This window comes from Pecten maximus, chromosome 1 (assembly GCF_902652985.1).
Source record: "Pecten maximus chromosome 1, xPecMax1.1, whole genome shotgun sequence".
Taxonomy (NCBI): domain Eukaryota; kingdom Metazoa; phylum Mollusca; class Bivalvia; order Pectinida; family Pectinidae; genus Pecten; species Pecten maximus.
Genome location: NC_047015.1, coordinates 39,844,151 through 39,916,239, shown reverse-complemented (window position 1 = coordinate 39,916,239; position 72,089 = coordinate 39,844,151). Strand labels below are relative to the sequence as shown.

Sequence of the window (72,089 nt, the reverse complement as noted above, 5' to 3'; positions counted from 1 at the left end):
GATTTCCCCTTAAATTCGGTTATGTTTTCCTATGGAAAATTTTAAGTTAAGGAACGTTGATGAAACCGGGCGTCTTGTCCCTAAATCAGAAGAAACCCCGGACGTTCCCAAAATGTTTAACAACTTAGCGATGCCTTGTTATAATCCAGCGTCAGATATACCGCTATATGTCTCTGTGGATATCCCCTAAACACAGCTGATTTAAGGATTAAACTGTCTTTTTTTGGTGTCTATGGTCGATATAGATGCCAGAGCTTAGCAAACAAACGTGTCATATTGTGCGCTATGACACGTTTGTTTGCTAAGCTCTGACATCTATATCGACCATAGACACCAAAAAAGACAGTTTAATCCTTATATTTACATTATCGATATATTTTTTTTTTTTTTTTGAAAATTGAAATTGAGTTAGCATAAAAATGCCAATATTCAGCGACTTCGTCAATGGGGTTCGACAAATGGAACAGCCTATTTATTCAAAATTCATTTGTCACGTGCAGATTGGCAAACAAAAAAGTGCATTGAAACAATACGGGGAAAAAACCAGTCTGTTCCATTCTTTTTATTATTTGTGTAAGAATATTGTATAAAATTTCTTTTCGATACTTTTTAATTAACATAAAGCCATGATTGTTTACGTTAGTTACAAATAGTTCCGTTGGGTGAATATATCCATGCGCGGCATGGATTGATGTCACGTTTTGGGTGTCAATCTTACTTAGTTTATATCATGGCTTTGCCACCAACATGTAAATATAACATTATGTTCCCGCGATTACTTTTTATCCGTCGTAACTTGTGTCTCGTGTTTTCTACATCTACATTGTACCTTGTGAAAATACAACGAAACTCCAAATACTGGTCCATGCAATTCACATTGTTGTGAGTAAATCTATATCCCAAAATTAAAGTTTAACACTGATCTTTGTGTGAACACTATTACCTTTTAGCATTAGATAAGGAAACACAGTACGTATATACTGTAAAGTCAACATATTCAAGTACAAGTATTCACTTACGATCATTTTTGATTCAAGAAGAAAAAACGAATATAAGGACATTGTTGTTTATCAGGGGATTCGATGGGTCATTCTGGACATAGCCTTGCGTTATTGACCCCCACATTTAGCTCAACACACACTCAAAACACATTTAGCTCAACACACACTCAAAACACATTTAGCTCAACACACACTCAAAACACATTTAGCTCAACACACACTCAAAACACATTTAGCTCAACACACACTCAAAACACATTTAGCTCAGCACACACTCAAAACACATTTAGCGGACCTAGATCCTCTAAATCTTCTAAGCTAACAAAAACGGGCGTGGAATTACTTATCACGAAATCGAGTTATCCACCGTATCTTGTTTTATCGATATTTTTGCTGTTATGCGAATTGACACAAATTACTTTGTTTTCTCTAATATGATTATAATGACACGGTCCATTGTATGTTATTGATTAAATCCCTTGCGAGCCTCCCCAATTACTACATATATGATAGATTTGGGAAGCGATATCGCCCAGAATGGCCTGCTAGTCCGCAATCAATGTGTTTATCCGCAGATTGAAAAGCGTCTGTATGACAACGAATTAAGCTGCATCCTTCCGGTTGACTGAGGTCAGACCCGACCGAGACCCTAGAATTACCAACAGATCATCCAATGTTGTACTAAAACCAAATGGAAGACACTCGTTCTGATCAAAACCGGGCCGAACAAACTACTATACTTCTTCGAGTACCTGTTATGACATTGGAAGCGTATTATGGTAATTTGACTAATTTTCATGTAAAAATGTCGTTAATTGACCATTTTTGTGAACACATTTTAGCGTCGTCATCAATTGTTCTTTAGAGTGTTGATGGAAGGGGTCATTAAGCTGTATTACATTGACACGTGACTTAATTAGGATTTCGATCACGTGGTAGCGTCTTTGGTACACAAACTCGTAATCATTTTGGCAGTGGCTGCAAAACCCGTTCGACGCTTGTGTCGTACAAATAGAGTACCAATTACAACTCGCTCATCTTTCATATTTTTTGTTTTATTAGATTTACAAATATCTTTCTATTCTGATTCCAACTTGGGTGGTTTGCACGCCAGATCAATATGGGCCTGATTGCGATGGCGTGGCCATGTGCAATACTTCAATACCAAGCCCAGCGGTACAGGCCGCGTCACACAGCTTGCTTCAATAACAGAGTATTAGCCTTCACAATGCTGTCATTTGTCGTAAAATGCTTCTACATTATAGGCTATCGGGTAAAAATGTTGATATATCATATTGTATACGAAGATATAATTGAGGCTTTTCATTTGAAGGCGAGTGATATTTTACAGAAACCTATTTGAATATTATCGAGATTTCTGGAGAGTCATTTGATATCGCATTATTGAAATTACACTGGAATTAGAAAATGTTTGTCTGTGGCAGCTTGTCTATGGCAGGGTACATACTTCGAAGTATAAGCTGAAGCATGGCCACTCTTTACCAGAAAGCCTGTTGGTCAAAGTCAAAAGCAATATGCTGGAGGCATATATTCATTGCTCTCAGTCAAATACTTCTGGAGGCGTAGTCATACACCAGGAGAGTTAAGGACAATATATATATATATACAAACTATATACATGTATATAGTAATAATAATAAAAAACACAAACCAGATAATCACAAGCGCTTTCACATGCTTTTGCTCTCAAAGCATGTGAAAGCGCTTGTGATTTTCTGGTTTGTGTTTTTTATTATTATTACTATGTATATCCATCACAAGGACCTTATTTACTTTTAATTACATGTATATACATTGTATATATAATAGTCTGACAAAGCTTATCTGAAAAGAATCGTAGCTCCTAGGCTTCTGTCAATCACGATTTGGTTTGTAACCTCCTGTCGCTGCACGACCCAGGAAATTGTATGTACAATTGTGTACATGACTTTGTATAGTGAAAAGAGCAAAGCTAGCATGACCTGTACTCGTAACAGATATCTCTCTTACCAAGAAACATATACCTACATTATGGCAAAAAAGTCTAGACATAATTTGTTCCATTTTTACTCGAACGATGAAACAGGATAGATATTCGCCAATTGTTACTTATAAACTAGAACATTCAGCTGTTCCATGTTGTGATTGGGTCCCTTGAAACATCATTAGTAAATACTAAATTTTTAGTTTCATCAGTCTTAAAGTATGTCGGTCTGTCGAGAACTCGAGGAATCTGTTGGTTTTATGATAGTGTAAGGTGATCGATCACTGTCGGCTCGTTTTCAAGGTATCATATCGTTCACTGGAAGACTTGTAATAGACTATTATTATTTGTTTTGTTACAGGCTGTTGGGGATATCCAAAAGGCAGTTTTGATTCAGTCATTGACGAATTAATAATATTGCCGGACAGGTTCCGTCGCTGTACGGCCAGACGTATGTCCAGGCGGAACCGACATGCCAAATTAGTCCAAATATGAACGTGTCTGAGAATCTAGTATAACCAATCACAGCCCAGTAATGATTGAATCGTGCTGGTAATTTGCCTTTGATTATAAGCGATGCCTGGTCAGATTTCTTTAGAGACCAGAAACACCGTACAAACAGACAAATTTATTATGGCATGAAAACGTCCACTAAACTCCACTGGGCCACAAACTAATATATTATCTTCGTTAGGCATTGCTATAGCAATATACCGATATTGGAGTTCGCTCTTGGAGACTTCTCTAGGGAGGGTTTGGTATGTTGATGACCAGAGAGAGAGATAATTACGAAGAAATTGCCGAGACAATATTACGTAATGTCTTGTGTTGCGGGGCTTACATTTCACACTATTATAAACTAATCAACGTGAATTGTATAAATCGTGAACTTAAAGGTGGAACAAAGACCCCTGTTCCACGACCGTATCTTCCATCAAACCAGCTTGCGTGTTGGAAGGAATTATGCGTTTATTTTTGTCTGTTCTAGTCATAACCAATATTTCATCGAACTTTTTATGACCCTGTTTAGAACACTTTGGCGTGAAGTTGTTAACTACATCACCATTCGTTGGCGGCCAGGGCCTCAGCTGTCGTCACTTAACCGAGAACGTGTCCCCGCCGTCCTCTATTTCGCTAGGCATGCGCACCCGTATGTGTTATTGCTGTACGAAATGAAGAACATGACATTCTAAAAATAAATATTTGCATGTGATCACACTATTATATCCATTGGTGAAAGTGTCGAATTATTGTTGATTTTACCAAAGGTCAGCATGCATTTATATGGGGGATATATTTCGAAAATACCCAATTCAGTACTAGAACTAAGAAACGCTCACTCATGTATGTCTGATAAAAAGGAACAGATGGTAACTTAAAATTTGGGTTACGAATTTAATCTAGATCTTAGAGAAACTCCGTAAATAGGAAAGATAGCCACTACTTCATGTTGATTGATGATTACTGTTTTATGAGCATGAGTGTGGGGTCGTCGATTTCGAATGTAAAGGTGAAGGTGAGGTAAACAGCGTTGTGGAGTTGCCACCTGGATAAAAAGATAAAAAAAATATCTTTAAGTTTGACTTTCATTTACATGTCGTCTAAGAATGTCACAAACAATTTCATTGATGAAACAAGGCCTGATCTCAATGGAATCTAACAGCTTGCAAGAAATCATGTGACAGAAAAGTGTTGCTGGCAAGGTGCGTTATCTTGCTAACAAAAGGCATCAAAGTCATGGCGTTTTAAGACCGCATTTTCAGACTGATGAGGACAGACGTACGACGCTGCAGTAATGATATAGTCTAACCAGACTGAACAACTTGATGTCGCAAGTGTAGCAGTCACATTTGACGGCCATCCTTTGCGGTCGTTGCATCAGATTGCCCGCTTCGGCCATAACCGTTTGTTGATCGAGTTAGGTTTAAACTTTTTAACATCTTGCTTATTGCCATGACAATACAATCAAACAAATTTACAAACCAACTGTGCGACTGTCCAGCGTGGAATTCGATGACAGTTCTTTCTCTTTGAATTTTGGACAGCCATATCATAAGGAAAATACAGAAAGGCATCGCGACTTTGTGACATCTTGGTTTTCAAGTTATTTTTATCGATTTCTAATAAAGTTAAAAGTCATTTGCAAAAGTCCTCTCTTTGGGCTCTTCCATTATAATGACTTTCACACTTAAATAAATTAAGAAATCATGGGCCTTTTAGATTTTGTGAACAAACTGTTCAACCGTTTTTAAATGTAATGTTTCTGACATAGATAATAACGAACCTATAGATGCTAATACAGGTATTGAATGTCTATGTCAATGATTGTCTGAAAACAAAACAAAATCACCAGGTCTGTCCTTAATTCATTAACGAATAACTTTGGTTCAACTGATTTAACTGTTTGGACCGCAATAGGTGTTCGCCATGGAAACGTCTTTTTCTTTTTACGTATATAACCTCTTTTACCACCTAATATCAGACACATGGAATTTATGAAATACTTCGAGCCTTTTCGTTCTATATGTCACCTACCACCTTGATACACTACACATAATCCCAGAGGAAGATCCGAGATACGAGGTTCGACGCTCCCTACTCGTATTGTTTTGTGTTTCTCAGGAAGCTTAGAAAAGGACCGGTCTGTGTGGTCGTGGTTGTGTTCTTGGGCAAGGTGCTTTACTTTAATAGCTCTGGATGACATGTGGCAGACTCACGCTCAGTGAGGAAGTCACCAGCTACTACAAGGAGACTCCGCCCTAAAAATGGCCCTGGCAGTTCAATGTAGGGGCGATAAACCCACCAAGCAAAGAAACAAACAAACAACATTAATGCATGATAATGTGTCTGAATGTTTGTTAACCTGAGTTTCTACCCATAGTTGGGTGTTATTCAACTCCCAAGGCATTAACTAATCATTACAACTGTTGAATAGTATTCAGTTTATACTACACGTAGAATAAACTCTAAATGTGTTTGATTGGTCGACACTGTGACCTTTGACGGGATTATTTTTAATCACATGGTTCAATGCAATTTCATTGGCTAACACTTGAAGGCTGCTTCACGATGTCATGGCAATGATAACGCACAAGAAGTAGTTCGCAGTTGTTTTGCTATATTCTTGAAAATGTATATAGATTTTTATCAATTTGTTGCTTTGAAAAAAATAAACATACTTATTGTTTTGTTATGATTTGCAATAAATTGTAATATTTCCATACAATTTCGAATTTGTCAGTTTTGTATATTAATTAGCGGCATTTAATATCCTTACACCACACATGATATCGTGAAAAGAACATACATTGACACAAAGGACAATTCATCCTCAGAATATCTTTCTATGGTGGTAGAAACAGGTCACACAACTCGTGGTTGTTGTGTACGGTATTTCTTTCACTCTCGTTAGTTATTTTTTCAAAAGTTACAAAAAAAAACAAAAAAAAAACAAACAAACAAAAAACACACTCGCTTAATCTCGTGTTTTTGTAACTTTTGAAAAATAACTTACTCGAATGAAAGAAATACTATATGCAACAACCACTCGTTGTGTAACCTCTATATATACTGCCATAGGTCTTGAGTTGGGTATTCAATTACTCCAAATATATTTGTTTTCTTTACATAACACACGGATTGAAATTGAAGAACAACAGATCATTTGCAATGACACCTTTAGAATATCGCCATTATGCAGGTGCTGATGACCTCCATACATTGGCTCATAATTCTTGGAGGCACCTCGGTATGTCACCTCTAGATGCTTAAGCAGTTCGCAAAGCTGTGAACAGGTAAGCTCAATATTTGCCGACCGCTGACTGATGTTGTCAGTCGATTATGTCCCAATAGTGTGGTGATGACGAGCACTTTTGCGTTCTGCCACTAGCTGATACCATGGGGACTGTTCTGTCACCATGGATTAGCGCGTGCAGGTCAAAACGAGGCCACGCGGGTGCCACGTGACTACTGTCTCGTCAGCGATTGCTAAATGTAATCCTTTATTCCATCTTTTCCATTTTTACTTGTGGTACAATGAAATCAATTCGGCGTGGGCCTTAGTTTTGCGGACATATTAGAGCTTCATCTTTGACAATATTGGAGCAAATTGTCTCTTAATTCGTGCTTGTCCTGTACATGTTCTATGGAAATTAAATCTTTGCATGGTGGTGGAGACAATCTGAGGCGCCATGATGGTTGTACCTTTGAGTCCCGGACGGACAAATATGTCCTAAGCAATAGAAGTATGATTACATGTCTGTTGTCGTGGGTCCGGGTAAATGTCAGCCTAACATGTGCAAAATGTATTATAAAATGTGTTAAATACGATATTACTGACGCCATCACAAGAGGAAGTAGCACCATATAATTACCTCACGGGACACACTTGGGTTCATCAGGTCTCGAGAGCGTTATTGCATATAAAACGGAAGCGTTGACAATGTTCTCTAGGTACATCGTATATATAGATTCCTTTGTAACCCATGTGAATCTCCATCTAGGTAAACAGTGGATTATACTTCATATTCACGTAGTCTGAAATATGTATTTGAAAATCCACTTATTTGATATCGTTTCAAAAGAACTTTCTCGGACAATATATTATATATTCGCATCTTTTCGTTACACCCTGCAATATAAACCTTCCATACAGCATTTATCAGACTACTAATATTTCTTGCCATGATGTTAATTTTTTTTATGGAGATTACAACGGTACCACCGTCAAACTGACTGTTCCTTTTAATGAAACACGCTGTCGGTAACTATACTTACTTCTAAGGTAAAAATAAGTACATGTAGTAATCTATACATTAGAAAACATACACAGGTGGTCGGATGGCACAGTTGTATCACACTCGCCTTTCATATAGACGGTCGCAGTTCGATTCCCCCATTGGACGTGGAAAGATGCGGGTTCACCTGCCGGAACACGTGGGTTTTCTCTGGGCACTCCGATCGGTAAGACACCACCCAGGGCAGCAAGCATGACTAATATCAAATAACTAGTAAGTTCATTAAACAAATATCTCCATGTCTGAAACTAAAACACTCATATCATATCAACATCTCAATGTAAAATATAAAAGTACAGTCGAACCTCGTTATCTCGAAATCAACGGAATCATGAAAAATATTCGTAGAATTATTATCTTCGAGATAAACAGTGTCTTCGAGTTATCAGATTTCAAGATAGCGACGTTTGACTGTTAGTCAGCAACCAAAAACGCGACAATCTCTTGTCAGACAGCATATAGAATAGGACACGTTCTTTTATTTGAAGAGTCGTTTAGCCAGAAATGGATGTTTTCTCATACAATATTTAGTAAATTACGGGAAACTGAAATAAAATGACATTATCATAACAAATACATACTGTATTCCTACACCATAACGCCGTCTGTTGGCCAAAGCTAGTCCCAGCCAGTGTGATGGAGCCTTGCATAGAAGAGCAAGCTAATCAGAAACCATCTATTTGCAAATTGTGTCAGCACAGAATACAATTACATCAATTTGCTATCAATAATGTATCTGATATGCCACTCTGTACCGACGTTGCTAGCAGCTTCCTTTTCTAATACTTGAAAGAGAATTTAAAATTTAAATGTTGATTTGATTATGTATAGCCTGTTTGGACTGTCTGTTGATGCCGGGTGCTTATTTATCATCCTGGCCAACTGTTATGACAGTTATGGCCTAATGATGAGAGCATAATGACTTATGAATTATCGCCAGCTAAAGAAATGGTAACCGAGTCTGATCGTTGGCCATTGTCTACAAAACATGTCTGTGCCGTCGTCCTGCAACTATTTGTCCGGAATGTTCTGTCAGGCGTGTCATACCGTCCCGGTAATTATACACATAATGGCTGACAACATGATGGATTGTGGTAATAACTTGTCACATTATCAAGAAAAATGTTTTGGATACAAAGTTGCTTTAAAATTCTATATTTAGGTACGATACAAAACAATATAATAGGTATGAAGAATAGTTTCCTCGATGATATTTAATTTATGAGTTAAGAACGTCTTTCATTTTTCGTTTTCGTATAGCGGACATGCTTTAAAATGTACACTAGTTTATCAAGGATATACATTGTATAGCGGTCACCAAAAAGGGTAAAGGAAACGAAATATATTACCATCAACCTACGAATTTTGGTTTCTTAGATCTTAAATTTTGGCATCTTTTCATCCATTAAGCCGATTTATCTACATCTAGTACTTACTTAAACTATAACCATGACAACCAAATAACATTAACCGTTACATACCGATCTTCAGTTTAATCGGAAGTTATCTCAATTTTGACCAATCAGAAGCCTACATCATACAGTAGTTACGGTCCGCCAAATATACCAAATAAATGAACGAAAACAATATATTAACATGACAGCAATAAATACAATGTTATTCAATACCCTATAATCAGGACTACCATTACCCATGCGTCACGTTTGTAGCGAATTAAAAACGTATCCCAAGAGGCTAATGGCGACTCGATTGAAAGTATAGCCCACAGACCGAGGTCTGGTGTTGTATTGGCACCACAGAAAACAGGAACCAGATGAATTCAAGCATCCTATTCCGTTTTACATCCCCAATGATATTTACTCTTTATCCGTCCATCCCACTTTAGAGCGTGATTCCAATCCCAAATGTATTCCCCGTTTAGTACGAGACACCGACACTGTCTTCACCTTTGTTTAGCGTATTTCTCTAGTTGAGGCGTTTGATTCCCTTCCCTTGTTTTAGAATGTCTCCGAATCATAGTGCAAAGAAAATTGCACTTTTATGGTGTATGAGACGATGATCCACCATCACACATATTAACAGTTAGTCTACAGAGAGAGGATGAGAATATGAAATAGGGATCGTATTCTATAGTATAATTGAACGGATTTGTGTCGACAACATAAAACGGCTGTACATACATTTTGTGTATATGTCATTCTCTCCACAGTCTCCCCAGGTAGTGCATCATAACTGAACGTGATGCCCTATTGCATGCTTCGTAAGAGGCGATCAAATTTCGTTTATATTAACTTTTTCTATTCCTTCTAATAGACTTCTTCCAAATGCCTCCCATGAGATTGCCTCATGTTTGGCTCCTAGTTGCGCGCCCATCCCTATGAGGAAGGCTATTGGTTTTGCCTCCTGGCCTAGACATAACAAATTCTATGCAATTTGACCTTGTTGCCCTCTGCTTGACATTGAGATTTCGAGTTGACAATCAGGGCCGCATTTTTGTCAGTAAAATGTGACCGGTTGGGTGTTACGCAACCATGTCCGACTGTAGCATTTCTGTGTGGTGACAGTATAAAAGAGTCGGTCAGTGGTTAAGATGTACCGACACATTATCACTTGCCCTCTTGGTTGCGAGTTCGAAACCCACGTGGGGCAGTTGCCTGGTACTGACCGAGGGTCGGTGGTTTTTCTTCGGGTACTCCGGCTTCCTTCCAACTCCAAAACCAGACACGTCCTTAAAATGACCTTGGCTGTTAATAGGACGTTAACAAAATAAACCAAACCAAACGTTAGTAGAAAGTTATAGATAATATACCAAGGTCGTAATCGTTAATTTCAATAACAACATTCTAAATCAACTTCCAAGCTATTGTTGAAACAATTTAATGTACCTGGTCATTGTGATCAGCTAAGCCATGATAGGAATGTTTGCAAATCTCCACTCTCCAATTGCGTGAAATGGAAAAGAAGTGGAAAGCTCAAGAGAGGCACTGACGGATCGCACAGCCGTGTGTATTGTACATTCTGGTTTAGACCTATAACTACTATGTAAACTTCTCGTCAAAATACAAATGTTGTGTAGCACTGCATCTAGTTTGCTGAACGAAGGTCGTTGATGGATGACTATATACCCTGCAGACAGTTATATGGGGAAACTGACTTGATTATGATGTCGCAACAGCTTCAGGCACATATGGGATTGAGCAGGATTCGATTTGTGGGAAAGACAAGTATGTCGGTTGTTTATTTTATAAACCATTTGGCTGGTGGAACAGTGATTATGTTTGATGACCATTAATAACCTAAGCCCGTCAGAGACCCTGTATGGTGTAAATATTCCCAAAGCCCAGTGCTAATACCGCATCTTTTCTATATTGCCTAATCACTTCTCTCTGTACCCTCATCAGCCTGTAGCCTTCCTCATGTTTACGATACTGAACAGACCTCGTGTTTAACTGTTGTTGTCTATCTGTCACATAGTCCTCGTGTTTAACTGTTGTCTATCTGTCACATAGTCCTCGTGTTTAACTGTTGTTGTCTACCTGTCACATAGTCCTCGTGTTTGACTGTTGTCTAACTGTCACATAGTCCTCGTGTTTAACTGTTGTTGTCTATCTGTCACATAGTCCTCGTGTTTAACTGTTGTTGTCTAACTGTCACATAGTCCTCGTGTTTAACTGTTGTTGTGTATCTGTCACATAGTCCTCGTGTTTAACTGTTGTTGTCTACCTGTCACATAGTCCTCGTGTTTGACTGTTGTCTAACTGTCACATAGTCCTCGTGTTTAACTGTTGTTGTGTATCTGTCACATAGTCCTCGTGTTGGACTGTTGTCTAACTGTCACATAGTCCTCGTGTTTAACTGTTGTCGTGTATCTGTCACATAGTCCTCGTGTTTGACTGTTGTTGTCTATCTGTCACATAGTCCTCGTGTTTAACTGTTGTTGTCTATCTGTCACATAGTCCTCGTGTTTAACTGTTGGTGTCTATCTGTCACATAGTCCTCGTGTTAGACTGTTGTCTAACTGTCACATAGTCCTCGTGTTTGACTGTTGTTGTCTATCTGTCACATAGTCCTCGTGTTTGACTGTTGTTGTCTATCTGTCACATAGTCCTCGTGTTTGACTGTTGTTGTCTATCTGTCACATAGTCCTCGTGTTTAACTGTTGTTGTCTAACTGTCAAATAGTCCTCGTGTTTAACTATTGTTTTCTATCTGTCACATAGTCCTCGTGTTTAACTGTTGTTGTCTATCTGTCACATAGTCCTCGTGTTTAACTGTTGTTGTCTATCTGTCATATAGTCCTCGTGTTTAACTGTTGTCTATCTGTCACATAGTCCTCGTGTTTAACTGTTGTTGTCTATGTGTCACATAGTCCTCGTGTTTGACTATTGTTGTCTATCTGTCACATAGTCCTCGTGTTTAACTGTTGTTGTCTATCTGTCACATAGTCCTCGTGTTTAACTGTTATTGTGTATCTGTCACATAGTCCTCGTGTTTAACTGTTGTTGTCTATCTGTCACATAGTCCTCGTGTTTAACTGTTGTCTATATGTCACACAGTCCTCGTGTTTAACTGTTGTTGTCTATCTGTCACATAGTCCTCGTGTTTAACTGTTGGTGTCTATCTGTCACATAGTCCTCGTGTTTAACTGTTGTCTATATGTCACACAGTCCTCGTGTTTAACTGTTGTTGTCTATCTGTCACATAGTCCTCGTGTTTAACTGTTGTGTATCTGTCACATAGTCCTCGTGTTTAACTGTTGTGTATCTGTCACATAGTCCTCGTGTTTAACTGTTGTTGTCTATCTGTCACATAGTCCTCGTGTTTAACTGTTGTTTATCTGTCACATAGTCTTCGTGTTTAACTAATTGTCGTGTATCTGTCACATAGTCTTCGTGTTTAACTATTGTCGTGTATCTGTCACATAGTCCTCGTGTTTAACTGTTTTCTATCTGTCACATAGTCCTCGTGTTTAACAATTGTTGTCTACCTGTCACACAGTCCTCGTGTTTGACTGTTGCTGTTTTTGCTTATATTACTGCGTTGATTTCATCGTCGCCGTTGTCGTCGTTTTCGTCGTCGTTATCTACAGACCATGTTCTTTACAGTCGGTCATTTGATATTTGCGTGTTTGATATGTTTTCCCTTTGCACCACTAAAAGACACATGCTTATGTTCTCCTTTTCTCTCTCTCCCTCTCTGATTTGGAAATTATGTTCCAGACAAGTTAGCGCACAGCAATAAAGGGTTATAACTCCGTATATATAGGGAACAGTCTATTTCAGTTCGAGACGCAATTAATTAAAAAAAAACAGTACCCGCATGGAAATACTTGACAGTTGTAGGCAAGGAGTATCCAATATACATGTATGTCTGCCCTGGACGAGTCAACAGACAGACAGATATGAACTTGTAACACCAGTGGAACTTAAATCACCAGCTATTACACATATTGTATATATTATATTATCCGCCCTATACAGCTGGATACACTGGAAATTGGTGCTACCTGGATGTGTAATGAGCTGTTAACACCGTACGGAAGTAGATGCTGACTGTTGTATGATGTAGTCAGCTCAGTGTGGCAAGGACTATACCCCCACCCCCTCGACCTTGGTAAGCCGACAGACCGCCACGGAAGCTATAACGACCGCCATTATATGATCACAGTACTTACGTAACCTACGCCTTTATGAACAGTTGAATGGTGCTGAATGCCAGGAATCTGAAGTTTTATAGTGAAACTCAATTAGCGGGTTACGTCAGGTCATCTTGGCCTTGTCTCTTACACAACGTTTTATGTCAATATGTTTCCCAATATACTCCGGTGTAATTGAAACAAGGTGTTCCAAAACCAATCGTGTTTTTGTGGGTGGCTCGGATTGTCTCTCAATGATATTATTTTGAGTTGCAATTTATAAAGCAAGTTTTAGAGGAATATATGTCGTTGTCAACAACTTTCGAATGGTTGATTGGTTTGCAAGCGTTTAATTTTAGACATTTGTGCTACCGTTTAAAGCTTAAGTGAAACTCGAAAAAAGGCATAAACAAATGTTTTCAAGACAATCAAGGATTATAAAAATGAGCATTTACACTTAGAAAAATACATATTACCCTTTAATAAGGGGTGTAAACATGCATATTTTTTCCGATTACCGAAGTCCTAACTTTGATGGTTGCCCTACAACAACGTAGAATGCCTGTCGGTGAAGCCAATTTCCTAACGCCAGCAGATAATCCATTCAACGCCATACTCGAGTATTACGGCTTAGTGGGGATATAACCCGCCATAATGATTGGAACTATTTGACAGGAAGATCTCGTTTGATGACCAAATCGGAAAACATTTCCTTTAACTTGTTACTACTGCCTCATCAGTGACAACGCTGATCACAGATGGCTGATTATTTCCATTCTTCATTAGGAGTAAGTCATGCCACGATAATGACGGAATTCATAACGCAACCAATGTTACCAGCATTGGATCCCACGGCTAAACGACAGGCGGAATCTCACAAAAATACATCGTCATAGCAAAGTACATCGGGTATTGGGGTTAAGCTCCTAATCTTCCCTATCGCTATTAATTTACGTTGAGCTAGCGATATTTCTAAAGTGTGGAACCTCGTTTCAAAACACTCCTTAATTCGCCTGTCCTTAAAATGTCCACTACATATTGTAGGTATAGATTTCGCTTATGGTGCGGGAAGGATGTCATAATTAAATATTTTTGTCTAGGCAAAATTATTTCTGCCTAGGCAATATTCCTTAGGCAAAAATATTTCAGCCTAAGCAATATTCGATTTTTGCCTAGGCAAAAATAATTTTGTTTCGATTATTGCCTAGGCAAAAAAATCGAGTTTTGTCAAAGACAAAGACTGTTCCATCAGCTGGGAAGGTTATGGCCTCGGTTTTCTGGGATGCGAATGGTATTCTGCTTACTGTGTATATAGTATCTCCAAAAAGGACAAACAATCAAATGGCACATACTACGCTTCACTTCTGAAGCAGTTATGGAAAAATATTAAACTTAAGCGGCGCGGAAAGCTCATTAAGGTGTGTTATCCCATCAGGACAATGCTCCTGTTCACAAGTCTGTCATTGCTATGACTGCCATTGACGATTGTGGCTTTAAATTGATTGAGCATCCGCCTTATTCACCTGATCTCGCTCCATCAGACTTTCATCTATTTCAAAAACTGAAAACGGCTATTTCAGGGACCCACTTTAGTCCGATGATGACGTCATGCATGCAGTAGATGGTTCTTTCTGAACAGCCAAGAAAAGGAGTTCAATAAAAGTGGCATTGAGGCCCTCAAACACTGCTGGCAAAAGTGTATAGATATTGAAGGAGATTTTGTTGAAAATAATGCAATATGAGGTTCACAAGATGTCAATCATCCCTCGCACCTGAGATCAACCATGGATGGAGAATGAATGCTTCTCTGACATTGCATGTTGCATGTGTGTTGCAATTATGTAGATTTAGATACAGTGGTGACCATGTTTGTTAATTATTTATAAAAGGTATCAATCCATCGTCTATTAAAACACACATCTTAGTTTCCATATATATGTATATGACATTTGTATGATTTATCACCTGAATATGTATAGGAAATATATTTTCAATAAACATCATTGCATAATTGACAATGTATTACAGATCATAAGTCATGACTTTCATGGTATATGTTTTGTGCTAATATGTATCTCGTAAAATATGCTAATCACCTCTGTCTATCTAGAAATACCAAATAATCCCAGGGGGATACCCCCGTAACCCCCTCCCCCTTACCAGGGGGCATTCTGTAGGAAGAACTTACGTCCTTCCGTCGGACCTTTTGTCCGACCAGGCTTCCACTTTCATTTAAGTCTGGCTACGCGCCTGATGACAGATGATTTATTAGTGGTATAACACAAATACCATGGTTATACAGAATACTTGAGTTTATAAACATGTAAATCATTATTTAATCTCTAATACTGGTGTTTGAATGCTGAAGCATTGAGGATTATCTGTAAAAGAAGCGAAAATGAAGATTCTGAACATCACTTCGTTGAAGCATTTAAACTCAATGTTGCTTTGTGAAGACGTCAAACATATTTTATAATGTAATGTGTTATTTTTGTCAATACAAGATTAGTATTTCATTGGTTTTATCTTCCATGTATTTTTATTCTACTTACTGTAAATTGGCATATTTTAGCGGTATTACTTTAGCGCATTTCGATATGGAAGCAATGCCCTAAATTAATATTGCGCTAACTATACTTCCATACTATTTGTATAGTTCTAACCATTTGGTATACAGAAATGTATACTTCGTCAATGTACTAATCAATCGGAACACCTATATATATGTTGTCACATAGAACAGAGTAAGCGAAAACACAATGCAGAATACAATGCAGAATTTATTTCATGAAAAACAATCGTTCACAGAAAAGAAAGTTTACACTGAGATTGATTACATTATGCATCTCCAAAAATCTATAAATATCATACATCTGTTGTACCCTGACAAAACACACACACATTACTTACATATCAATGCACACATGTGTAAGCCTATATATGTTTTAATATTCCATGGAGATACAGATTTATGATTATATTGTAGTTAAAACAGAGTTACAATAATATAATTTAAAACAGAGTAACATGTTTGATTAAATATGTTTGAATTACATTTACTGTAAAGAACGTTTTATTAAAAATATATATTAAAATCCTTGATTGAATGAACATAATGTTTTGATACAACACAAAACAGTAACAACTCCTGGGAGTAATTATCACATACCACCAGATAATAGGATGCTACAGAAGCTGATATGCTCCATCTTGATAATTTTATCTCATTACCACTAGATAACAGGTCTCTGTAACCAAACAAGATTATCTGCTGACACAATAACTATCAGATAGTATCTCATTATAATGAGGTGAGAAAAAAATCAATATGGCTAACAAAACAAGACTATCTGCTGACACAATAACTATCTCATTATAATGAGGTGAGAAAAAAATAAAGATGGCATTAGGATTAAATAGGATGCAGTATCATGATCACAGATTTTTTTCAATATATCATACAAAACTTAAAAACAATTACTTAACATAATAAAATCATTATAGACATACTAAATCATCAGAAAGATGATTATCTTCAAGTTAATATTATATATAATACAAAATAATGGGTTTTTCATAAGAATTTAAGTGAAGATTTACCATGATGATAATAAAATCAATAGAAATATGAGTCTTAGAATGACAAAATCAGGTAAAATTGCACAATGGTATAAAATCTAAATGGTTCTGTTAAATTCCTGCATTTGTGGTCAATAGCATTGTGACCATATAAAACATTCCTTCAACCCAGAATATAAACATTTTTAGATAGAAAAAGCATGGAAAATGTAGCTTAACATGATTAAGAGATAATATTGGTAAATACATGTCATACTTCATGTGATTAAGAGATAGTATTAAAACATACATGTTATATTTTATACGGTTCCTCTATTCTAGTACTAGAGTCAAGATTCCTCTGACCTATAGACATGGGCTATTCTTGTACATGTACAATGTTTGTATGCCATTTGGTTTAAGAAATATAACCTTTGATAAACCTGGGCCCAGTTGTTCAAAAGATGATTAGCTTAATCACTTGATTAGTGAAAATCTCGTTTCTCCTTTACTTTAAAACCTGAGTGTGTGTATTTCTTAAAATAGGCAGAGAAGAAAAAACTGACAAGTGTTAATAATAGTTTCATAGTTTTGACAAGTTAGTGTTGCCAGAAATGATTTTATTAGGATTTTAAAGTTGTTGTTAAACTGTGATTAGCCTGATCACCTTTTGAAAAACTGGACCCTGTATGTTAAAACAATGGTTCTTATTGTTATCAGCAGCAAAAGTAGTTTTTGTTTTGTAGTCTTTATAATAAGTAATCATATCACTTACAATATATACACTGTATATGACTGATCTTTTCCCTTTCTGATCCTACACAAAATAAATGACTATAATAAAACTTTACGATCCTTCAAAGAATATATGATTATGATCTATGTACTGGTACACATTATGACCCTACACACACAGACACACCATACAGGGTTTAATCTTCATACTTTACGATTCTTCAGCCAATCACACACGATTTATGAGTGACATTAAAAGTTATCAGCTATCATACAGCTAAACCTTTCAAACATTTAAGCATCTGAGGACCACTGTAATGACATTTCCTAATGTTCGTGTTGTGCTAAATCAACATATATTTCAATGAAAGGTTCTGCGAAAAAAAAAAAATCTACATTTATAGAATTATTTTTGGTAAATTTGATAATGGATACAGAAATGCCATAAATGGCTGCATTACACTCTCCTAGTGTATCTGGCTAATGTCAAAGTATGGGTGATGCTTCACTCAGTTATTGAATCTATATGAACCAATTATGTTTCAACATCAAAACCTTTTCAGAAAGAGAAGGAATCCTGGATGGAAAGTAAGTTTCAAAATGTATGTCATATTTACCAAGGACAGTGGGTGGCTGTGTGCGATGATACAGAGAATGATGAACGATAGCGTGACTCAGTACAAATCCAAAAATACACCAGTCATCTTCCAATCAATATAATCACTTACAAAGTTCCCACAGCTTCCAACATGAGTGTTAACTATATGATATTGCTACAGCTATTTACTAAATATATTTACACACAGAAAATTCATAGGGGCGACGGCATGCCAAATGTACACACAATCTGTGGAGAAATAGAATCTATCACTCCAGTTTGATGTGGACAGAGAAAAAGAATGATCACTCCTGTGTGATGTAGACAGAGAAATAGAATCTATCACTCCAGTTTGATGTAGACAGAGAAAAAGAATGATCACTCCTGTGTGATGTAGACAGAGAAATAGAATCTATCACTCCAGTTTGATGTAGACAGAGAAAAAGAATGATCACTCCTGTGTGATGTAGACAGAGAAATGGAATCTATCACTCCTGTGTGATGTAGACAGAGAAAAAGAATGATCACTCCTGTGTGAGGCAGACAGAGAAATAGAATATATCACTCCTGTGTGATGTAGACAGAGAAATAGAATCTATCACTACTATGTGATGTAGACAGAGAAATAGAATCTATCAATGCTATGTGATGTAGACAGAGAAATAGAATATATCACTCTTGTGTGATGTAGACAGAGAAATAGAATCTATCACTCCTGTGTGATGTAGACAGAGATAGAATACATCACTCCTGTGTGATGTAGACAGAGAAATAGAATCTATCACTTCTGTGTGATGTAGACAGAGAAATAGAATCTATCAATGCTATGTGATGTAGACAGAGAAATAGAATATATCACTCTTGTGTGATGTAGACAGAGAAATAGAATATATCACTCCTGTGTGATGTAGACAGAGAAATAGAATCTATCACTCCTGTGTGATGTAGATAGAGATAGAATACATCACTCATGTTTGATGTAGACAGAAAAGAATGGATAATGTGTTACATGGAGAAATGGAATGTATCAACCAAGTCTGTCATATAAATATAAAAAGAATCAATTATTTATATGAGAGAAATTGAATTTATATATCACTCTTATATCCAGAGAGAGAAATAGGGTACTTCTGACAGAAATAGCATTTTATGCCGTTATATCATGTATAAAAATGTATACCCCAGTATATACGAGATCATGACTTGTGTCCAGAAAAAAAAGAGGAATATATGATTATTAATTGTTTTACCTCGGGTAACTAACGAGTATGTAAGGTGTAGGACAAGGAGCAGACCTAACATTTTAGTGGTATATTGTAACAGTACTATTGCACAGGTAAGACGGGAGGGGACTTTAGCAAGTCTACTCCTGTCAGTACTATTACTGTATCAAATAAGGCACTTTTATTCAGCATGAGATACACCACCATACATTAAAATAATATTATACAGATCAGAATGATTAAAATCACTGAACATAAAATCTTACTATTTATAAATCTTAACTTAACTAAAAACAATACAGTTTTAAAATGGGCAGTAATAAATTTAGATAGAGGAACATAAAACTCAACTTGTTCAAACCTCGAAGATAGACACACTGGGTTGATAGGCGTTGATAATATCAAGCGAAACTCTCTGGAATATATTGCACAACCTGCTAATGAAGTCTGACATAATCAAATCTTGTAAGCATAAAACCTTAAGGCTCTGTCCTTCAAACTTTAACAAATCTAGTTGTATGTTGACTTGAATTTGTTTTTAAACCCAATTTAAACCAAACAGAGACCAATGATGTGTGAGCAACACATAAAGCTGACCAGTATTATCTGTGATCAGAGATCTAGACTGACGAAACACTCTGGTGTTGTCAGTAAGGAGAGCGTCTACACCCGGGCAGACTGTTACTAAGTTACACCCTCGCACTAGATTGGGAAATGTCAGTTTACAGCTGGTCACTCACACAAATCAAGCTGAACAGGTGGCGATAGTCTTGGTGACAAATATTAGTCCTGTGACAAATATGTTTGGGTGATAGACTGTAGATGTACAGTTGCCATCTTCGTTATTGAGGTCCATCATTAAACAAGGAGATTTGCTCCAAGGCTGAAAGCCTATAGGATAACTTAGTTATCATAAGGGTTAGGAGATCAGAACACATACAGTTACAGTTCATAGTTCATAGGTCAAATACATTAGGCTTTATAATGGATTCATGAAACTCAATAAGCAATTTCTAAGTTTTCCTATCAATTCACTGAAAAATATCAACAGGGCATGGCCATCTTATTATAATCTTGATTACACTGACTAGCTTCTAAGATATTCTTTAACAGTACAAACAAGCCATCTCTGATATTCAACAGCACGAACAGGCCGTCGAATCTCAAATAGTCTTCAACAAAAACAGGCCATCTCAGAAAGTCTTTAACGCTAACAGGCCATCTCAGTTAGTTTCCTACACTAAGAGATCATCTCTGATAGTCTTCAACACTAATAGGCCATCTCAGATAGTCTTCAATGCTAACAGCCCATTTCAGATAGTCTTCAACATTAACAGGCCATCTCAGATAGTCTTCAACACTAATAGGCCATCTCAGATAGTCTTCAACACTAATAGGCCATCTCAGATAGTCTTAAACACTAATAGGCCATCTCATATAGTCTTCAACACTAATAGGCCATCTCAGATAGTCTTCAACACTAACAGGCCATCTCAGATAGTCTTCAACACTAATAGGCCATCTCAGATAGTCTTCAACACTAATAGGCCATCTCAGATAGTCTTCAACAGTAACAGGCCATCTCAGATAGTCTTCAACAGTAACAGGCCATTTCAGATAGACTTCAACATTAATAGGCCATCTCAGATAGTCTTCAACACTGAAAGCAGACATACCTAAGAAACTCTGACACACAGGAAATATAGGGAGTCAGGTGAACGGTGATCAATATTTCTCAGTGTGTAGGAAATAAAGGTGCAAATTAAACATCATCTAATTAACTAAAGATATCTACAGTCATTATAGTTGATACAAGTTTTATGGACAACATGGCAGAATGGAAAAGAATAAATAGGAAGATAATTCTTCTGTTATTTACAGCATATAATCCAAATGATATGTGAATCCAATGATATGTGAATCTGAATTAAAGAAAATAAAAAAATTGTGGTTTGGAGATGTGTCTATATATATTATATAATCAGTATATAACAGTCATTATAAATGAGAGCGTGGTAAGATTACTGTAAAATTATAATTTTTGTGGGATTTTTTTTTATTTTTGTTGATTATTATAAAAAAAATTTATAATAATAGTAACAAATTCAGATCAAATTTCGAAAATGTTGAATCCAGGCATGAATTTTCAATATACCGTATGTACTTGGCCAATTAAAAATCGAGATGATTTGACAGTAAGTAATTAAATCAAGAATAATTATGTTGGATGATACAGATTAGATTGGTCAATGCACATACAAAATGGGTATGTATATACATTGTACCAGTGATAAACCTGCAGAGCAAAAAAATCTCCCAAGCTATAAAGGGCCCCAGTGACTGCTAACTGTACAGACATGACACAATGGGCAGGCACATTACACGACATAATAATGTGAGGATTTAGACTTCTCTATATCATATCCAGACATACATGGTATTTTTTCTCATGTACTTGACGACATTTCATACAGTAATCAAATTTTCTGCAGGAAAAATTCCTGACAATTAGATCAACTGAAAGAATGTCTTAGAAAAGGGCAGCCCAATCAGCTTCACATTGTCAGTTACTGTGTGTAGGCCAGAGAATCTGATTTACTTGTCAAATGGTGTATTTTTCAGTGAAGTAAATGTTTAATAAAATTTTGAAAAATAAATCAATATTCCAACAATCATAGTGTCGTCAAACCATCTATGGCATCTCATGAATGAAAGAGAATACCCAACTGCCAATACTAGTCTAAGAGTACATGTATATCAAATTGATCTGAAATCAACATTCATCTACAATATACACGATTATCATTGCCAAAATTTTCAGTTGTGCATGGATCTGATTATATATATACAGCTCATGACCAATTTTTGTAATCATGATTATCTAGTTCCACATCACACCTTTAAAAACCAAAACAGTAATAATGATAATACTTGGCTTGAACAGAACTTTGGATATTGTCATATGCCAATGAACTTGACAGGAATTTCGTTTTCAATTTTGAAACTATTTATAGATTTTGATTAAGAAATTAAAATCAATAAATAAAAAAAAAAAAATTTAAATGAGAATTTGTTTTTAAAAACATGCATATAAAATAAAATATAACACAATGTATATGTCTTCAAAATGATCCATTTGTCAATAGCAAAGCTATCAGCATTTCAGGGGGAAAAAAGCCTGTCGAGGTGGGAAGCCTTCAGGCTATGGATGATTACCGTACATGGTTTTAATACTACCAAAGGAGTATTAAAGTTTTGAGGAAAAATTGAAGCCTGGCATTCCAAACAATAAAACCAAATTGTCATAAAGCAAAAACAAATGGAATGTTTTGTTTTAAAAGAGATGGCAATCACTTGGCCTGATGGCCTGATTCAGTGGAACAACAACCTAAGTGATAAGAATATCGCTGCTTCAAGGGAACAGGCCTAATGTGTTTACCCTTCTATTAACCAAGACTGGAGTCTCTCTACTCCTCTAATGCATAGCCAGATTTCTGTGAGGTATCTGATGGGTTACTATGCAGATTTCCCACGAATAAGAGTGACAGATTTACAAGCTGTAGTCAGTAAGAAACATACAAATGATTGCCCATACTCAAATAAATTCTAACTAATAATAAAAAATGTGGCAAGAGATTTAGGTACATACAATCTAACTCATGAAAATATATCTATTTGTACCTTCTCAAGTCTGATATAAAAAAAAAACTTTTATGTTATATTTTTTCCAAACCGAATTATGGACTGGCACAAAGTTACAAATTATCCATGATAGTCCCCACACTGATCGACTAACAAGGCCTGGCCATCTGTCACATTGATCAACCAACCAAATCTGGCCATCTAGTTGTCACATTGCCAGATGAATTATATATATATATATGTGACTTCCTTTGCCTTGAAGCATTGGTCAATCTTCTTTACTATCTCTCAGTTCCTTGGGTTTGTATTCCTGATGCGATGGTACATTTTCTCCAGACTCACGTAGGGAGACAGGTACAGGGCTACGTAGAAGAAGATGTTACAGATGAAGGATGGGACAACAGGCCAGATGATGATGAAGAAAACACCAGACAGCAAGCTCTTTCCGTAACTTTTCCCCATTGAAAAGATGTTTCTGAAAGTCAAAAGTTGGGAGAGGGTTGAACATATCAAGGTATAATATCAGTGATCAGAGTGTTACATCAAAGATCACACAATACTGATGGAATTTCACATCAAAGATCTCACAATTCTGATGGAATCTCACATCAAAAATCACACAATACTGATAGAACCTCACTTCAAAGATCACACAATAATGATGGAACCTAACATCAAAGATCACACAATACTGATGGAATCTCACATCAAAGATCACACAGTATTGATGGAATCTCACAGTATTGATGGAATCTCACATCAAGGATCACACAGTATTGATGGAATCTCACATCAAGGATCACACAGTATTGATGGAATCTCACATCAAAGATCACACAATACTGATGGAATCTCACATCAAAGACCATACATGGCTTTTATGACCTAATGCTAAAAAGCATCATAAAAGAGCATTACATTTGGAAATGTATACGGCTACTGTTTGTCTGGAAGACACAGTAACTGTACTGTGTCAGTAAAAACAACTTACCTATACCCGCCTCTCAGGAAATCGGCGATGAAGGTACATTCTAGGTAAGTTTGAGCCATACAGGTGATAATGACTAGTCGACTGATCCAGTAATGGGTGACAGTCCAATCGTAAGCATAGATTCCAATGAGGTAGTAAGGCAGGAACAGGCCACAGGATACAAACTCGGTCAGCTGTCCACTGGTCACATTGTCAAACTATAACACATGCAGAAGAAAGACAGGTTATTTTTTTTTATAAATTAATTAAGATGTCACATTCCCAATCTTGACAACAGAATCAGTTGTGATTTGAATTAGATAATGTATAGTCAATGTGTCATGAACAAATGTCAATTAAACACATGTACAATGTAATAAGGAGATCTGTAATCAATTCAGCAGGAGCACCCCTGATGGCCAACTTTTATCTGTACATGTGTGAAAAGGTGTAGTATTGATTATGGTAGTCGAGGGTATCCAGTAGACCCTTGAGAGTATGCTTTTGACTCCACAATATGAGATTTGACTCTTAAGATTGGAGGAACATGTTTATTTGCTATGTTTCTTGACCTTTCAAATTTCAGAGATATAATAGTAATTTGACTTCTGAAATTGCTGAAAATCAGAAAATCAAGGGTCAACTGGATGCCCTGGTGGTGGGTGACAAGTCGCCGTGGGTACATGTCGTTGTGGGTGACTTTAAAACACATGAATATTGAGAGAGAAAATAACAACTGAAAGTGTTCTGAACTATCTTCACATTATTATATGCACTGCATGGATCTAGAAGATATAATTCTATTTTTGTAAGAAAAACAGGTTAAAGGCTAGCTGCCAAATTAAAACTGGCGATCACAAAATATTGTAAAAATTTTCTCATGAGTATATAGTAACAATAAAATAGTAAGTTTGATCAAAATCAAATTAGAAATGCATGTTCGATGTGGTCTATCTAAATTCCGATCAGAGATTGATAAAAATGTTAATATCTCTTCACATTAAAGAAATTAAAAACATCCCCCATCAAACTAAATCTTTTAACCTGAGTTTTTGAAATTATTTCATTGAGAAATTATTTTCTAAAATCTGGCAAAAACATTACTAGTGGCTTTCAAATGGAAAGGATCAAATTTGATAACATCATTCTGAGGGTTTCCTTGTGAACAACAGCCCTAATTCTGAAAGGACATAATTTCAGTATAAAGTGCACTTGGCCAATTAGTTTGCATGTGCTGAATGTCCTACCAGCAATGCGGCTGCAAAAAGAAATGTGTGATTTCTCTCCGGTTCCATGCAAACACGTAATTCAGATGCTAGAAATTGATTATCAATAATTTGAAATGCCTTGTTGTGAATTTTCTAACTCAATACTCACCAAGGGTATCGAAAATTAGGATGCAATATTCTTGCAAATATAAAGGGGTAAGAAGTACAGTCAAGCTTGTTATACTCAGCTTAGCTTTCTGGTGATATTTTTGCTGATATGCTTGTGTAGTTAAGAATAGCTCTTTCTGCTGATTTTCTCTTTTATTATAAATTGAAAACTGCTTATATAAAGTCCTATATTTATTTATTTAAGATTATTTGAAAATGAAACTAGCTGTATCTTGCACACTACCAGTTAATTATAAACACTGAGCAAACTGTAGGATGATCACATGCGGTCACTTTGGTAACCGGGGACCCGACCAGTGTACACGTTTTATTAGGGAGAGTCTCGTAAATTGGGAGCACTTTAATAATATCAACACGACCGGTACCCATATTTTAGAACTATCAATGATGATATAATTTGTATACCAGCCACAAGGTCAGTTACACTACTTCATAGCGTATCAACAGCTACAGCAGCGGTTCTGAGGGAAGCGTCAACTAAACACCCACATCCAAGTGGACATTAATTTCTGTCGTCAATTAGAATTACCGCATTAAGCTTTATTGGGCTAAATTTTTAGATTAATTAGACATACTTGTGGCAATATATGCAAAAGTGATTACTTAATTTTACTTTTCTTTGAAAGTGTGTATAAGTTTGAACTGATAAATGTTCCTAATGCCATGTGCACGGGGGTTACCGTATACGTAGCTTTTCCTCTTATGGTCGATTTAAAGAAATTTTGCTACTTCCTCATGTTTTCTCTTTTTTATTACCTTACAAAGAGTTTAGAAAAGTTTGGAGATTTACCTTCTTACAAGAAGCAAAAAGTCTACAACTTAGAGGTGAGGGTGATAAACACCACATATTTGATATCAATCAATTCCCCATTGTACAGTAACACATTTACAACAATACAAATCTTCCAACAAAGTCATTCCAGCATCCGACTGTTACATGAGACTATCAAACAGGCTAACATTTTTATGTCATGACAACGATGAAACAATTATATCTCCAAGACAATTGCACATAATGACCCTTTTGTTAAGCTTATTTTTTTAAAGTGACAATTATTTTCAGAGCTTTTTATTTTCATTCATATCAAATGGTAGGTTCATTTATACAGAGCTGAAACCTTGGAGCATTCTTCCATAATCGAGTAAGTCAATAATTTTATTAACGAGTGATACCAGTGCCCAAGATCTACAGTAACTAGTTATGTTATAAGGACCCCTGTGGTATTTAGATACTTCACTGAACATGCAGTAGTCATAAAATCATATCTAAATTATAATAAAACAATAATTCTAAAGATCGATCACTCCCTTGAAAGTGATTTTTTTATTTTTTAATTTACTGATTCATCCTTCAATTACTACCAGGCCTAATTAAACAATCAATATACTGATAATAGCAAATTAAAATCATTCACAAATTGAATTGAATGATTAATTTTTCTTCAGATGTCAGCTATTTCCAGTACATTATTGTACAGGTAATTTTATTATTCGAACAGTAATATTTTCAAACAAATCATTTAAAATTTCTTCTGATTTAAACTATTATCATAATAGCAAAATCATTCACAAATTAAATTGAATGATTTTTTTTCAGATGTCTATTTCCAGCAGTTTTATTATTCTAACATTTTCATTTTCAAACAAATTATTTTAAATTTTCTTTAAGCATTTCCATATGGCTTTGTTAATTGTTTGGAATTCAATAGCCATGCACGCTGCTGGCTATAACTGAAATCACAGGCAGACTCCGGTGACATCCAATATATTGTCAAGCTGTAGTCTATTAAGCATGAGACTTCACCAATCAATTGCTATAAAACATAAGGAATGTTTTGCATCACATGCCCTTAATAAAACTCTTCCTTGGGAATGATTCACTGTAATTAATGAATTTAACCTTTTAATGCAAGTTAACATGCAATTCTGATTTATGTCCTACCAAGCAGGATAATCATCATAAACAGAGACGGAACTGGTCTATTGATGTTACAGAGGAACTGAGTAACAGTGACAACACTGCAGAAGTTGCTATAGAATTGTTATTATGAGATAAAGAGTTGGATTTATATACATGTATAATACATAACGGTATGTATATGCTTGTAAGAATATAAATTTAAATTGTACAGTTAAAAAACAACTAGTTATAAGAATAGTTACGATTTACCCTAATAAAAACATTTATTAGATCAATTAAGAGTTAATGGTTCAAACAAAACAGTCATCTGAGCCTTATAAACATGTAACTTGTGACATGTATCTTCTACATGTAATGTAAACAGTTCCTTAATAAACAATAATAAAAAAAAACTTCTCCCTAGGAGAAGACATAAAAAACAGATGCCATGAAATATACAATTTTGATAAAGCACCTAATTAAGACCCTTCCATCGAGATCCAGGAAAAGTATTTGATTCTAACCTTTCTAAGTCTTGACCACATTATTGATTAATTGGAGTTATTTTGACCATTTTTTGGCCACACCCCTGAGGCCCCTGGGTGTTGGTATCATATGATTTGGTTGACCTTTGGCCCAGGAAGGTTTCTGCAAAATTTCATAAAATTTGATCAGGAGTATTTGAGAAGAAGTAAAAAATTTGAAAATGTTAACAAATGACACACAACAACCAACAGATGCCAACAGATGGAGCCAGATTAGGAAAGGTCACTGAGCTTTGTTCAGATAACCTTCATACTAGAATAGCCAAGAGTAATATATAATTACATGTACATTCTTGTATATAAAGGAGGGGATTTGACCTGTATAAAATTGTCCTGATGAAGACCCTGCGATAGGGTCGAAACTAGTAGACAATAAATTCCAACTTATCGGTAACGCGTGAGGATGTTGCAGTTATTACTTCCTACTTATATTCTTGTATATAAAATGTAAATTATGCAGAAACTTTCAAATTGGTATTGTAGAAACATAGAAATGAGTCTTCTTGTTTTCTTGGTTACAAATCATTATTTCTTGGCACTATTATTTATAACATCTTAAACTTTAATTTATACAGATCCAAGCACAAATAATTCAGTTGATGTAGGTTACTTGTTGGGTTATCTCCCATTAAATATTCTAAGGAGTCCTAATTTAGATATTCCGATAGATCGCAAGTGGGAGACTTTTAAGCCATATGTAGATAAACTGTTATCATAATATGTAGATCAGTCTTCTGCATGTGTCCTATTGGTCAGTTTCTGTTGTTTTCTTTTATCAATTTTGAAGCTGACAGAATAATCAACACTGTTAAATGACCAGTATTGAAACAATGGCCGAGACATAATGGTACAACTATGAACCCAGTCTACTGGATTTACAGCCACACAGGGGAGGTAATCATATTCTCCCCAATATCATTAACGTAACGTCACAAACATTGTAAGATTAGTACTGTCAGTCGGCTACATCATGTGATTTATCTGGGAATTTCACAGCAGTCATATCATAATGGCAAGAAAATTAGAATAAATGCAAATTATGCCAACATTTCCCTTATTTCTATATTTTCTTATTTTATATTTTATCTATCTTTTTTTATTTTTATTTATTTATTTATTTATTTTTGTGGAAGGAGCGGGATATATATAAAAGATTGAATATTTGTGGCAGGAAATTTAATGTTAAATATCCAAGAATAATAAACAGCTGATATATTCAACCCAAACATGAATGACCTTGAATATTCGCCTGAATTAGGTACATTTTATGATATTCTTGAAAATTGAACTGTTGTGATCAGCAAGTATAGATGTGTAAATATTTGGAACACATTGCAATACTATTTCTACTCCAGCAAATACCAGCTTAAAAATTTGCTTGTAAATGTTCAGAATGTGACTAATTTTACTGTCAACAAAACACTTCATCAGTCTAGTGATATGTACATGTCACGAGATAGAGAGACAGGAGAAGGATTCAGATGATAAAGAAGAATAAGATTATAACCCAGAAACAATAGTGTGAGGATATCCTTTGTTTTACCAATTTCTTTATTTCTTTATGCATATTTGACTGAGGTTTTTCATACAGGATTACTCTATGTATATGATTTATGCATATTTGACTGAGGTTTTTCGTACAGGTTTACTCTAGCCGGTCCCATAAGCAGAAAATAGGATCAAAGGGGCACAACTCAAATTACTCTTACTTTGCTCAATATACATGCTTCTGTTATAAAGTTACAACCTTTTTCTGGTCTTTGCAACTTTATATATTATTGTTAATTAGTCTTAAGAGGCTGTCATAAGTGTGTGTCTTTTTTTTCTATTTGTTGAATTTTTGGTCATTTTCATGATATCAAAATAATATATTACATTTACCAACAGAAATTTAATATATAGACATTATTTTACTCTTACTGTTTTCAAGTGTGGATATACCATGGGAATAGATTGAAATAAAAAATATATATATATCCTAAATTTGTTTCCTATATATGATGCTACGTATTTGATTTATTATTGTTTTCATTATCAGCGTATACAAATGTACTTAATAGATATACAACATCAGATCTATTGGGCATGTGGACATGCAATATAGTTATACCATGCATCCTGATGCCACATAGAACTGAACGATGACGTCAAAAATTTAACATCAACTACAATTTTACTAGTGGTCTATTTTTCTTTGAGTTTTCCTGCATAGAATCTTAATGTGATCAACCAAACATTGATATGAACAGTTAAAATGCAAAGGATCCACGATTTTCATTGAGAATTTTTTTTTTTAAATGAGTTGGTAATTAATATCAGTACAATAATAATGTGTTGGTGGAAAACAATTGTCTGTATCTCCTAAATCACTATTATGACAGTGAAAACATAGGTAAGGTACAATGCATTTTTTAAATTCAGGTATTCACTTTGGGGTCATTTCCTGAAAACTTGACACATATTTTCACATGAACCATAGATCATCACGATGTCACTTACCACATCCACTACCAACACCCAATATCATGATGTCACTTTCCACATACACTACCATCACCCAATATCATGATGTCACTTACCACATACACTACCAACACCCAATATCATGATGTCACTTACCACATACACTACCAACACCCAATATCATGATGTCACTTACCACATCCACTACCAACACCAATATCATGATGTCACTTACCACATACACTACCAACACCAAATATCATGATGTCACTTACCATGTCTAAAGTTGTCTCAGAATCTATACATGTGTTGTGTACGAATGGGATGAAAACAGAATCATATTCAAACAGGTATATGAACAAGATCGTAGTACGAGGGTAGTCTTTCATTCCATACAACAACAACATGGCAAGTCCGGGGTGTAGTGACTGTGAATAAAAAATGTGGATATTATGCATTACTACTGTAACTATGTGTTACTCAAAGTAACTCTGGGTACCAAAAAGTACCCTGAGGTAAATAGAGCAAATATTGATTGTTATTTGTATGTAACAATGGGTAAGTCCAAGGTACAGTCTTATTTACTATTATGGTCCAAATTGAATGTATTTTGGTCCAAATTCAACGACTTCATCAATTTTTTTTCAAAATCTTTTAATTTAGCATTTATTGTGAAAACATGATATCTGACAATCTATGCGAGACACTCATCTCCTAATTTTCTTGTTGCACTAAAAATAAATCACAATTTCCACTGGGTGGAAATTTCACAATATGGTCAGAAAATGTACAGCTTATGCTGCAATAACAGCTTTAGTGTTAAGTAAAACTTGTTGCAAGTTGCAGATGGTATGCCCATTTGAAGACTTCCCACCACTCCATGACTTCCCACCACCCCATGACTTCCCACCACTCCATGACTTCCCACGACCCCATGACTTCCCACCACTCCATGACTTCCCACCACCCCATGACTTCCCACCACCCCATGACTTCCCACCACCCCATGACTTCCCACCACCCCATGACTTCCCACCACCCCATGACTTCCCACCACTCCATGACTTCCCACCACTCCATGACCTCCCACCACCCCATGACTTCCCACCACCCTATGACTTCCCACCACCCCATATGTTTTTGTAAAAGAATTCTAGTACCAGATTGTCTCCCCTTTGTTTAAAAATGAAGAATAGGACATATTTCCTAGACAGTAAAATCATAAAGCTCAATTTCATTTATGATTTTTATATTCTAGAGAAGGGATCAGTCGAGTACATTTGCTGTGAGTTTCTTACCTTATATTCCCAGAGAGTTCCCGGCAGCTTTGACCCCCTTTCAGACAAATCATTTAGAGACTGCAACACAACCTTCATATGGAGACTGTCTTCCATTTTCAATTTTTCTTTCAAATCAGATTCGTCCATTACCAAGAGTTGCCTTCCATCTGTAAATTTTAGCATACAGATATAAAATTCAACCTACATTTAAGTTGCTATAACTCCGACAAAGATTAAACTTAAGCTTGATTGAAAACAAGAATAAGCTGTAAGCTCTTGTATACTTTTATACAATAACAAAAGTTACATGCTTCACATTATTACCACCATCCACACATTTGAGCTTCTAATTCTATCTTCTAAATTTTAAAAGTTAATAAATCAATTTTAAATTAGTTTCAATTAGAAGTGAATAAATAATGCTCTATAAGCTACATGCATGTATGTAACTTTTCTGTCTTAAATGCAATCATTTTTTAAATAAAGACAATGTCATTAACTAAATCATTTCTTCATATAATAAGATAATATCATATTTCCCCGTTTTTCCAAAGTAAGACCCCTCCCACTTCCATCCGGGCCCAAAAGTGTAATAATGTAATTTGGTAAAAGTTTGCAACCGCTTACATTACAATTGAAAGCTGATTTTTTTTTTATAAATACCAGATTATGATGAACAAGAACACTTTTACAGGAAAAATGTTTTGCAGTGTATACCTATTTTTTCTTCTATTGCATTGCTGGCATAAACGGAACTCCAGGTCCCCATCTCCTCCAGCCAAGTTCCCACCTCCTCTGGCTCCCATCGCAGAACTGGCTTGTATATCAACATACCGTGGTCACTGTCGCTGCGCCAGTACCATATCAAATACATAAACTGAAAAAATAGTAAATTGTATATTATATATACTTAGCAATATGTGAAATTTGAAAGTCAATAATTGTTAAAAGGATAAAGCACAATCAAAGAGACTCATTTTAAATCACAATTCCTTATTATGTATTGTAATATAAGATTACTGTAACAATTACTATCATGTTATAGCTAGTAGGTATATAGTGATAGGTAACTGAAATTTATGATTGACATGAATGTGTTTATAATATATTAATGAAGCTCTCTCCTTCTCTCTCAAGATTTTTTTTAATAATTTCCTTGTCTGATGTTCATTTAATACATGATGTAGATCTGCAAGTCATTAACCTACATGATGTGCGAATGTAGCTCTCTCTCTCTCTCTCTCTTTCTCCAGAGGCTTTTAATATTATATTTATATATAGATATAATTTTTTTAGTAAGTCAATCATTTTCATTTCATAGACGTAAAATCTAGCTAAGAGCCTACAATCTACATGTCTATATATGCAGCTCTCCCTCTCTTTCACTCTAGTCTCTCTTGAGATCTTTTCAATGTAGTTTTTTTATCAATTAAATAATTTTTGTCGGAGGTTGATTAAATACATGAAAAATCTAGCTATGACCCTACAATCCACTTATGTGCATAAGTAGCTCTCTCTTTTTCTTTCTCTCTCTCTAGATCTCTTGAGAGAGATTTTTCTAACAATAATTATACTTTTTAAAAAATGTTCCTGTAGATTGGAATGAAGGACACAGAGTTACATTATGTACAATTTTAGTTTTGTTCAGTAGGAGACTAATCTTACCATTACTACAGCAGCTGCCACTATAAATCCTGAACAGAAGTCCTTTACTTGCATTACATTTCTTTGTGGACCACCCTGTACTACCACCCTGCCAGGCTGTCCAGCGACTCGCCTGGCTTTTAATTGTTGACCAAATCTCTCAAAATTGTTTATTATCTGATCATTTTCTTCAGTGTTTAAAGCCTCTTCCCTCTCTCGTAACTTTTCAGGATAATCTTTTTGCAATACTTCCCTGAAAATAAGAAATAGTAAACATAATTTAATAGAGAAACAAATGAATAACATATCAGTATGAACACTACAGGTCAATTAAGGGTCATTGGAGCAGAAGGAGATGAGAGAGGTGTTTGACAAACTTTGAGTTCTCATTTACCTGTATGTGTATATCGTACTGATAAAAAAATGTTTAAACTTTTATTGTCAGAACAAACAATGCATAAACTTCAGACTGACCGGGCACCGATAGTTAGTACCTGATAAATATGTTGACCCTTGGAACTTCCTGCCATGGTGTGCGACAATCAGGGCATTCTAAACGCTTAGACGCATTATACCATTCTGCCAGACATAGCCTACAGAAGGTGTGACCACATGCCAAAGAGGATGGCTTTACTAGCAGTTCATAACAGATGTGACACTTGATATCCATGTCGTAGACTGACTGTTCACGCTTTAAAACTGCTGGTTGGTTTCCTTCTTCTGTTGCTTCTTGCCCTTCTTCTGTTGCATCATACACATGCCATTGGTCTGCCATCACAAACCTTTAATGGACAACTTCACACTCCAAATATGCTGTCCAGTTTTTTTTTAATACCTATATTGTAAAAGACAAAGAATAAAAAATTATATCAGAAATTTGTGACTGTATACATACAAACAAAAAAATTGCTGCTGATCAATCCTCATCCCTGAAATCTTACACTTAATTTTGATTAATGCGTCATATTTGTCAAAACAGACAGGTAATTAAAATGCTTATACTACAGTATCCTCATTTTTTAGAAAAAATGTAAAATACACAGTAACGAATTCTAATAACTGTAATTTGTACATTGCATCTGCAATATGGAAAGAACTGAGTACCTGAAATAGAATATTTTTTAAGATAGGCATGTTTGAAAATATAACTGATGTCAAAAAAGGACAGCCTCAACATCCATACCAATTATAATAGTTACATTATAAAGTTGGTACTTTTTTAATCATACTGGTGTGTCATTATATAATTAACATAAGCAAAAAAAACTGGTACAGATAAAACATATGAATTTCTTTACATACACCATGGGTGATAATAAATATTGTACCTTTATGTTAATCTGAGGTCTGGAAGGCTTTGATGGTGAACTATAATTATATGTGTACCTGAGGTATAAATTAAGTACAAATGTATATATAGATCAATAAAGTTCTCTCCAGAATTTGAATTAAGTAGTGATTATAGAATATAAGTTTGATTTCTTTTTTATATCTTTACTCTTCAGAAATTCCTATGATATACCTTTTTGTCACCTCAGAGTTGTACCTATGGCTTCTGACAGCTGAAGTTCACATTAAGCTTTAGGGTCAGAAATAACAAAACACAGATCTCTGCCCCTAAAGCTAAATAGTTTCATAGCAGTAATTAATGCTCTAGGCGACCTTTACTGTCCCTATGGCAAAACAATCGGAAAATCATGATAGAATTATAAGTACACACTAGTACTGTATATTATATAATTTTACTTCCTTATCCAGTTTATTGTATTCTACATCTACAATTTTTACAACCACATGTAAACAATGATAAATCCATATATTTCTTGATACTATTAATTGCATATACAATAAAAAATTATAATTACAGTAACACGGATGAGACTTAATCTAATCAGAGACTTGTATATCACATGTGATATACAAGTCTCTGATCTAATTGAGTTCTGATAAGGACATGTACGTACAATCTTGCTAATTATAAATTCATATTTAAACATGTACATATATATATACATGTACAATTTCTAATCAATTTTGTATGGATTTAATATTCCGATTAGTTGAAACGAAAAGTAGATTTTATAACGTTTGAAAACGTGTAAAAATACAGTCCAATTAAAATAGAACTATTATGTATACGCTAAAATAGATTTATTGCGTTAATGCTATCGATAACTATTTTATGGTACAGTGTAGTGTACCATGCATACTTATTAGCAATCTTTTGATGGGAAACCAGGATACGCTTTCTGTCGAAGTATGACTTTGTGACCGTTTTAGTCGTGGCCATATATAGATACAGAAGGGCCTAAAATAAATTATGCAATGTGTATCTGGCTTACGAAGTTACTATCAACATGATCACATGTACAATGTATGGGGCAACGGTCCGCAATATATAACGTACTCATGTTTACGTAACGTATATTAATGAAAGTGTCGCGACTAGTTTGTTTCTTTAAAAATATTCCATAAAATAAATCAAAGCAATGCGTACCTGAGGCAGATGTTTTCTGATGTAAACACAGGATTTCCCCAACATGTTAAATCGAAACCATCGTCCCTTACATCAAACAAAATTGAAAATAATTTCAGTATATAGTTTACATTCGACGGTTAAGAGTCATTATAATTTTCAAAATGTATTAATATAGTGATTTTTGGTATTGAATGTGTATTTTTTGTCATAAAATTGTATATTAAATTATCACTTGAACTACTTATTTTTTACTTAAGCGGCTTGGAAAATGGAGATCACACGAAAAAGTGGGTAATTTGACTGCAGCTAAAAGCCGAGTCAAGTGTCGAACTGTTGAAGGCTTTTGACTATATAATACTAGTATATTTCTATAATAATGATAATATACATTGAGTTAAATTATATTTAAGTACAGCCATGTATGCTATATTTAGTTCTTTGTCAGAATATAGAACGTGCCGTTTCTGCCGAGTCGTCTCAGCCAGCAAACAAAATGAGTCTGGATAGGACATCGAGGGTAGTAACTACAGTACTATGTTCAAGTAGAGAGAGAATGTAATTATGTCGAACGAAAATCAAGTGTCACACCTCTGACTTGAAGACTGGTGCTCTAATGTTCAAATTTAGCCTTACAAGTTGATAAAAATAAAAGCTTGTGACGGGTCGACATTGATATGAGCATTTCAGCTGCATAGTCCTCTGACTGCGGATGTGTGGCGAATCTATATACCTAAGTTAAGCAACGTAGAGTGTGGTCAGCTCTTGGACGGTTGAGTGCTCGGTTGTACCTAGCTGGAGCATGGTACATTTTTAGCCAGAGTTTCCTATGGCCCAGATATGCCATGTCTGGTCCAGAGTGCACTACAGTATATATACACTATATATGAAAACGTGGAATTCTTTCGCTTAGATTTTGATGCAAATACAATAAAATCGGACGTGATATAATAATACCCACCTTATATGTAAAAATGAGAGATTTATCTACTAAATGTTTAAATCAAGAAAACTAATTGTATTATTCCTCAAAACATGTTAATATATTTCACACAAGAATTATGATAAGCGGTAAACTATGGCGTGGGAAGCTTTAAGGATGTCATAATTAGATATTTTTGCTTAGGCAAAAATAAAATATTGCCTAGGCAATATTCGATTCTGCCTAGGCAAAAATAATTTTGTTTCGATTATTGCCTAGGCAGAAATTGAATTTTGCCTATAGGCAGAAATCAAATTTTGCCTAGGCATGCATAGTTATTGAAATTTTGACCAGAGTAAAGCAAGTGTCTATACATATGGAATAGAACACCGATATGAGACGTACTAAATGGATGTTTTTTTGGTAAATAAATATCTCATTTATCCATATATGTAAGTTATATATAATTAGGTGTATATCTATGTGTGTAACTCCCGATTATTTTGTATTTGCACCAAAATCTTAAGAACACCAAACAGTGTGGGAAATTCCATGTTTTCATATAGTACGTATACGTAGTACGTGTGCTGTACATGTGGCCTTACACTAGACATGGTGTCAGGGCCAGAGGAAACTCGGGCAAATGCTAGGTACATTTGGTGCACGTTACATCTTTGGTGGCAGTGAACAGGCCTGGTATTCTGCAGGGTGCGCTTACTGACAGCACGGGAAGCAAAATGCTCCTGGAGACTTGTTGATGACAAAGGGGTCTAGTCATGAGACAGCACCACTTTAACAACAAGAGGGACTATAATGCATGTTGAGGATGCCAGGTTTAAACCAAGAAAGCTTCAGGGCGAAGTTCATCGTTGAAGGGGGTGGGGGGTTGGATTGGTTGGTTCATGGATATGGGTATTTTAGCTGTATTGTGCAATAGCTGGCTTTTGTTGCTGTGCAGTCGTGTGCTGTGTCGTGTACATGTATATATGCGGAAGTTAAGTAACGTCAGATGTACATGTAGTCAGCGCTTCAATTTTGTTATGTCTAGACCGTGGCAGAAAGAAAGAAATATAGAGATAGAGGAATTTCTTTTAGCATACTTGTACATTTGAGAGAGTGTTTAGAGCTGGTATTTAATGGAATAAGAACATGGGACCTCTAGACTATTGAAAGAAGCTCTAGTGATATAGCCCTAGTCAGTTTATCATATTTATATCATAACTGTATAGCTATAGGTTGATCGCGCGATGTAATATCTTCACCGGAAATTATATACAGGCCTGGCCCACTCTAACCTGAATTTATATATGCAGGTGACTAAATAGTCAGGGGTGAAGACATTGTGAAGGAGGGAGTAGTGAGTATAAGGTTACTTTACTATCTCAGGCTAGCTGTAATAATTACCCTTTAGTATATAGTGATAGGATATCTGCTTGGAGAGCACAAGATCGCTTACTTGAGGCCCAGTACAGGCATGCGCAGCCGGGTATTTTTCATCACTCCTTCCTTTTGATTTAAATGTATATTTACATTTATAAAATTAATGTATATGTATATCATGACATTTTTTGAATTTCAGATTTTAAACAGAGGCTAAATTTTGTCACAGAATCTATCAATAGTGCCGATTTTTTGGCTGTTGATGGGGAATTTACAGGTAGGCCTGCATGTACAGTTCATGTATGTATATAAAAAAAAATCATTTCTTAAATTCAAAGACTTCAGATATTGTAAATATATTCTGTTTCTGATCATAACAAGAAGGAGAACAAATTTGATGAGAAATGAACAATACTGATATAAATCACATACATGTATTTGAGTATTTAAAATGAAACTGATGAATATACGAGTATATACACAATATACTCTTTGCAGTTGTGTTTGTACAGCAATTTGATTATGCTAAATGAGGTTAAGATGAAGATCAATTGTGCTTTTTGTTTAGGGTTGGATTCAAATAATGGTGGTCATGCAATGCCTTTTGACACACCAGAAGTGCGTTACCAGCGAGTAAGACAGGTAGAGTTACACAATTCAGTTGCAATAGATGCTTTTACTAGAGGTGTCACAATTTTGTATGCATTTTTCTTTGGCATACACTGAAAATTAGTTCAATAGATCCTATAAATATACATGTATGACATTCCAGTAACTTGTGTATATGTATATAACTTTATATGCATGATTTAGTTGGCTATAAGTACATGATCACCAGTATATTAATCTCTGAAAGGTTTACATGTTAAACCTGGGTGACTTTATAGGTTTCCTCTCTGTCTGTCTTTTACGTATGTACGTACATAACAAAGTTTTCAGTGCTCTATAGCGACTTCATGCCTTAAATTTTGTGACAAGGTTGATGTTTTGAGATATTTTGAGCTGGGGCCGGTAGGAGCGAATGTTTTGCTTAAGCAAATAACCTGGCCATGGTATGCTTGGTTTAATAAACCCTGTACTTACTGAATTTAGTACTGCTATTTAAACATATATAAATAATATTGATAATGTATTTCAAAAGTGGTGTTTTAATTTGAGTTCTTTTTAAAATCTCAATTTGAAATATACAAGAATGTACATGTAATGTATTAAAATAATTCATAATATAGTAATAATTGTTCAATGAGTTTCTATAAAATGTAGTTAGTTTTCTCCAGCAGTTTTCTCCAGCTAATTACTATTTATACTGTGAACATACAATAAATGCAGATGTTAACATAATTACATTTACATATTAAATAGCATTTTGATAAATTTTGCAATGTCATTCAATATACATGTATACATATATGGTATTTGATCCTTGCAGATCGAGATTAAACACCCAGATAAATGCCAATGCAATATATAGAGTTGTTGTTTTATACATGTAGAGATTAATGGTTACATGAACATAGAAAGAGATAATTGTATAAACCTGATAGAAAGTTTTTTAAAGAAGGTTTATGCAATTTTGTTTTATTCAGGGTGCTTGCGATTTTCTTCTCCTGCAGTTTGGCATTTGCACCTTTCATTATGATGAAGCAAAAATGTTGTAAGTTACCTGGTAGATAAGGATTTTACTTTGAGTCATATTTAAATCATAAATTACATTTTAACGTTGTTACATATACTTTCACATATAATATATACTATAAGATGAATGAGTTCTTAAAAAAAATATGAAAAATTGTATACTGTATGTTTTTACAACATTTCATTTGTAAACAATACAGGCTTCATAAAATATGCAATAATCTTTGCAATTCTAAATTTGTGTTATGGCTGAAAAAATCATTGCAAAGAACTTAAAAAAAAAAAAACTGAATTTGATGGGTAGTAGTTAAAATAAAATTCAATTTGCAAAAGTTAATTTCAAAATTGATGTATTATTTTTGCCAGTTCATTGCACTTTGCTTATTGTTATTGCACTTTGCTTATTGTTATGTATATTATCACAGATATGAAGCGAGACCATTCAATTTCTACCTCTTTCCTCGTCCATACTCACGAACCGGTCCTGACATTCGCTTCATGTGCCAGGTAACTAAATAATTATTTAAGGTGAATCATTGTTTCATATACCAGTTCATTCTATTAGCCAGATCATTGGCTTTTCAAAAGTCTGTTAATCATCTAACATTGATTTATATATCCGAGATGTGTCATAGAAAACAAATAATTGTGTGTAATTTTGAGTCTATATAAACATCCTGCCACCACATGTTGATGGTCGGGTAGCAAAGTGGTTACACACTCAATTTTCAACTAAGTGATTCTTTGATCGCCATGAAAAGATATGGGTTCACTTCCCAGACCACTTGGATTTTCTTCAGGTATTCAGGGTTCCTCGAGCTCCCACAATAAGACTTCTTGCGAGCTTCCATCCGGGCAGACAAGAGTGTTCAATATAAGTTGATACCTACATAATTTGTTTTACAGATTTTCATTTATGTTAATAAAAGTAAAATATGCTGTTGTTTACGTACATGCATGTATTGTTAATAATGATATTTACATTTTGCAGAGTTCAAGTATAGAGTTTCTGGCATCTCAAGGGTTTGATTTTAACAAAGCATTTAAAGATGGTTAGTATGATACTACATTGTATTTACAGATTTAAGTACCATTTCATGTAAAAATCAATTAGGGTGAAATTTTAAACCTATAATAATGTTTCTAAGATTGATTGATCAGGCTGATCTACATAATACTATTATGTGACTGAAAAAAACTAAACACATCCAGCCGCTCTGATATATATTCAACATTTTCATCTGATAGCTACCTAGCCTACATGTATTTGGTAATTTTTTTTTTTCTGTGAAATGGCTGTCATGATTTTGACTTTAATTATTGAAATCAAGAATCGATTGATAAATTGATAATGAATCAATAATTTTTTGGACTCGGATATTAGTGTCCCATGTTTTCCTCAAGTACTCAAGATCAAGAGGTTACATTAACTTTTACCTCTGCTGCCCTGGAATATATTATGGGAACCTCAAGATTTGGTTGATTTTTGCTTTATCTGCGGCTATATGACTAAGCCTTCAGTTAAGCCATGACATATTCCATGGGTGCTGTTAACATGTACAGTACTAGTAAGCAAAAGTGAATGTTACCCACATGGTAACAAGATTTACCCACATGGTAACAAGAATGGACAAGCAGAACTTGCTCAAATTTTAGTTTAAAGAATGGACAAGCAGGACTCGCTCAAATTTTAGTTTTAATTTGTCATGAGTACCCACTCTATATCTTGGTATTGGGATCCATTAAAATTTTGGAAATGTGTTCTGAACTTGTAAAAATCTTACAAATCCTTGAATACATGGCTTCTTTCTGTCATTACTGATATGTCAGAAATGTGATTTTCTTTAATTACAGGTATATCTTACTTGACACCTGGTGATGAGGCTAATCTACGTGAGGCACTACAGCAGAAACATCAGCAATTTTCCCAGTTCTCCTCTCCAGCATTTGTCACACCAGACGGAGTCTCTCAAGGGACCTCAAAGGGGCCAGTCAGCATTCCGGACGAGCAGAAGGAATTCATCAAAGAAATTTGGTAATATTACTGAATAGGGCCATCTGGGCCAATATCATCTTTTAAGCTCACCTGTCCTGTCATTATTGTTGATATATTGTATTTGTGATAATTGTGATAAAAAACCATTTTGAGAAGTGTCCCTGCAATGACAATTTACATTTTGGACTTGTGTATCTATCCAGAGTCAGATGTTTTAAGTCATGTTGTATAACACTGTTGTTTTGTTTCAGTGAGAAAGTTTCTGATTTTATTGAAAAGTTAACTGAAGACAAACTGAGCTTGCCATCCTGTAATGGTTTTCAGAGGAAGCTGATATACCAGTCTTTACGAGCTCAGTAAGTGTGTAGATGTCCCAGGCATTAAGCCTTCCTATTCCAGCTCTCTACCCTTTGTTGGTGTCACATTGTTTTCAATACATTGTTATTCTGCCAAAGGAAACCTTTAGACAAAGCTTGACATAATAGTTATTTTCTTGGTCAAGTTGGACACTAGACTGTTAAAAAAGTTAGAAGTAGGAATGGACATGTGGAGGAGGCACTGTGTGAAATTAGTTTTCTAGACCCTTATTTTATAGTGTAAGCGGTTATCACCTTTTCAATTAAGTGTGCTTATTGATTACTCTCTATAATCTTGATTTTACTTTCTTTATGTATAAAATATCTCTTAAATGATATGTAGTCAAGATTGAGTGTTTCATCTCAAAATATCATGTAGGAATTTATATTAAAGTGTTGTGAATTTGTCTGGTATTCAACATTATAAACACTGTATGTGGTTTAGGTTTCCATCAGGTATACACTTGGAGACTCAGACAGGTGAGAAGAAGGAACGACACATTGTTGTGACGAGGATAAAGAGTGAGGAAGACATGAAGAGACGAGAGGCTGAGAAGCAGGCTGCAGAAGTGGTAAGTACAGTCGAACCCGGTTATATTGAAATGCTCGGGGAATGGAAAAATACTTCAAATTAACCGGTTTTCAATATAACCGGGATCCAGCCTTTTGCCGACATATTTCAGTACCGCGTTACGTCAAACAACACACCATTGTTCAATATAGTTGATTTTACTTAGTCAGCATTTACAATCGGTGCCAAAATGATAATAGTTTCACAGTTTATTAAAAATAATGTTAAGTTCGACGGGAGAAGTCTTCGACTGTTGCTTGTTTTTGTTTATGTTGCGTTCGCGGACACACGTGAGAACAGTTTCCGGTACATCCAGGCTACTTTCCAAGAAACTTCCGTCTGAAATCGGACATGTGCGTCGATGATAGATGGATTTTCACGAATTGTTTGAGTGTCGTTGTCAATATCACTGTTCTGGTTACGTTTTTATCATTGTCTGTCAAATCCCTAATAATGGCCTCGTCATTTGTAATTGTCTCGCTCGTAGTTAAATGAGAGTCAATTTCGATGTATATATGTATCAGTAGCCAAAATAAGCTGTGTCCCTCAAGGTATTTTCGTAAACAAATACAGATTCATGCTCATAACGAACGCAGTTAATGATTAAAAGTCACAATTTATATGTATTGTGTAAATCAGAATTTCATTTTTACCTATCTATTGATCGGACGCACATACCGTAACGGCCGGTAATTATATAATCTAAGCCAGTCGTGGCGACTTTCAATATAAGCGGTACATAAACAATGGTTTAGCATTGCCGGGGGCAATACTTTCCTTTCAAATAAAGCGATATTTCAAATAAACCGATTTCAAAATAACCGATGAAACAATACAAAGACAAAGAATGCATTTGGACGGGGATTTTATTTCACTTCAAATTAAACGATATTTCAATATATCCGATTTCAAATTAAGTGGGTTCGACTGTATAATTATACTTTATAAACATTGTTCCCTCAAAAAAAAGACAAACATGTAAATAAACATACGATATCTTTTGGTTGCCTGACTATTTATTGATATTTTCGTTTCAGGCTGATTTGGACAATGCTGTAGGATTCACCAAAGTCATTCGTGCTATATCACAGTCTGTAAGTTATGAATTCTCTTTCATTAAACAGATAAAGTTTTGTTCATTTATTTTAAATTTTAAATTAGTTAATTTGATATATGGTTATTACATAGTACTGTATTTCTATGGTCTATTTCTATTCTATATGTAATACAAGGACTAGAGGAATAATTATATATATAGATACAGTGCAAACCTAATGATAGTATGTTATTTTTATACAGGGTAAATTGGTAGTAGGACACAACATGATGCTGGACCTCATTCACATACTACACCAGTTCTTCTACCCACTCCCAGAGGTATAGATAACGCTGTTCTATAGCATTCCACCTAAAAAATCCAAGGGTTACACAAATTTACCTTTTCTGCACATTTGGAGTATGTCAAAATCAATTATCAAAATTCCAGGGATGTCATTCACTCATGAAGATAGGATAAGTTATCGAGAATGCATCCTTTGGATTTCATGGATGGACAAATGCATAGGTCCTTTGAATTAATTCTAGACATCAAACACATTATTCAAATATCTAACCATTAACACAAAGTGTTAAAAAAAGATTATTAATGATGATAATTATGTACATTTTGTACAACAAAAAAGAGATTTCACTGGCATTTATGCAGGTTGATTATGTAAGGGGAGGGGGGGGGGGGGGGGGGGGGGGGATAAAAACTGCCCAGCCATACTTCCATTTTGAAGTAGCTTTGATTGAATAGAACTTGTAAGAAAGAAAATATAAATTAATGAAATAAATTCTTGCGAATAAAAACAGAGGTAAGAAAGAAAATATTAATTAGTGAAATAAATTCTTGCGGATAAAAACGGAGGAAATGAGTGTTAGTGTGGCACAGTGGTTACACTTGCCTTTCACTTAGGTGGCTAGGGATCTGTTCCTGATCAGATGTGAAAAGCTACGAGGTCATTTGCCCGATCCATGGGCTTTCCCCGGGTACTCATGTCTCCACCCACACCGAGACCCACCGCATGCTTCCATCCTGGCCAACAAGTGTGATTTATACTGTATATCAATTTAATAATTACATGTGTATGATATAATTTATTTTGTTTCCTGATTGGTTTAAAATAAATAAAGTTTACAAAATACGAAGAAATGAGGTTTAAACATTTCATAATGATTGCCAGTTTGAATGAATATGATGGAGAGTTCTTGGTTAGATTATTTTCTCCCCTTTATTTACAGAGCTATGAAGAATTCAAAGACATGTGCATGTCTGCCTTTCCCAAGTAAGTTAGAAATTTATTTTTTCATTTGTTATTAATATGTAAACAAAGGAAACTATCATGTGTTAAAAGTCCATGTATGTCTTAATCTTTTATGTGTGTGTTGATGATATATATTTGTCACTGAAATTGATATAAAATTCATCTAATAACTCTTCGGAGGAAATGGATTTTGATTGTGGTATCGATGAGTATAGCATTTAGTGAAATAACATGGAGGTTGTTTTTGGTGGATTTCAGAATGTTAGACACTAAACTTATGGCTAGCACCAGTCCCTTTAAGGTAAGTGAACATATATTGGCGAGTACACGTATGTACAAAGTTGATGCACAAATTATGAGTGGGACATAATTTTGTGTTAATTACAGCTATTCCCGAAGACAAATCTAAATCCTACCTCAAGATAAGAAATATAGGACATTTAATTAGTAATTTACAAAAAAAAGTAGAAGGTAGGAATCTTTTTTACTGAATTAAAATTATGATACTGTCCTGAATAAGCTTTGTAACTGAAATATATATTTTTGTTTTGATAATAAAATTATTGAATCTTCAAAACAAAAACAAAATCATTAAACAATTGAGATACACATTGTACATTTGTTATAGTAATAATAAGTCAACGTAATATTTTGGTTTTTGTGTGTAGGACAGAATAATGAGCACAGTTCTGGCTGATCTTCAAAAGATACTGGAGAACAAACCCTTCCAGAAGGCACAGGTTGGTAGGTAGAGAATCTCTTTAATTACTTTATAAACAGCACACATTATTGCCAGTTAGGCACAGCACACCTCTCCGTCTCTCAGCTACTTATAAAATGAATTGTGATCTGAAGGCCATGTAGTACTGGTATTGACTTTAATTAATGCATTGTATCTCTTTTTCATACTATAATAAGGTAGTAAATAGAGGAACTTACATGTGTGACTATGTCATATGGAATTTATTGAACGAGTTTAATAATTTAAATTGCATATGTCGTAGTCATGAGTGTTAGATTTTGTTTAACACATAACTCTTATTTATAAATCTGAATTAGGTAAGTGCACTCAATTAATTTCTTTATGTTATATTATTAGAGGTAAATTTAAACTTTGTAGAGAAAATGGTGTAACATCATAGGATGTCATCAATAATTTATGACATCACAATAATGTTATTGCGTATATGTCATACGATTTGGTTGACACAGCTTCATGATATGGTAAAACAGGCCAGTGATAATTAAAACTTAACGATCAATTAATCTTGACACTGATAACAGGCAGTGGTACTATTGTGAAAGGAGCTGTTTCACTCAATATAAAATCAATATGGAATAGTGACGTCACATGTCAAGTTTTTTGTGAGTTAAGTGTTAAATGTAATCTTGGCCGTCATTCCATCATAACAGTGTGTCCACTCATTAACCCTTACCACACTTAGAATCTGATCTAGAGCTGTATATATATGTAGAGATGTACTCAGGCATCTACATCTGGTTAGTATAGAATCTGATCTAGAGCTGTATATATATGTGGAGATGTACTCAGGCGTCTACTGATCTAGAGCTGTATATATATGTAGAGATGTACGCTGGCCTCTACATCTGGTTAGTATTTATAGAAAAATGATAACCCCTACTACTCACCTTACTATAACCCCTACTACTCACCTTACTATATCAACAAGGTGTAACACTTGAAGATGCAATCAGCATCGACTGTGAAAGGGAAGAAGGCTATCTATCTTAGAGCTGTTTTTTTAAACAGATATTCTAATTGGTCGACGATTATAGTTAGTATTGTTTAAAGAAGAATATTACACGTTGATATTTATAGATTCTAAATCAAGGTATGTTACTGAAGTTTTTGTGCTTTTTATATTTTAGTCAGATTGAACTTAAATTAAAAGTGAATCGAAGCTCACCCCCAACTTCTGATTTTTCAAGTGTTACACCTTGTTAATATAGTAGGAGCAGGGGCTAAGATATGGATTTTTTCTATAAATACTTACCAGATTCAGACGCCTGTGGTATGTAATTGTATATTAAATGATAAGATGCCGGTTTTTGATAGTCAATATATTTTTTCACTTCAGTAATGGCAATTTTCAATCAAAATTTTAACAAATTCAGTATGACTAAAAAAGTACACCCTTGCCTGTAACTTGATGGGATTTTTTTTTTTAAATCACAAAAGATATTTATATAGTTACATATAGCTACATTAAAATTTGTATCATATCTCTATAGTTACATTGAAGTTTGTATCATCATATCTCTATAGTTACATTGAAGTTTGTATCATCATATCTCTATAGTTACATTAAAGTTTGTATCATCATATCTCTATAGTTACATTAAAGTTTGTATCATCATATCTCTATAGTTACATTAAAGTTTGTATCATCATATCTCTATAGTTACATTAAAGTTTGTATCATCATATCTCTTTAGTTACATTGAAGTTTGTATCATCATATCTCTATAGTTACATTAAAGTTTGTATCATCATATCTCGATATAGTTACATTAAAGTTTGTATCATCATATCTCTATATAGTTACATTGAAGTTTGTATCATCATATCTCTATGTAATTACATTAAGATTTGTATCATCATATCTCTATAGTTACATTGAAGTTTGTATCATCATATCTCTATAGTTACATTAAAGTTTGTATCATCATATCTCTATATAGTTACATTGAAGTTTGTATCATCATATCTCTATGTAATTACATTAAGATTTGTATCATCATATCTCTATAGTTACATTGAAGTTTGTATCATCATATCTCTATAGTTACATTAAAGTTTGTATCATCATATCTCTATATAGTTACATTAAAGTTTGTATCATCATATCTCTATATACAATGTAGTTACATTTAATGTGTGTATAGTCATTTTTCACATTTTATTATTTAGTTTTTTATTTAATTACCATTTGTCACAATTTTTATAAAATATGAATTTGTATCAATTAATGTTTTATTTGTATTTTGATTTGAAGAAATAGCAGAAAAGTTCTCCAAATATACGACAGAGAAGGGCCCACTCCATGAGGCAGGGTATGATGCCTACCTGACAGGAATATGTTTCATCTGTATGTCAAACTTTCTAGGTATGTAGAGACTTCCGATATACCCTACCCTAAAAAGAAAACTCTTGACACATTATTTTGACTTGTATATCGGTATAATCATAAGCCCATATTATTAAAACATTTGGAAATCTTTACATTTTCTTTACATTAATTAATTCAAAACTAACTTTACCACAAAGAAATCACACATCTCTGATCCATCATGTGCACAGATGTGTGATAAATATTAGTGTCTACTTTTTCTGTCCACATATTGTACATACTTTTTCACATGCAGTGCAGAAATCTTGCGTACATCACGATATGGTGTGCAATTTCACAACAGTACTTAAAGATTTAAAATGATATTTTTGTGATATCTTACTTATATGTCTAGGACATTGTACCTCCGAATGTTTATTCTGTTATTACATATTGTATACAGATGATCCATTAGGTAAGTGTTAAGATGTTTGTTTTTTTTTTTATTGATGGAAAAGAGGGGGATGATACGGTTTATATATTAAAAAGGTAACTTAAAGATGTTTTTTTTTGTTTTTTTTTCAACATTTTCAATCAGGCAAGTTCAATAAGTTTTAACCATTTTTTCCATTCATTATTAAAAACATTGAGGCACTGTTCACCTTTACCCTGAGCAAAGTACTTGGACTGTGTAATAATCTTTTATTAGATTTACCAACACCATAACATTTAATGATTTATGAGCACACCTGATTTTGTACAGATATTGTTTAAAAATTAAAATAATTTCATTTTCAACTTTATCATAAATAAAATCATTGCTTGTTTATTAATTGCAAAAGGAATAGTAATGATATCTAAAAATGATGCAAAATTTAACAAAAATTGTTGAACTTCATTACATTCCCATAAAATATGGGTGATTGTCTCCCTTTCACCATTACAGAATGTACAGTTAGGATTAACGGCATAAGTGGTTAATATGTGATGATTTATTCTGAATTGTAGCCATCGTAGTTTTGTATTTTATGTTATTTTAAATGGGAGAGAGTATATCTTTTGCCATGCATCATTATCAAAATCAAATATATTTCCCAATTTATTTTGAGCTAAAACAATGTTTTCTTGTTTTATGATTAGTTTGTAAAAATCTTGAGACCCCTTTTTCTGTTTAAAAATAATGTCTAAATCTAAAGGGATGATCGGGTATTGTGGGGTTCTATTTAGGATAGGATAGTTTTTAAGGAACTCTTTTATGCTTCTTATTACTCCCATGATACTGTAAATAGTTTGCTATGTTCCCATATACATCGCAAAATTCTTCAAATGAAAAGAAAGAATATCACTTTTATTCTCAATTAGATCATTAATTATAATTATTCTTTTCTTAAACCAGTTTGGGAAAAAAATTACTTTTTTACCCACAATTATATTTTTATTATACCATAACGATAATTTAAGAATAGAATAACCTTCTTTCTTATATAACTCTTCTCTTACTCTAAAGATTATTCCAAGCTTTAAAAACATCCACCAAAAATACCTTTTACTCCAACTCTTAATTATTGATTTAATCTTAGTTAGTTTTTTATCAAAATTCATTTTAGGTATTTTATGTAAATCCACATGAAATTCAATCCCAAGAAGGGTAAATCTATCCATTTAAAATTCAACTCGGGTAGAAAAATGTCATTACTGTATTTCTTGCTGCCTATCCAAACAACTTGTGTTTTACCTGTATAGACTTTTAGTCCTGAAATTTAAGATGAACATTTATGTGAACAGTAGCAAATGATTAAAAACTTAAAAGATTTTGTTTGTTTGTTGTGACAGGTACTTTCCAGAATCCATCACAGGACATTGTTCCACCATCTTCACCCCTCGTCCAGCCATTTACCAACAAGTAAGGCTACCTTGGTTAAAATAAAAACACCAATTCATGAATCTAACTATTCTGTAACTCTTATATTAAACACATTATTCAATCTAACCATTCTGTAACTCCTATATTAAACACCTATTAATCAATCCAACCATTCTGTAACTCCTATATTAAACACCCATTAACCAATCTAACCATTCTATAACTCCTATATTAAACACCTATTAACCAATCCAACCATTCTGTAACTCCTATATTAAACACCCATTAATATAACCATTCTGTAACTCCTATATTAAACACTTATTAACCAATCAAACCATTCTGTAACTCCTATATTAAACACCCATTAACCAATCTAACCATTTTGTAACTCCTATATTAAACACCTATTAACCAATCCAACCATTCTGTAACTCCTATATTAAGCACCTATTAACCAATCTAACCATTCTATAACTCCTATATTAAACACCCATTAATCAATCCAACCATTCTATAACTCCTATATAAAACACCCATTAACCAATCTAACCATTTTGTAACTCCTATATTAAACACCTATTAACCAATCTAACCATTCTGGAACTCCTATATTAAACACCCATTAATCAATCCAACCATTCTATAACTCCTATATAAAACACCCATTAATCAATCCAACCATTCTATAACTCCTATATAAAACACCCATTAACCAATCTAACCATTTTGTAACTCCTATATTAAACACCTATTAACCAATCTAACCATTTTGTAACTCCTATATTAAACACCTATTAACCAATCTAACCATTCTGGAACTCCTATATTAAACACCCATTAATCAATCTAACCATTCTGTAACTCCTATATTAAACACCTATTAACCAATCTAACCATTCTATAACTCCTATATTAAACACCTATTAAACAATTTAACCATTCTGTAACTCCTATATTAAACACCCATTAACCAATCCAACAATCCTGGTGCATTGAATTCAGTTGTTCAGACTTTAAAAAAAATGATTCTGAATGTTAGATATCTATTTGACTTTGACAGCATTTTTTTTTTTTTTTTTGCCAACTTTCCAAGCCAGTTAAACTGAATGGGTATTTTTATAAATGACATTGAAAAGATCTCATAGAGTACTGTCTAATATGAGAATTGTTGCTTTATAATTTTATTTATTTATGTATTTATTTTAACTATTTTTATAGACTGTTCCTGATGCGAGTTTATGATATCCCATATCTTAACCTAGGTGGCCAAGATTGTGAGTGAAATTATCTCCCTTTGACTGTCGTTGGAGTGATGTTCAAGATAAAGGAAATTGTTGTGGAAAATTATAAATTTAAAACTATTCTGCTTTTTATATAAAGATAATTTCATGATTTATAAGTTTCCAAATGTCTTTAAATATTTCTGAATATCATTAATGATAATAAAAAAAATATCATTGTATAATCTGATACCAGTAATTCTGAAAGTGTAGATTTTTCAAGAATATAGGATTATATGGTATTAAAAAGGAATAAGAGATTAACTGCATGAAAGAAATATTCTACAGTTTTTTTCAGATCATGACAAAATTTGAATTAATATTACTCCACTTCCATGAACATGCTACAGTCCAGGAAACACTTCTGTTTCAGTGACTCCAAACAGAGACCATGTGTTCCATTTAACATTTCCCAAGGAGTGGAAGACCAGTGATATTGTTCATCTATTCTCTCCCTTTGGTCAGTAATCTCCTGACATCCACTTTCTATCAAACCTTTAGGAACCAGGCCTACATTATAGGATAAATAATGTTAAAAATTGATGCTGGAGACAGTTTTATTTAATACTGTATATTAGATAGCATTGCTTTTTGGCTTATTATCTCCCTTTGATTAGTAAATCTACTGCTAACATTGCTGAACACTCAGTATTCTAATCGATCTGACATTGTAACATTATAGGATCAATGTTAAAATGCAGTTTGTCACTGTATGAAAAATATATGGCATTTCAAATCATGAGCTGTTCCTGGTGTAAAAACATCAGATTTGGTCCTTGGCAGTTTATTAACATCCATAATGTATACAAATAAGATAGTTTTGATAAAATTCTAATAAATCTTCTGATAACTGGCATCAGTTCCAAATAGTTAGTCAGATTAGCTGAATTTAGCAGCCAGGCTATATGTTAAACATGACACTTCATTGTTTTGAAGGGTTTTCAATTAATTTGATGAAGTGGTTTTGTCTACAACTTCAATATGAAACTTACAGGTGGTTCACAGATATTCTGGCTAAACGATACATCGGCATTCGCATCACTTCATTTTAAAGAAGATGCACAAAAAGGTAATTATTCAGATGTTTAAGTTTGGTTTGGTTTGGTTTATTTTGTTTAACGTCCTATTAACAGCTAAGGTCATTTAAGGACGGCCTCCCGTGTGTGCGACATGCATGCGTGTGGTGAGTGCGAATGTGTGTTTTGGGAGGCTGCGGTATGTTCGTGTTGAGTCTCCTTGTGATAGGCCGGAACTTTTGCCGATTTATAGTGCTATCTCGCTGAAGCATACTGCCGAAGACACCCAGCAGCACACCCCACCCGGTCACATTATACTGACAACGGGCGAACCAGTCGTCCCACTCCAAATATGCTGAGCGCTAAGATGTTTAAGCAATCTTTAAAAACTTGTATATCTTAGGAGGGGTAGGAGTAATGTGTTTGAAAATTTCTTTTAAATTTGAGCTATTGAGAAATAATCGGGAATTTTGAAGAAAATGTGATAAATGAAATAATGTAATCTATAAGTTGTGTTTTTTTCGAAAAATAACTTTTTAGATCAACAGCAAAATTCCTTTTCTGATATCCAGCAACTTACTGTACAATATGTGTCTCTGATTGTGACAGCACTGCAGAGCCTGCGTCAACCTGGAACAGTGTACACTATCAGGACCTTCCAGCAGTACCAACACAGCAAGGAAGGTGGCCAGATGGCGTCTCGCAAACGGTCGACAACCAGCACAGAAAACAACATTGCAAACAAGAAAAGAAAGTCCCTCAATGTTGAGTATGTTTCTTCTACAGTTTATTAGTTAACTGTACTGTAAATCAAATCTCAAACCAGCTGATGATTGGAGTTAATACTACCGTTATGCTTCAAATTTTACTCTAAATTAATCTCTTTGTAAAAGATCTTTTAGGCATCATAGTCATAGAGTTTTCATGAAGATAAAGGCATGACATAAATTCTCAGTAGAGCATAGCAATATTCATTATTTCATTAAGTCCCCTTTGGAAGACTCTTTATGTTTAAGGATTCAAAATATTAAAAAGACATCATGGATTCTATGAAGAATTATTATAAATATCACAAATAAATACACGTATATAGTAAGCCTTTGGTCAGTTTGAATTTGCAGATATCGTGATCAAACACATATTTTTTTATACAAACAATAAATTTTTCCAGCTAGTGATAGTTCAAACTCTGATTGTCTATAATTGACCCTGTTTCAGAGAGTTCGAACATGTTTAATGAAGTAATTAAGATTTTCTTTGGCAAACTCCATTGAAAGCTCGCAATGACAGACATCAATAAAATGCTAAGACTTTGATGACAAACATGTTTAGGGTAATGGGTTGTAGGTATGTTCATTGCTGTACAGCTGTAACAAACGTATCATAGATATAGTCCACAGATTTTAGGAATGATTGAACTTGTTTTTTACATTGTAAATATACATTGTGTATAAGACAGCTGTATAAGACAGCTGTTTGGAACACTATGCCCCAACAATGTATATTTTATAACATCAGTACAAGCTGATGTTATGCTATATATGGCAAACTAAAATATCACCTGTGAATTGTCAAATACAGTGTTAACTCAGCATTTGATTATTTAATTGTAATCAGACATTCCTTAATTATTACCAATCAGGGTATAATTACCTGTAAACCTGCACCCTCACACTGACGAGGTAGAGAAGGTCATGTGAGGGTCGCGATAAAGTTGAAAGGATTGGTCGCCTGATTATGAAGAGTGAAGAAATTAGCATCCATGTCCTATCAAAACAATCCATGGGTGACTTTGAAGGTGTCAAATCAGTTTGGTAGATATTAGGACTATATTAAGTCACTTGGTTGTGTCTTGATTTACACTTCGTCAAGATCTTTGCTGATAAAGACTCCGATAGTTTGAACTCACTCTTATTTTATGAAGCATAGTTTTGTATCATTGAACACGTTCATTTATTTATTTTTTTTAACTGACCAAAGATTTACCATAAGTGAAATTAAACTTACAATGTTGTTGCTCTGGTTCTGTTTCATAAAGATTTGTTTAAAAGCCAATATTTTCCTACCAGAGGGCATTAAGAGATTTTTTTACAAGCAAATATTTGCCCACCAGAGGGCGCTAAATATGTTTGCAGCTTTATTTGGTGTTGGCTTTTCCTAAAACTGAAACTTATCACACTGGATATAAGCTACATGCCACTAAACTGTTAAGTACAGATTCTAATTCAGTAATTGAATTAAAGAAAAAATCTATTTCAATAGTTGACTAAATTGTCCCTTTAAAATGTAGATGGTCGGAAAGATAATGCTTATGATGCTTAAATTGAAATAGGATGTTAAAGCAGTAAAAACATTGACAGTAAAAGGAAAACTAGTTCACATCGAACAAATTTAATTGACATATCCTATTTTACTTACCAATATTTCACAATGGTAGCTAAAAGCTAGAACTGCAAGCTTGGGTTTCATTTATTTTTTGTTGGTTGAAAAGTTTTATGTTACAGACAAATTCTTGGTTTATTTTTAAAACAACTTAACTAATTCCCAAGGTAATTTAATTGCATAAATTAAGTTTTCAGAAATGATAATATCTCATTTGGCAAGGTACAATAATTGCATTAATTAATTGCTTATGGACCAAAGTATGTTTGATTAGGAACTTTCCTCTCATAAAGTTTGTGTAGGTGTTTAATATCATGAGGCTAATATTTATGATGTAAAGAGGATCTTATATTACATGAGTGGCTATTTAATATGGACAGTTATTTGATTTAAATCAAGTTCAATACCGGTAATTTGATATGCCACAAGCCTTTAGTCGACTGGTCTATCTCATCATTTATTAGCGAGTTTATTAAATTTCATACCACATAGCCTCCAATATACAGTTCTGTCTATCACACAGCTAGCCTCTATAATATACAGTTCTGTCTATCACACAGCTAGCCTCTATAATATACAGTTCTGTGTATCACACAGCTAGCCTCTATAATATACAGTTCTGTCTATCACACAGCTAGCCTCTATAATATACAGTTCTGTCTATCACACAGCTAGCCTCTATAATATACAGTTCTGTCTATCACACAGCTCATATTTATGTGGATATAAGTAAAAAATGTTCAAAGTTTCTGTATAAGACAGACAAATTTAGGCTCTGACAGTACATCTTTCACTGCAGCGCCAATCATCATTCATGTGACATCATAAAGTATTTGTGACATCACAATAGTGTTGTCTTCCGATATTTATGACATGGCCATATCACATGGTAGAGCAGGCCAGGTGTGTGATAAATGTTTGTATTAAATAAAAGTGTATATATTATATGATGCATGTCCATTGAGTAGTCAGTATTCTAATAGAACGTGGTTATTGATATATGCTGATTTTCATTTATTTATCTGACAATGATGGCATGCCTGCTAATAAGCCCAACTATCTGTATTGAAGTTCAATATGAATATTAACAAATGCTATGTCATTGTCCTGAAATAAGACATCTTCAGTTTGAGTGAAAGTTTAAGTTTTGTCACCCTGGGCACATTATAGGTTAGATATGGTAATGTTGGGTATAACCACTAGTTTCTTGCCATGTTCATAAGTGAATATTACAAATGCATGTAGCATATCATATTTGTGTATATTGAACATATCAGCTTTATTAAGTCCACCATTATCAGATGGTGTGCTATAGTCAAATCACATTTCGTCCGTTGTCAAGCGTACGCGTCTATCACACGTCCAGCAGTCACTCCATCCGTCCATAAGCAAAACTTGTAATCGCTATTTCTCAGAAAGTTCTTCATGGATCTTTCTCAGATTTTATTTGTAGGTTCCCTTGGTTCCTATTTGTTCCTTTTTGAGACTGATTGGAAAACAAGATCGTTGACAGGCAGCCATTTTGGATTTTGACAGTTGAAGTTTGTAATCTCTTTTTCCACAAATTAAAGTTTTTCCTTTTGTGACTTAGCTGAAACTTGAATTCAGATAATACAAGTTGGTTGTCACTATTTCTCAGAGGTACCTCAATGATATATTTGTAAATTAATCTGTGATTTCCCCTTGATATACCTAATTGTGCATGTTCTATTTTGGGACTAACCTGAAAACAAGAAAACAATCCGATGGCTATTTTGAATTTTCCCTATTTCTCAGGGTTTTTCAGGGTCCTTTCAAATTTCACTTGAACATTCTCTGTGCATGGTCCCTAGTTGTTTATGTTCTGATTTAAGACTGATTAGAAAATTAGAATCTCCGATAGTGGGAACTTCAAAATTTATTAATTATAGTTATTTACTCTTAAAGTTCTTACAATTATCCAATATGGATCATCCGATGGTGGGCGCCAAGATCCTTCTAGTAATTGGAATGTATCTTTGACTTGTGTTTGCACAATTATGATACAGAATTATTTGCTCTAATATTATGAATTTTAGGCCTGAATAGATTTAATCTGTACATATACTTGTGCTTGAATAGTATTAACATTGCTAGTAGGATATAATTATGCAATGCACTCTTATGCTAATTGATGTGTTTGTTCAGCTTGTAGATTCATTCATTATAATACTTTATATTAATATAGAGATTGTGTAGCGCCTCCTTAACCATGCCACTAGCTACTAATACAGAAACCCAGCAATATGGTTTATGGAGTTGTTTCCCTTTTTCATAATCCATACCAATACAAAATGTATTGAAAAATGTATTAACAAAAGTCAAGTGCATACAGTATTGTCCTAGACTTGCCTTTTCCATCTTGAAAAATCTTGAAAGTACTTTCGACTTGAATTGAAAAGTTTTGAGTACTGGTTCATGGCCGGGAAAAGTCCTTGATAATCTTGTTCAGACTCCTGTGTTCCATATATATATGTTACACACAGAGACATGAATATGGTAATGTGTACTTTTAGTCTATATTAACAGAGCAAGACTTAATTTATGCAATGGTGACAATTTAATTTAAAGAAAAATTGCACTCCCAAGTCTCAAACTGATAGACATCAAGAAAATGTGTCACTAAGCGATGAAATCACAGATGTATGAAACATGTGAATTATCAGGAATTACAAAAATGCTTCTATAAAATTGATTTCATTCTTTATAGAAATCTCCCATTGTTAATTATCAAGAGCTTTAATAAAATCATAACATCTTGACTTTGGTTTGACCAAATCTATATTACCCTGGACAAAATTTAAGGGGCACTTTCCTTCTCCAGTATTCTACATGTTTTGGTATTTCCTACTACTAATTTAGATGGCTAGCTATAGATATCCACAGGGGGTCACACTAGCTCAGTTGGTTAGAGTGCCTGCTGGGTAATCTCAGGTAAAGATCTGAAGTGCATGGTTTACCGCTCCCTACCAGTGTGAGTTTGTGTTTCTCGGAAAGCTGAGAAACAGGCTGGTCTGTACTGTTGTTGTTGTGCCCTTGGGCAAGACACTTAATAACCTTAACTACTCTGGATGGCATGTGACGGGCCTCCTGTATATTGTTCAGTGAAGTTGTCACCAACTACTACAAGGAGACCCTGCCTCTAAGTGACCCTATCTGTTCACGGGGCGATAAAACCAACAGACAACCAAACAAGATATTCACAGGTACAACAAGATATTTAAGGATCCAATTGTCCCTTTTTGAAAACTATCCAGCTGCTTACTAGATTCCCAAACAAATTCATTATTTTACTTCCTTTTTCTTACCTTAATCCAAAGCAGACACTCCAGATATGGTTTCCCTCTAGGGATTTTAGGGTGCATTTTTCCTCATCCAAAATTCCAGCCAGATATTTTATTGACTTACCCTCACTTTACCATTTAATCCAGTCACTACTAATCTGGGTAAATCAAACTATTAATCCAAAAGTTTTATCATCTTTTCTTTCTTTGCTTCCATTTTCTCCTTATCTACCATTTCCTTTTCTGGATTACAGTCCAGCTATTCTAGGCAATCCATCCACTGCCTGACCTATCTACAACAGATAAAACCTTTACTGCTAACATTAACAATGGTTAGATTATATTAGCATGCCTGTGGATGTGTAATGCATTGAGTACAGTAACAGATGCGCATGCTGTGTGTTTAGTTGTGCACGTGGCTTAAGTAGTAATAGTCCATCATAATGTCCTTCGCTGCAGAGCTGCCCCATTTGTATCTAGGTCAATCACACCTCCAATCCCAGAGGAAAATACAGAGAACATTGATGAACCAAACGGAAAACATACAGACAACACTAAAGCTATGGAAACAGAAAGTAGCAATGTTGAAGGTAATTATCAGTCATTTTACAACCTATGTTTCACCATGTAATGTGCACATTAATTTAATTTCCAAGGAAATTTGTGGCCATTAATTAATAATGCAGCATGCTGGGGGGAATGGCTACCAAGTTTGGTCAAATCAATGACCTAGAACCACTTTCAGGGGTAAAATATGCAACAACTTCTTTTAGATAACCAAGAGGCCCAAGAAACTTATGTTGGGCTAGTAAAATGCTGTGGTGAATTGCTACTAAGTTTCCTCAAATGAATGACCTTGACTGACTTTCAATGTCACAGCAGTCAATTGTGCTAAAATCCATTCGAAAACATCTTCCCAATATTTAAGATGCTTTGGCATATTTGGCATGCAGCATGTTGGACTGAAGTGCTACCAAATTTGTTCATTGAGCTACTTTCAAGGACACAAGTGGTCAAATATTCTTAGATATTCAAACAACTTTTTCTTCATAGCAAAGAAGCCCAGAGGTCTTATGTTTTGCATTTTAAAATGACCTAGGGCATTGATATTCAAATGATTGACCTGAAGATATTTTTCAAGGTCATTGAAATAAAAAATATTTACATTTAACCCACTTCTCAGATCAATGACAGGTAATTGTTACAAGTCCATTGGGCTTCTTGTTGCTTAATTGCAATTTCTTTATTCACGATTATAGAAATCTGTGACACCTTAAATCACTCATCATTAATTATTTCTGATTTTATTACTTTTAATAACTATTAAGTTATTATGGTCATGAAATGTAGTAATAACTTATCTAAAATTACCATAAAATGTCTTAATGGCCATTTCATTGCAGTCTGCAAAGTTCGATTTGATTTTAATTAATAGATTACATTAATGGTCATTAAAATATTCAGTATGTTGATAGCTGTTAAATACCATAATGAATTACCTAGAATTCTACATGTTTTAATGACTTTCTTATTGATGGGAACAGTGAAAAAAGTTAAAAAAAAAAAAAAAATAGATAACAATTGTTTTTGTCCTAATAGAGGTTGGTTTTGTATTGTTTTGTTTTAACATCCTATCAACAGCCTCGGTCATTTTAGAACAGGTCCTAATGGAGAAAGTGGGTTGTTAACTTAGCAGTTATGCTATGGTCACAAAGATCGGCCGGTATCCGGGGATAGGGGTAATCGGGTGTACACCGCTGGTTTTGGCCATTGTTCCGACATCGGACAACACCGGTAAAAAAATTGGTCTCACATCATTTACATAAATGGCACCGTCCGGAGGCCGTCTGGTAATCGTACAGCGTCTGTTTCCCAAGAGAAATTTTGGGGGGGGGGTCGGCGAGGCAGTGAATACCGACCGAACATCTACGTAATACTAATCGGCCGATTATCCTATGATGTCCGGGCGATAACCGGCCTATTCACCGGACATTATACGAATATCGCCCGAGTATCCTACGGACAACGAACGATACTTGTAACATCCCCGGCCGAATGTCGGGCGATTATCGGGCGGTGTGATTACCGCTCGATTCCCGGCCGGATATCGGACGATACTTAAACGATGTGTGAAGGATATGTGGCCGATTATGAAAATCAACGGGACACCAGAGAAAGAATGGGCTAGGCAAAAGTTTCCCCACTACCATAGCTGATAGGGGGTAAAGAATGGGCTAGGCAAAAGTTTCCCCACTACCATAGCTGATAGGGGGTAAAGAATGGGCTAGGCAAAAGTTTCCCCACTACCATAGCTGATAGGGGGTAAAGAATGGGCTAGGCAAAAGTTTCCCCACTACCATAGCTGATAGGGGGTAAAGAATGGGCTAGGCAAAAGTTTCCTCACTACCATAGCTGATAGGGGTAAAGAATGGGCTAGGCAAAAGTTTCCCCACTACCATAGCTGATAGGGGGTAAAGAATGGACTAGGCAAAAGTTTCCCCACTACCATAGCTGATAGGGGGTAAAGAATGGGCTAGGCAAAAGTTTCCCCACTACCATAGCTGATAGGGGGTAAAGAATGGGCTAGGCAAAAGTTTCCCCACTACCATAGCTGATAGGGGGTAAAGAATGGGCTAGGCAAAAGTTTCCCCACTACCATAGCTGATAGGGGGTAAAGAATGGGCTAGGCAAAAGTTTCCTCACTACCATAGCTGATAGGGGGTAAAGAATGGGCTAGGCAAAAGTTTCCCCACTACCATAGCTGATAGGGGGTAAAGAATGGACTAGGCAAAAGTTTCCCCACTACCATAGCTGATAGGGGGTAAAGAATGGGCTAGGCAAAAGTTTCCCCACTACCATACAGTTGAGTGTAGACTAAAGGTTACACAAAGTGCACTCCGAGTGCACTCCGTTTGGACTTGGAGTGCACTCCGTTTGGACTCCAGGTAAACTTGGAGTGCACTCGGAGTGCACTCCAAGTTTACCTGGAGTCCTATCAGGCCCCAATCCTACCTGGGTCCACATGTATCATATGTACCTGTAACCAAGTACATATATACATGATGTTTATAGATAGATGTATACTCTTATACATTTTGACTCCTTAAACATGTAACAATAAGATATTGCTACTGTTTTATCTTTGTATATATCATCTTATTATTTTGTTGGTTCATTTTTCGCTGGTTAACTAACAGCATCTAATATAATTGATTTTTTTCTATTAGTTCACCCTATATAAAATTAATAGATCTGGCACTTCGTTGAAAAATGTATGAAAGCATTCCTTTGATTTTAAGAGTTTTAACAATTAAGCCACGTCAAATAGTAGAAAATTGGCAATAAACAAAAATGTATTTGGCAAGTTGTTTGTGGTCTCTCAAAATGTAGGGTTTCATTGTGTACTGGACATAACTTGTACTGGAAGTACTAAGTACTGTTTTTAATATATTTCAAATACTTTTCTTCCAGCAGTGTATATTTATCTTAACATACAACAAAAAAGAAAGGTTTTTTTATCACCTCGATAGCATATTCCGGATCTAATGTCTAATTTTGATTTACAGTTTAACATCAGACTTACATTTCTATTTGGTAAACCAACTTTTTTTTTGTTATGACTGCCTCATTAAATCCAGGTCATACATGGAGTTCTTTTAACAATTATATCAACTTCCAGGTCAATATTTACCTGTACATTGTATATCAAGGGTGATGATTACAGGGGTGTGGAGAAAAGTCAGACTTACACTGACCCCAATAATGACCCCTTCCTTCAAGTTACCTCATAAGGTGTGAAGATCTGGACAGGTGTACACACAGTCATCTAACTAGATAAAGACCCCCCCCCCCCCCCCCCCCCCCCCCCCCCTTAATTGTTAGATGGAAACTGGTCATCATACCTTACCTTTACCTAGCCCGAGTTTCCTCTGGCCCTGACACCATGTCTGGTATGGTGTCAGGGCTAGAGGAAACTCAGGCTGACCTATACCAAGGTCATATAGAATATAGGTACGGACTTGTGACGGTCGATATCTGACACTTCTGAAATTATATGATTGTCCATTCCTATAACAGTATTATAATATTAAAACAGTTATAAGTCATTAATATAAAAAAAAAATATTTGAAAAAAAAAATTTCACACTGGTACTATTATTTTATGTCTTTGATATTATAATGGAAGCATGTATAGAGTATTAGAGGTCAATATGTAAATCAACATAGATATACATAAACAGATACTGTCATTTATTATGGGTAGTCCAGAACTACATACCTGTGTGTACGTTATGTCAGAATATTAATTTAACTAGGTAATGCTCGTAAATATGTACAGTTGTAAATGTATATTTTTCTAATGATACATTTAAATATATAACCTATATAAACTAAAATGATTGTTTATTCTATAATTACTTGCCTGAATTGAGTACATATATGTAGAGAATATCTTATATAAAAAACACATAATTCATTAAATACTGTAAACTTTGAATATTTTGAATAATCAATAACATAATATAGATATATTATCTGAACTTCCTTTACAGTCATGATATATGTACAGTAATAAATATTCTAATTGAAATAATTTTCAATTCCTTAATAAAATGAAATACAATTTACTTACATGTTAATGAAATAATAAGCAATTAACTTTCATAGAAACCTGATTATAGCATAAATTGCATAACTGTCTTTTATGGATCTTAATAAATATAAATTTAACATATAGGCATTATTACCATGTATTAACAATAAAATAAATATTCCTAGTAGACTAAACAAATGTTAATAGTAATATTAACAGAAGAAAAGTAATTTGTAAATATCTATTTATTTATATATAAATTATATTAAAAGCATCGAAGCATTAATACATATATATGATATAGTCTGATTGTAGAACTGGGGTAGGCATGGTGTCTTACAGGACTCCAGGTAGACTCGGAGTCCACTTGGAGTGCACTCCAAGTTTACCTGGAGTCCAAACGGAGTGCACTCCAAGTCCAAATGGAGTGCACTTGGAGTGCACTTGGGTGTAACCTTTAGTCTACACTCAACTGTAGCTGATAGGGGGAAGGAATTTGCTAGCTGATTCTTTCCCCGGGGGAGAAACTTTCAACTAGGGGGGGAAGAATTGGCTAGCTGATTGTTTCCCCAAGGGAAGAAATTGGCTAGCCAATTCTTTCCCCGGGGAAACTTTTACAGGGAGAAAGAATTGACTCCTACACTGGGATTACATCTTAAGCCTAATCGGAAGGGGTTGTGACCTTAGCATTAACTAAAGTTGGCCTACCATGTTTTTTTCTTTCTGATTTAATGTCTATATAGTATATGATTTCCTCCTTGATATCTCAGGAACAATTCGAAGATCATTATAAATTAAAGTAAATTAAAAAAACAAACATTTTAGGAATTTTAATAATTTGAATTTTTTTTTTTCTGTTTTTTTTTTATTTTTATTTTTTTTGGGTAATTTCACTGAGCATAATATTTCACTCTCTGATCATGGTCATAAACTCTACATATCACAAGTCGTATTATTGTGAACCAGATCACCATTCACCACCAGTCTGATTACTTAATTTGTTTATGGGTGTGTATGTCCAATTGACAGAAGAGAAGCATTTCTAACTTGAAATATAATTATGGTTGGTGACTAGTCGATGTGTCAGCACACATATAACGCCCTCATAGGTCGCTCTTCTACATTATATGTAATAAGGTTGTTGGTCATTAGGGCATTTGGTCAGATGTCAAAACACTCTTTCACTTGTGGTATTCAACCTTCTCAGCAAATTAAGCTTTTCATGATGCTGTTGAACGGCATCCTTGTAGGTATCCCACTTTGCACTTTAAAGTTTTTTGGGTAAGTTTTTGAACAGTTGATAAACCCATATGTATGCATCCCACACCCTTCTAATCTAGTATATACATTGATTGCGTTATGAGAGATTTGATATACCTATAGATATATTACAGGGCCACTGTGATGAGGTATATTACACAGGATGTGGTTTTGTGTGAGTAAGCTTGTGTGTTGTGCAATGCCAGACAACAGACTGTGAATCTATAGCCTTCACACCTACACACGTACCACTCTGTATATTGTTAAAACACAACCTTTTGTCATAGTTAATCTGAAGGTCACGTTGAAAGAAAATACTCCCACATCCAAATAATTCTAGATTTTTGAGAGGAATAGACACTTCAATAAAGCCATCACATGTTACATCATTCAGATTAAACACTTGTTCACATGAAGGTTTATTAAAATAGATATAGGAGTGTCCATTTGTCAGCACCAACCTCCGGGCCCAACAGGATAATTTTGTAATAAGTTTCAAAAGGGAAAACAAATTGAGTTGCTCCTGTCAATGAAATATTACAAAGATGGAATATACCTTGTTTTAGCTCATCTCTTCAAGATGTTGGGGAGGGGCTTATGTAGTCACACCAATCAACTTTAATTTGATGCAGTAGAGACTAAATGCTTTTATATTTTTAATTGGTTATGAATTTGCCTATGAATAAATCAGGTTTGGTACAAGTGTTGAAATTGATTGCTGGTATGAAAGGTTCTTGATATTGGCAATTACCGGTAAAGTTGCTAGGAGTCCAGTAATCAATTCAAGTAAATATTTTTTCAAGTGTTGAACAAAATTATGAGATAGAGTTCTGTTATATGTTTTAACTGATTGCTTAAACTGGAATGCTGTTTACTTTATTATTTCAAGTAATTGGTAAAAATATGTTCTTGTAATGTTTTCATCTTCCCTCATTGTTTGGATTTCAGACAAGAAAGCTGAGCAGATGTTTGTGGAGCCAGAGGTTTGGTGATGTGACCTTTGACCTACAGGACAAATACAAAGTGCTAGTGACTACAAATAAATGTTGTGATGGGAAGCGTTTTGTTCAGTACTTAACAATATGATGTTTATACTGAAAGAAATGTTGCAATATTTTCATTGATGATTATAGTGGAAAAAGAAACAACATAATGAAATAAATATTTAAAAACCTATTGGACTGACTCTTTAAAAGAATTTCTTGTTTTTCTTTCAACAAGTTCTCCTCATTAAACCAAGTCAATACCGGTATTCAAAATCTTATTTCAGTAGCTTGCTCGGATGAAGAGTTTGATAATGACAGTGTTAAAAAACAATTTCTTCAGAAAAATCCTGATCATTAAATTAAAGTCAGGGTGATAGACTAGCTGCATTGTGGGATAAATGCTATCAAATATAAACTTTTCATTTTAATTAGAAAACTTCTTCTAAGGACTATACACATGTTTTGTCTTATTAACTTCTCTGATCATTTAATGGTAGATACAAGCTAAACACTCCACATTCACCATATCACATGTACATGTATATGCATACTATTACATGTATGTGTTTTGGGAGGCTGCGGTATGTTCATGTTAAGTCTCCTTGTGATAGTCCGAACTTTTGACGATTTATAGTGCTACCTCACTGAACCATACTGCCGAAGACACCCAGCAGGACACCCCACCCGGTCACATTATACTGAAATGGGCAGACCCCACCCCACTACTAATATACTGAGCTTAAGCAGGAGCAGCAACTACCATTTTAAAGACTCTGGTATGTCTCGGCCAGGGGACAGAACCCAAAGCCTTCCTCACAGGGGCGAACGCTCAACTAAACGCCAAACGTGAGGCATTGTCAAGGGAGACATTAGTAAGAAGAAAGTTAAAAAAAGAAGAGAAAGATAAGAGCCCAAATTTAGTGTGAACTAGAAGACTATTAAGCATTGTTTCAAAGGAATCACTCATTGAACACTTCATTTTTATCAGAAATTTGTATATCTACATCTTCAATTAATATAAAGGAATCGATAGGTACCTTTGAACGGCTTAAAACTACTTTATAGATATCTCTACGAAGGTAGCATGCAATAGGTAAAACGAAACGTAAACGGTCATGTCACTTATTCTAGTGAGAAAACTTCAAAAGGTCAAAACAATTTTTAATCTAGGGAACAGTTTGTCGTTTGAAAATATTCGTATGTGACATAAAATAAAATGTTAAAGCACTGACAGATAACGTTTGTCATTTAAAGGTGTAATAAATGAAATGCCTTTTGTTAATTGATAAAACGGTTATTTTTGCTATTTTTAATCACTACGACTGTACTATGTACTTTACTAAATAAAAGTTCAATAGACTCGACTCCCCTGATAATACTTTACATTGGTTTGAAAATATAATACCATCTTAACGACAGCTTCAACTAAAATAGGAAAAAGGGCGCCGGCTAGAAAATAATTCCATGGGCCGCCATAACGTCATATATCCACCCTACAATTAATCCCCAAAATACCGTGTGAAATTGTCAATATTGTTTACAATTAATCCACACAATGCCGTGTGAAATTGTCAGAATTGTTTACAATTAATCCACACAATGCCGTGTGAAATTGTCAGAATTGTTTACAATTAATCCACACATTGCCGTGTGAAATTGTCAGAAATGGTTACAATTAATTCACACAATGCCGTGTGAAATTGTCAGTATTGTTTACAATTAATTCACACAATGCCGTGTGAAATTGTCAGAATTGTTTACAATTAATCCACAAATTGGTTACAATTAATTCACACAGTGCCGTGTGAAATTGTCAGTATTGGTTACAATTAATCCACACAATGCCGTGTGAAATTGTCAGTATTGGTTACAATTAATCCACACAGTGCCGTGTGAAATTGTCAGTATTGGTTACAATTAATTCACACAAATTCACACATTGCCGTGTGAAATTGTCAGAATTGTTTACAATTAATCCACACATTGCCGTGTGAAATTGTCAGTATTGGTTACAATTAATCCACACAATGCCGTGTGAAATTGTCAGTATTGGTTACAATTAATCCACACAATGACACAATCGTTAAGGTTGGTCCAGTGTGTAGACTTTCGCCATACAAATTACAAGAAGTCTGCTTGCAGTCATTCATTTGCATTTGATTGCAATAAAGACATTCAACTAGCCCCAACTTATTTGGTATACGTCTGATGATAGACGCACAGGTTGTTTTAAAGATGTGATAGGAAAAATACCTTGCCCGCACTGAGGTTTGAAATAGCGACATCTTACTCTCAAGACAAGCACTCTACCAAGTTACCACTAGCCTGAGATACATATATTTACAATTGTCTGGCATTGTCACTATATAGTCTGTTTGAGAGCTCTGGCATTGATGTACGTTTAAATGCCATCCATCACGCGTTACACTTATCAGCGTATTAATACAACACAAACCGGAACTACAATATCCAGGATAATTAAGTTTAACGACTAATTATTTTGTCTACATAATTTGTTATAAAAAAATATGAATTATAGCATTTACAAAAATAAAAAGTAAAAGGAATGTAAATATAAGCTTTGAACTGTTTTTGTATGGTATTTATGATCTATTTGAATGCCAGAGCTTTGCAAGCAAACAAATAATGTGTGTTAGAACTGATTTTGTAGGTATTTATGATCTGTTTGAATGCCAGAGCTTTACAGCTTTACAAGCAAACAAATCATAATGTGCGTTAGCACATTGTGATTTGTTTTCTTGTAAAGCTCTGGCATTCAAATAGATCATAAATACCATACACAAACAGTTAAATGCTTAAATATAGTGTAGGTACCCTATACTCTCAACTTTTGCAATACTCCCACCTCCACAAAGTCTTTGCCACCAAAGACAATCACAACTCAAGTTCTAAAGCTGCATGGGAGCCTCTCAATCCCCGGAAGCTTTCAGTTGGAGTGGTTGACAGCACTAAATAAGCACCGTCTTCCAATTGAAACCGGAAGATTGGAAAACGTTCCTAGGGAAGAACGTATATGTGTTCTGTGTGATAAACATTCCATTGGTGATGAATTTTTTAATGTGATTTTTTCCTTATTGAAAGAATTAAGTATATTCCTAAATACTATAAAATTATCCAAATACTATAAAATACTCTGAATTATTTTGTACAACAAATGGAAGTATTGCGCTTTTCTCCATTTTATTATGCAAACATTTCAGTCTCCGTGTTAACTATACCAGTGCTATCTATTGTCTAATGTTAATTATTTGTGTATATTCTGGTGTTGCTCATGTATCGTATATATGATCTGAGTGTCATATAAAAACTTCTAAAACTTCTGAAGCTTAATCGTTGACGTCTGGTAGCGGATTTAGAGCCAGTTGTCAGCATCAGATACGTTTGTTTTAAGGCGACATAACCATAATGAGATCGCCAAACTTTTTGTATATTCATTAAAACTATGGTTGTACTAAAAGAAGAGTGTTTCAAAATCAAGTTCATCTACAACACTTTAAGTGGAATCTAAACAGCAAATCCAGCCAAAACAGTTGATATTTTACAAGGCTATACATCCCTACTAGGGTGTTATTTAATAGAAATAACTTGATAAAATGTTGATATGTATCATGTCAAACCGTGGGCCTTGCTGTTGACATTCAATTTGTTCAGTAGTTCGTAAATTTCAACAAAACATGAGAAAAATGCATATTTCAGGGGGACATAATTAACTCATTTGTATCTCATTTATTGTGCAAAACAGTCATGTCGTTTTGCTCACAAGGGTCTAAAGCACAAAATAGGAGCATTGGTTTGACTAGATTGGACTTTATGATACATGTATGTATTAACACTGTTTTATTTAGACCTTGAAATGCAAATGGCGGTTGTGAATAAGAGCAGACAATTATGGCATATAAGAAGGTATTTCAAGCGTCAAAAATGAGAACTCTAGACATGGCAGGAAGACTGTTTTTAGGAAAAAAAATGTTCATCCGTTGAGTTTAAGGTAAAAGATATATATTTCTGAAAAAGGCCCAAAACTCACCAGTTTGACAATTTGTCTTGAAATGGTCTTTCTTACTATAATCAGATGTCTTAAATGTATTATATAGGAGCATTTTTAATGGCTGAAATGCCTCCCTTTATGTCATATTTGTGTAATATCAACCACAGCCGCCATTTGCATTTCAAGGTCAAAACTAAATATGTGTTTATACCTACATAAAGTCAAATCCGGTCAAACAAATGCTCCTACCCTGTGCTATAGACACCTGTGAGCATGACATCTGGGCTATTTTTCAGGTTTGGTTATTTTTGTGGCTTAGAATTATTCCATGCTACAACTTACCACAAAGTAACTCTATAGAAGAAATTGTTAGCATCTACATCAAATTATTTGTGATTTTAAGACACTACATGTCCAAACAAACATTTTGGTATATTACATGACTATTTTTGTGCAATTTTTAAGCTATTTATTCGTGTTTGAAATTCAACATTATTCTGCTATATAGATGACCCTTAACCTCACCGATGTCTATACACTAAACGAATTACAATGATGTTTATTTTATTTATTTTCATTTTACGCTATATAATGGACACATTTGTATGCACGTAATTAACTTCGAAAAAGCTTTGGAATTTGTATGAAGAAAAGAATTTCTATAGTCTAGACAAAAAGCTTAGGCCTCGCACACGCCATTTTTACATTTCTAACACCGTGATATTTTAGATTTTGAATAAATAGACTATTTGTCAACACAAAATCTAAATGACTACGCATTCTAATGCTACAAATTAAAAAAAAGAAAAAAAAAAAAACAAGACACGTGTCATTAATTTGATTGGACGGGAAATGCAGCAAATAGCGGTGACGTTATGCTTTGAATCGACTTTCTCCGAGGAGGCGTATACATACATGCCAAATGTATCGTACTGTATTGACACTGAAGTCACTGAAATGAGCTTCTGTCAGCGACCCAGAGAAAACACAAATCCTTGAGTGCCATCTGCTAAGAATCAAACAGCGAAAATCCACACGGCATGATAAAAAAATCTGTTCTGCAAGATTTTGATTTTTTGCCTGAGAGCGTTGCTCTGAAGACAAACCCATACTCAGCGCCGGAAAGTTATCACATACAAATTTGCCATTTCATGGTCAATATATAGTCTTGGTCCCCAACCACATCTTCAAATTCTTGTCAATCAATCATTTCGGTGACACACTTACATTCCGAATGCCCTTTAGTCTGAAAACCCAATAGTCCGAAAATAGGTAAATTAATATATGTTGTATAGAAATGTTGATAAATAGTTTTATGTCAGCATTACTCGGAATTGTTACTTAATGTTTTTATCAATTATCCAGACGACTTATCTTTTTGTCAATAAACCATACGTCTCAAAGTTTTTGTCAATCAACCATATCTCTCAATAGTCCTTGTCAATCAACCATATCTCCCAATATTCTTTGTCAATCAACCATATCTCTCAATAGTCTTTGCCAGTCAACCATATCTCCCAAAAATCTTTGTTATTCAACCATATATCCCAATAGTCCTTGTCAATCAACCATATCTACCAATATTCTTTGTCAATTTTTGGTTTGTTTTTGTTTAACGTCCTATTAACAGCCAGGGTCATTTAAGGACGTGCCAGGTTTTGGAGGTGGAGGAAAGCCGGAGTACCCGGAGAAAAACCACCGGCCTACGGTCAGTACCTGGCAACTGCCCCACGTAGGTTTCGAACTCGCAACCCAGAGGTGGAGGGCTAGTGTTAAAGTGTCGGGACACCTTAACCACTCGGCCACCGCGGCCCCTCCTCTCTTTGTCAATCAACCATATCTCTCAATAGTCCTTGTGAATCAACCATATCTCTCAATAGTCTTTGTAAATCAACCATATCTCTTAATATTCTTTTTCGATCAACCATATCTCTCTCACGGTTTTGTTTTGTTCACTCGCATATATATGATGTTTTGCAATACTATTTGTCAAATGACCACGCCTTGAACTCTGTGTTAGTTGGAAGTGTCGTCTATATCAATGTAATGCAATGGACATGTACAGATAACACACCCTAGCCACCAGTTTGGACATACAGAAGTGTTCAAAGATCTCGGATCAATTTGATAACAAATATTTAGCTCATGACTAACGCACGGGAGAACCTCGAGATTAGCATATCAGATTCCAAATTGGTCAGATCGAGCCACTTCATGGAGGCGCTGATATGGCTAGAGGGTCAACATGAGGATCATAGGATATATACATTACATACGCATATTAGTGCCTTATAACACAATTTACAAATGTAGGAAAGTCTATGTAAGATTTAATCTAAGTTAGATGATATTTTTACATACATTTGTAACCTGACTCGACGTAAAATCTAATGTAACTGAGCTTTAATACAATGGTAAATCCAGTGGGGTTATTAAAAAGTATTACAAATGACTAATTATAAGTATACCTGAATATACGTCAGATGAGTGGCTTGTGTTACATAGCAATGTAAATATAGATTTGCACACCAACAGAATAAATGGACAGGAATCGATATTATAAGTAAATAGATTATTAGAACTTAAACAGAATTCTGTTTATAGAGGTTACACAACGAGTGGTTGTTGGATATGGAATTTGTTTCACACTCGTAAGTTATTTTTTAAAAGTTACAAAAGACACGAGCTTTAGCGAGTGTTTTTTGCAACTTTTAAAAAATAACTTACGAGTGTGAAATAAATTCCATATCCAACAATTTCGAGTCGTGTGACCTGTTTCTACCACAACAATATCGGCTTGAATCAAAGGGAAACGTGGCCAAGTATTATTTCGCGTATGCAAATAAAGTGTACCGGTGACGTCCGGAACCCGGTGATGTGACGTCATTAGATTATTGATGACGTCAATAACAATTGCAGCTTGGGTCAAAGTTCACCGTGTAAGCCAATCGAAATGCGTACAGAGTTTATACCACGTGTGGTATAAACAGATTGTTAATCAACAGCTGTAATGATTAACTGATGGTCTGAGAGTTGAATAACACAGGGTATTGTGGTAGAAATAGAGGTTACACAACGAGTGGTTGTTGGATATGGAATTTATTTCACACGAGTAAGTTATTTTTTAAAAGTTACAAAAGACACGAGCTTTAGCGAGTGTCTTTTGCAACTTTTAAAAAATAACTTACGAGTGTGAAATAAATTCCTATATCCAACAATTTCGAGTCGTGTGACCTGTTTCTACCACAATAATATCGGCTTGAATCAAGGGGAAACGTGGCAAAGTATAATTTCGCGTATGCAAATAAAGTGTACCGGTGACGTCCGGGACCCGATGATGTGACGTCAT

At 34.7% G+C, this 72,089-nt stretch overlaps 2 protein-coding genes across 4 annotated transcripts; one reads left to right on the top strand and one right to left on the bottom strand.

Moving 5' to 3' along the window:
* Positions 1 to 16,138: 16,138 nt before the first annotated feature.
* On the bottom strand, positions 16,139 to 35,902 carry LOC117333601 (bifunctional apoptosis regulator-like). The gene is made up of 8 exons (XM_033892971.1): positions 35,829 to 35,902; positions 33,826 to 34,166; positions 33,353 to 33,584; positions 32,405 to 32,564; positions 31,706 to 31,854; positions 30,683 to 30,835; positions 24,124 to 24,320; positions 16,139 to 23,607 (listed from the first exon to the last, which is right to left on the bottom strand). The coding sequence occupies exons 2-8, from the start codon at positions 34,104 to 34,106 to the stop codon at positions 23,421 to 23,423; spliced, it is 1,359 nt and encodes a 452-aa protein (XP_033748862.1). The 5' UTR covers positions 34,107 to 34,166; positions 35,829 to 35,902; the 3' UTR covers positions 16,139 to 23,420.
* A 164-nt stretch (positions 35,903 to 36,066) lies between these two features.
* LOC117333587 (poly(A)-specific ribonuclease PARN-like) lies at positions 36,067 to 64,921 on the top strand. Of its 3 annotated transcripts, none has more exons than XM_033892953.1 (22): positions 36,067 to 36,097; positions 38,309 to 38,386; positions 38,678 to 38,751; positions 39,696 to 39,763; positions 40,170 to 40,251; positions 40,736 to 40,796; positions 41,599 to 41,779; positions 41,992 to 42,096; positions 42,542 to 42,668; positions 43,705 to 43,761; positions 43,967 to 44,044; positions 44,951 to 44,994; positions 45,232 to 45,274; positions 45,642 to 45,717; positions 47,991 to 48,101; positions 49,878 to 49,947; positions 51,130 to 51,185; positions 51,565 to 51,651; positions 52,186 to 52,260; positions 52,817 to 52,976; positions 58,372 to 58,481; positions 64,694 to 64,921. In XM_033892953.1, exons 1-22 carry the CDS (start codon positions 36,079 to 36,081, stop codon positions 64,735 to 64,737), a joined length of 1,806 nt encoding a protein of 601 aa, XP_033748844.1. In that variant the 5' UTR covers positions 36,067 to 36,078; the 3' UTR covers positions 64,738 to 64,921. The 3 variants fall into 3 exon arrangements, with proteins under 3 accessions (XP_033748844.1, XP_033748836.1, XP_033748851.1); XM_033892945.1 differs by having other exon boundaries at positions 58,351 to 58,481; XM_033892960.1 differs by lacking the exon at positions 58,372 to 58,481.
* The last annotated feature ends 7,168 nt before the right edge of the window (positions 64,922 to 72,089 follow it).

Coding starts and splice junctions, on each gene's coding strand:
- LOC117333601 (XM_033892971.1), bottom strand. CDS start 34,106: ATGGCAGACCAATGGCATGTGTATGATGCAACAGAAGAAGGGCAAGAA. Junction 30,836..31,705: donor GAACTCTCTGGGAATATAAG/GTAAGAAACTCA, acceptor TTTTATTCACAG/TCACTACACCCCGGACTTGC. Junction 23,608..24,123: donor TTCCTGAGAGGCGGGTATAG/GTAAGTTGTTTT, acceptor TTTGACTTTCAG/AAACATCTTTTCAATGGGGA.
- LOC117333587 (XM_033892945.1), top strand. Junction 42,097..42,541: donor TACCAGTCTTTACGAGCTCA/GTAAGTGTGTAG, acceptor TATGTGGTTTAG/GTTTCCATCAGGTATACACT. Junction 52,261..52,816: donor TAAAGAAGATGCACAAAAAG/GTAATTATTCAG, acceptor TGATTGTGACAG/CACTGCAGAGCCTGCGTCAA.